Below are 72,089 nucleotides of genomic sequence, written 5' to 3' on the forward strand. Positions count from 1 at the left end.
CATACGCACTGTCGCTAAACTGTACTACGACGCTGGTTATCAAGTGGATCGCTCAGCCAGCCGTGTCCTATCTAGTTTGGTGCGCGTTCACATGAAAGGGGTGGTATTTGGAGCATTCGACCAATCACAAACATGGAGAGCGCACTGACAGCGCAGCGTCATACTTCCTGAATGAAAAGTCAACTATATATTAGACATATGAAGAAGTTAAATTAAATATCCATGACTTAAACACTTATCCAGGATGAAAGCCCCATAGCTGCACCGCAAGGTGAATACAGCTGGTAAAAGTGTTTGAATGCGTACATTAACAGGTTTATGATATCACTGCCCCGTCTCTAAGACACGATCTGACTTTAATTACATTTGACTCGAGAGTGTTTCGTCAACTTAATGTGTTGCTTAAAATAATACTTCTGCATACAGTATGTGACACTGTGAGTGTTGCACGGCCAGATACGGCTCAGCTGACTCAGATAAAGAATATATGATACATTATGAAGTGATATGCCGCGGACTGTACTTAATGTTACTCTGATCCGGTTACTTATGTCGTGGCAGATATTAAGTAAGCTTTCTTAACGCTAATGTTATAATAGTCAGATTGCTCTGAAGATGGAGGTGATATTCTATTCATGTTCACGTTCACACAGTCGGTGATTTTTGCCGGCCGTCTTTCCTGCAACGGCAGCTTTTCTGTATTTCCTTTCTCCTGTAATATGACTTGATCGCTTTAAAACTCCGCCACACTGAGCCTCTGATTGGTCAGCAGGCAGTGCTTCACTGAGTTGAGCTCTTAGCCTGCAAACCTAACCTGGGGGGTATACTGCGAAGCAGGATTTTCGCTTAGCCGGCTAAATTCAGGGCAAACTCCGGCTTTCCGGTCATCCGAAGCTGGTTCTCTTTTTAGCAGGCTAGATCTCCATGGTAATATATGCTAAGCAGCTAACCTGGTCGGGACCAGGTTAGGTTGCAGGCTAAGAGCTCAACTCAGTGAAAGCACCGCCTGCTGACCAATCAGAGCTCAGTGTGCGGAGTTTAAAGCGATCAAGTCATATTACAGGAGAAAGGAAATACAGAAAAGCTGCCGTCGCAGGAAAGACGGCCGGCAAAAATCACCGACTGTGTGAACGTGAACATGAATAGAATATCACCTCCATCTTCAGAGCAATCTGACTATTATAACATTAGCGTTAAGAAAGCTTACTTAAATATCGGCCACAACATAAGTAACCGGATCAGAGTACATTAAGTACAGTCCGCGGCATATCACTTCATAATGTATCATATATCTCCTTATCTGAGTCAGCTGAGCCGTATCTGGCCGTGCAACACTCACAGTGTCACATACTGTATGCAGAAGTATTATTTTAAGCAACACATTAAGTTGACGAAACACTCGAGACAAATGTAATTAAAGTCAGATCGTTGTTTTAGACGGGGCAGTGATATCATAAACCTGTTTAATGTACGCATTCAAACACTTTTTTCTTTTCCAGCTGTATTCACCTTTCAGGTGCAACTATGTGGCTTTTATCCTGGATAAAGTGTTTAAGTCATGGATGTTTAAAGTTTAACTTCTTCATTTTTGACTAGTATTAAAGTTCACTTTTCATTCAGGAAGTATGACGCTGCGCTGTCAGTGCGCTTCTCCATGTTTGTGATTGGTCGAATGCTCCAGATACCACCCCTTTCATGTGAACGCGCACCTAACTAGATAGGACACGGCTGGCTTGATCCACTTGATAACCAGCGTTGTAGGACAGTTTAGCGAGAGCGCGTATGTTTTGGATTAAGCCAACCGGCTAACTCAAACATATCCAGGTTAGGTTGAACCAGGTTCGCAGTATAGGCCCCTGGTCCCGACCAGGTTAGCTGCTTAGCATATATTACCATGGAGATCTAGCCTGCTAAAAAGAGAACCAGCTTCGGATGACCGGAAAGTCGGAGTTTTCCCTGAATTTAACCGGCTTAGCGAAAATCCTGCTTCGCAGTATACCCCCCTGGTCCCGACCAGGTTAGCTGCTAAGCATAAGTTACCATGGAGATCTAGCCTGCTAAAAAGAGAACCAGCTTCATAGGACCGGAAAGCCGGAGTTTTCCCTGAATTTAGCCGGCTAAGCGAAAATCCTGCTTCGTAGTACACCCCCCAGGTGTAACTGTGTTATGATGACTGATACAAGGGGAGAAATAACAACGAGTGAAAAGTGTTGCTTCCTCAGATCCTAGATTGAGACTGTATTAGATCACATATCAACACTGTGACTTGTTTTAAAAATACAATAATAATATAATAATAATTCTTAGCATTTTAAACTTTTGACCTACATCAGCCACTTTTACTTGATGTATTGTATAATGTTGCTTATGATCTTTACATATATTAAAAACATTAAATCCATGCATTCTTTTAACCTTTCAAAGCTGAAGGAAGTGAAAGAGCGACTCCAACATGTTAACCAAGTAACTTTAATTGTATCTTTCATTTCCACACAGTTACATGATTAAACATAAATATATAAACAAACATATCGGCAATGTACAGTCAAGATTTAAAGACCCGTTGATCTTAAAATAAGGACCCCCAGCTGGTGGCGCAGTGCCCTGTGGAGAGCGACTTCTTAGTTCAGGAAACATGAAGCTGACACCCACAGCCGCGCTACGGCGTTTCCACAGATGAACATCCCTTTCAGAGGGGCAGCAGAACCAGAGCTACAGCTTCTCAGAGTCAAACATCATTTCTGCTGAGGTCTATTGTGTGTGTGTGTGTGTGTGTGTGTGGCGTCTGTTGTCTCCTCGCTGCCAGCACCGACCACCTGCTGCTCTGCTGACACATCTGTTAGCCTGGACTCCCTGGACTCTGCTGACCCCTGCAGGACAAAGAGAGAACTGTAAGCATGTGCTCATCTGGCGCTGCATTAATGCAAATGAAGTATTAGGTACCCATCCTCGTATTAGGATTAGCTATTCTACACAGCAGCGTAGGGGACTGGGGTCTTGCTCAAAAGCACCTCAGCATGGCACAGTGTAACATTCTGATTGGATAATTGTTTGAACAATAACATTTAACCATAACATTCTTTATCAACTCCAGAATCAGACAAGATGTCTACTGTCCTTCCAATGGCTCAAAGGCTTTATTCTCTTCCCTTTAAGGACGAGGTTAGAATTCATTACGTTTAGGTGGCTGCAGGGTGGGGGGGGGGGGGGGGGGGGGGACCCTTATCATACTACTACTACATACTCACAAACGCAGGGCCAAAATTAGCTTTCGTCAAGTGTGAAAACACAATTAGTTAGTATTTAAACTTTAAGCAAGGACTCTTACAGGGGGAGCTCCTCTCCTTTTCAGCGTGATGCCCTCTGCGAGCAATGCCTTCCCGGTCTCCTCAAACAGAGCGGCCTCACTCAGCTCATCGCGGCTCTTCAGCTCCATGTACTTGTCTACGAACCTGCGTGAGAGAAATACAAACACTTCATAACACAGGCATGGAAACAATATGGTTATTGTGGAGCAAGCAATCTTTTTTATGTTACTCATTCATTTTTTCCACCTTACACTTAATAATTAATCAAATTACTAGATTCTGGCATTACATAAAAACATAAACAACCAGAGGATTTCGATCACACTTTTGAAACCCCTTCTCCAACCTGACAGTTACTTTCCTGCCACAGGATAATTGCGGTATTAAGAAGGAGGAAAAACCTACCTCTGACACGTAGAAACAAAGTCTGGCTTGTGAAGCAAAAAGGATCGATAACCCGTCCCATATTGCTCAAAGAACTTCCTGAAAGACAAAAACACACAAAAGCATTAATGCTGACATAAAAGCAGGTATGACCTTAAGCGACCTTTATTCATTGAGTCAATGTCTTTGTTTTTTTAAAATAGAACATCAGTGAGTCTCTGATAAAAAGACACTGATTGACGTTTTCTTTTCCCAACATTAACAAAAACAGCATGTCGGTGTTATGGAAGCATCGTGGCTTTTGTCTCTACTGAGAGGACGTGACTTACGCTCTGATTTCATCCTCTCTGTACAGGATTTCCGGCACTGGGTCCTGCTTCTTGGTGGTTCTGGTGTGTGGCTTCACGTAGAGGGGCTCCTTCTTGGGTGGAAACGCATCGTATACATCAAACCAGATGGGTTTCTGTGACGGCTTTATGACCCCTGAGCGCATCAGATCTCGAACCCTGAGTGAAATTAGAGTTGGAGAGTTCATTATAAATGTGTACAAATTCTGATACTATATATAGTTATATACTTTGCATCTCCTACTCTCAGCAGACAGCGCTGATAAAAGCACTGTATTGGCTATTTAGTCCTTTTTCTAGCATCGTCACTCATCAGGGAAACTAAGGACCATTATCGGGGTTTTTTTTAATAGGCATAATACAAATGAAATGAGGAGATGCTAACACAATTTGACTTATTTTACCTTAGATAAATGAATGCATGAAACTTCTGGAAATTATACATCTTCATAGGTAATATTACTTTTTCATATCACATAAACAGCACATATACTGCAGCACTTAACGGCAATGAATGAACCTTTCAATAACTGTAATATTTGCCATACAATAACAAGTGAAATATAGTGACATAAAATGAATAAGAAAGAAAAGTGCTGATTCAGTTCTTGTAGAGTGACCATTGTACTTTGATATTGCTGTGATTTTTGTATTATTAAAATCTAAATTCTAAGTAAGTTACATTTCTATCTTTCATATTGTTGAGCAGTATCAAGAAGACTAAAGAAAAGAAAAATAAAGCACGTTTCTGACCACTTTTATACCATGTTTTTAAACACAAACAGGAATGCCACCTTGGTCGCATGGATATGACGTCATCACCCTGTATCCTTAAACTCGTGTGACCTGTCATGTTCTTGAACATTGTAATTGTTTTATAATTGTCGCTTTTGGCCTTGTTTCGTACATATTTATTCACATAGGTGAGCACCGTTAATGCCCGAATGTAACTCCTGCTGAATAAAGCTGACACCGCTGCAGAAGGACAGCAGACCTTATTAAACTGACTGCAAAAAGCCTGGATGTTATCAAAGAAACAGCGCGTATAAGCAATAACCAACACCCAAAGTACATCTGTGTTAAGTAAAACAACAACATTGCTCTTGATTATATGGCTTTTTATAGGTCAAGGATATGGCTAATAGTGTTAGCTGCCTAGCTTCCACACGCTTATAACACAAGGATCTCTTACCGGGAGTAAACGGTTCCAAACTTCTCCAGTCTGCTGCCAGCCATTTGTGTTTGTTTACCGACAGCTGCACAACTGTAACAAAAGTGTATTCTGTCAACATACACAAACAGACCTCCGGTGGGATCTTTTTTTACTTTTTAATGTGTGTTCTTCTTCGTCCCTTTCCTACTTCTTCTATGGGTTTATAGGTAGATCAGAAACCAACGTTTAAAGTGCATACCGCCACCTGCTGTATCGGAATGTTTAGTACCATGGTGCTATAAGAATGACTATTTATAAAACAAACAAACAAACAAACATGAAGAAAGAGAAAAATATAAGTATGGCTGTAGCTTAGAGTTCGATCCCCTGTAGTCAGCATCAGGCCCGGTTCTACGGGGATGCATAAGGGTGCATTGCACCCTCAGTTGAGTTGTTATGCACCCTCATTTGAAAAATTTAAAGTGAAAAAAATATATAATTAAGTGAAAAATATTACTTATATAATAACAATAATAATAATTGGAGTAATAATAATTTAGTCAATGATGGACATCATAAGATGGTTAAAACAACCAGCCCTTATCGCCAGCATTAACACTGCATCTACTGCAGGTAATAACAGTTCAGATCATGGGGACATTACGTTACCAGCGGCCACTGTCGTGGAGACTAACGTCCTCCCGCCCGACTCGCCGGCTTTGCCCGCCTCGCCCACGGAGGCGGAGCAGCCGCAGCCGTCTTCGTTGCCCCAAACACCGGCACCCCTCGGCGGCCCGCAAGTGCCAGAGGACCTCGGCAAAACAGAGCCTGCCCAGGTATATTTAAAAAAGTTCCCAACTCGCCTGTACACTGGGGTAAGGCGCTCATGTTGCAGCTCACGGTTTCAAAACAGAGATTGGTTGGAATATTCATGTAAAACGATGCCATCTTCTGCTATGCATGTAGACATTTCGGTTCAAGTACGTCAGATGCCTTCACCACAACTGTTCCAGAGTACCAACCGCTGTCTCCTGGTACTCATCTGAGTAACTCACTCCCTAAAAATGAAATGAAATAAAAGGGGAATATATCCATAAAGAAAAAGTAAATCTGTTTACAGTTCTGTTTCATATGGGTATTGAGATGTATCCATAGATCTCTTCATTTTGCTATCAAAGTGCACCAGATTGATGCTTTTAACTTCAATATTTAAAAAAAAAATCTTCCCGGGGGAGTATGCCCCGGTCCCCCTAGAGGAGGTGAGGACCCCCTTAGAGGGTGTTAGGTCCACTCCCCACATATAAAAATAGCACTTTACCCCTGCACCCTCTCTAATCTAAGATGCACCCTGAGTCATTTTGTTCTGGAACCGGGCCTGGCCGCGGCGGCAGGATTTCAATTGTGGGTGGGCCAATGTAATTTCGGCTGGGGAGAGACAGCAAGCGCATTTCGTGGCATCTGCAGGCAGTGGCAAGTACTTCCGGCATATGCCACAGAGGCTGCTACTCTGTGGTATCTGTGGCAAGTACTTCCGGCATATGCCACAGATGCCACAACTTGCCGAGACATCTGCCTACAAAAATCAAGCAGCGTAACTGTATTCAGCTCGCGTTACATTTGAAAAACAACTAATCCGAATACAGTTACTTTCGTAAACCTGAAGTGAATACATTTTGGATTGGAATACTTATTGGAATTATTGGTGGAAAAGTTTCCTCACAAAATGTATCCTAATATTCATTACCGGCAGAACTGTGTGCACAGCGCAGCAGCATGTCTGTGAGGCCCCGCACCCGCACGCAGATGAGAGAGAGATCTCTTTTTAAATATATTGAAAGTTAGAAACGGAGATGGTTTGATAAAACGTGCAAGATAACTTTATGTAGCATTTCTTTATTGTCGAAATGATGACATTTCATAACGGGATAAAATCAAAGTGAATGGCCTGCTGCTGCTGAAGGCATGGGGCAAATATAACTGTCCTTTGCCTAATTTATAAAGTAAACCTTAGCATCTCACTAGCAGTGGCAACTGCAATCAGTTACAGCCGCCCTAAGACTGTAGCCAAGTCTAATAACACCAGTGTACACGTTGCTGTGTCAATACAGATATTTATTTGTTAATTATTTGTCTTTACTCATACACCTGGTTTATCGTAATGCAGTGGAAACTCCCCTCAAGAAGCGACAATTGCCAAGGGCGTTGCAACCCTCACTCGCCAATATGTCATCATAAATATAGCACGTTTGTTTATTTTAGCAAACCATGCTCCAAGTAAAATTGAATATAAATTATAATGTATAATCTTTTTGAAAAATAGAGATCACACATCAGTCCTGTGTACAGATCAGTTCGATAAAGTCATGCCTAAACAGCGACATTTTACAGGATAAATACGGGTTTAAATAGCTGCATTTGCCACGGAAGGCGAGTGGCAGAGCAGTAAATCTTCTCTTACTCTGGCATCTTGTGGCAACTCCCGTTGAGCAGCGGCAGATGCCTCGGCAAGTTGTGGCATTGGTGGCATATGCCGGAAATACTTGCCACAGATGCCACGGAGTAGTGGCCTCTGTGGCAGATGCCGGAAGTACTTGCCACTGCCTGCAGATGCCACGAAATGAGCCAGGCCCTACTGCGGCTGGGCCTGTTCAAATGTTTCTCGTTAAAAAATAAAAATAAATGCCTGCATATCATTGTAGGCAACTAATATTTCCTATAGTAAAGACACTTTTTCTAAATATTTAAGCTTCTTATACGTGAACATGTTTAAGAGAGAAGGGCTCTCTTAAACATGTTCACGTATAAGAAGCTTACATATTATTTAAATGATTAAGCGGCACGCTGCATGGTCGCAATGAGTGACATTAAATGTTATAGCTCAGCATGTTATTTTGTTTTGGTTCACAATACATTGATACATTTAGAAACAAAGAGCATACGACAGAATATGGAAGAATTACCGAGCCCCTGATGTGTGTCTGTGTGGTTAGACTGCAGCCTGCTGTCCTTTTTAGCGGATCTAGCGAAGTGAGCGGCCGTGCGTAAATGGCACTGGTTCTCTGACGCAGCACTTTTCAGATGCTGCAGATTTATCATTAGGCTACTTCCCTCTGATACTGCAGAGATTTCACGAGCTGAAGGTACATTTCATACTAAAGCAGCTGGGCAGCAGAGCATGGAATGTTTATTTGTAGTCTTTACATTTTGATTGTACAAATGCCATGTCTTTTGATGCTACTGCAACGCAAACATTTCCCAAATTGGGATCAATAAAGTACTGTTCTTAACTTATCTAATGTCCCTTGGGAAAGTTACTCAGCCACACAGTTCTTCAGTTAGCATGTCAAAGACCAACACACTCTCACTCCATAATCGTCCAGGAGCGACGTTTGGTCAGGGTCCCGTGGCGTGCAGTTGTGACGCTCCCTTCATAAAGGGACGCAAATACCTTTCAACTGATTGCAATGTATTCCCATCTGCGGCGGGATTTGACGCTCATGGAAGCACGGCATTCGTTTGTGTCGGCTGCCCTTAAAGGCAATGTGAGCGTCCATTCCCATTGGATAACGGAGAATTGTACACCCGGAAGTAAGTATTCCCCTTACTGTCGATTGATTTTACAGTGATATCTGCACTACTCATCGACTAAAACACACCAGACTATCCTTGTTAATTACACAACATTGATTGGTTTAAATTGTGTGCAATGCTTTTGTATTTTTCCCCTTCGATTCGGAGAAACAAATATTTTGTGTAAAGTAAAGTTCGGAGTAAAGGATGGCAGAACACTACAATTATGAAAAAGAATACCATTACTTTGTAACCCACAGGGTTGTGTTGTCTCAACGATGAAGGGAATCTCTCTGCCTCTATAGACATTCTTTGTCTTTGTTACTCTGAATACAAAACACAGTGTTATAGTGGAAAGACAGCACAGTAAGGATTATTGCACTGAGGAAAAAAAAGAAAGAGTGAAAGTGAACTTTAAACTCTCCTTGTCAGCTGACTGCAGTTACAATTACTGTATAACCACTTCACTATCAACAAGGAAATAAAGCACACCACCTGCAAATTGGAGGATTTATTTGTTATTCTTAACCTTGAATTATTTGGCCCATCATACAGGTTTTGTGAAGGGCTCTGAGGAGCTCTGAAACAAAGAGTCAGAGAGTCACCAGGTGACTTTTCAGGTTCCACAACAGGGAGAGTTTTGGAGCCGTGGGACAGGCCGGCTGGTAGGGCCAGGTTGAGTTGAGGAATGTCAGTACGTAACAGGGTGGTGTAGAGAGAGGGACGGAGGGAGGGCGCCTATCAGAGGAGGGACAAAGAGCAAGAAAGGGAGAGAGAGTCATAAATGCAATAATTACAGCTTCGGCAGAAAAAAGTGACGCACTCTGCTGATTCAACAGGCTGCCTGCGTAGCTAGCAACACTGCTGTCACACTGACAGCCAACACAACAATTCTCTCTCTCTCTCAGTTGTTATTTGGATTTACTTTTCACCAGATCTTTTGATTTTTCAGTCATGGATTTGCTTTTGGATTCTGGCTGATTTTCTCCAATTTTTCTCAAAGTCAAACAGCATTTCCCTGACTTTTCTCTGAGAGTAACAGCAATCCTTTGCCATGTCTGTGACTGCCCTGTTCAGGGGCAAGTTGCGGCAGAAATCACAAGATGCCTCAGAGAAGCATCCACCACCTGTAGTTCAACTCAGCCGCGAAGATGACGAAGATGAAGATGACACAAAATCGGGGTTCAGCAGGGATACTTGCCGCAGGAACTCTCGCTTTTATCGGTCCATGAGGAAGAAGAAGATCCCATCTGAGCAGCCTGACAGTAAGAAAACATGATCTGAATTTTCACATCGTTTTTTCAACTGTAACTCAAATTTGTGGAACTTTTCTCAACTTGTGTGGCCCTGAAGGGTTTGGTTTTCAGCCCAATTCTAACCAGTTTGCCCTTAATGATGAATGCTTTGACAGGCTCCATTGGAGAGCATCACAGCATGTGCATTGGTTAAGAACTCAGTTCTGTCTTTACTACTAATCACTCCATTCCCGGAGTAAAGACAACAATGTGTAGAACAACAATGTACTGTATACATACAGTACATTCTATACATTGTTGTCATCTGGCACATCATTCAAATGATTTGAACTGGAACAAAGGCTCTGTGCTCCTATCCCTAGTTTAAAATAGAACCTGAGAAACTAGTTTGGATTGAACTTCACCATTGTCTGTAATGACAGTGCTCTCATTTCTAAAGGTCATGATTTCAAGCTAAAACTAATTGAAGTTTGTATGTTGAATTAAAGCAACCAATTATTAGATTGACATCAGAGTCTGAAATCATTTGGAAAGTAGTTATATTTGCTAATTTGAGATCAATACTCAACAGCCTTCAGGAAGCAGAATCACATCATCTGAATAAAAATGATACTTAATGTGCCAAAACAAAGGTATTGCTCTGGTGTTTTTATCCTGTGCATAGTCCGCTAAAGGAATGCACCATATTCACAGAGCCACACCACATGCAACAATAAAGTGTTCGGGCTTAGACTTTGCCCGGCATCTCGGAGAGGCCTCAAAGGGATTGAAGATTGAAGAGATTACTTAATACATAACCAGTCAGCATCAGCCTTACAAATAAAAAAAAGTACATTTCAGTCATAAAAGAGTGAGGCCTGATAACAAAAAGTCCCAGAAATCCAGCCACATGATATTCCATTGACATGGAACAAGGAACTACAACCGGTAATGCATTTTCAGGCAGTCTCCAGTCCTAATGCTAAATTCTGTTCATTGAATTACATTTCCTGATGTTATCTCCAGGTATCAATTCGACCAAACTGTTATACGAATAGTACAGAATTGTGGAATGAGTAATTGCAGCAGAGAAAAGACTGATCCTTAAGAATCATCACCATCAGAATACTTTGTTTATTCCTGGGGAGATTCAGTTTCGTGACATTTGCTCCATATTATAATTAAATAAGATAAAATAGAATCAAAATATTTATACAAATATAAGAAGTTAAGTACAATTTACAATAAAAGATACGAATAAATAAAAAAGCAAGATAGTAAGAATGTTTTTGGGGGGGTGGGTAAGTGGTACTTCAAAAGAACAGGTTAGTCAGTGTTTTCAGAAGAAAACAGGATTCATGAATAGTGTCTGGCAACAACACAACTCAAGGTACAGCAAACGTCATTCTGCTGTCACACCCCGAAGAGTTACTTTGTCAAGTCTCATCAAGTCTTCTTGTGCTTTTAGTGGCTTTGCCAGTGATGAATAATCAGGCTTGCAGTTTTTCCCACATTAAACTGCATGTTTTGCAGTAGGCCTACGCATAGACTTTTGCCAACTCCACATATCTAAACCCATCACACAGTCCTTTTATGATAGAATTCAAAGGTCACAGAGAGAGGGAACGTCTTCTGTAATGAGACACAATTAGAATATGTTGTGTGTTATTGGAGGGATTTCTATCCAACCGTGTCGTATGCTTTTTATTAGACTGTCCTGAAGCATTGATGAGATGATTTGAAATCAGTGCGAACTAGATTTAGAGCAGTGACAAGAAGTGCATAGGGACTGTGTCTTTACATAATTAGTAAACAGTGATTACAACACAAACAGCCTGTGAAGTGTTGAAACTGCTATCCAGCTTTATGAGATTATTTTACCAACTCAGATTGCTTCCTTGTGGCCCTGTAAGAAATGGCCCTGGGTTTGGAAACATATACAGTATTTAATTATATGCTTTTATACATTAAAATACAGGCAGTTTATAATTATATAGACTGTTGAACAGACATTGTATTTTTCTTATATTTCTTTCTTGTAATTTATTACGGGCTGCTTGATTTATACTTCAGTGTATCCTCAGTGCTTTTAGTGTTTTATTTTGTTAACTCCGTCTTTTCTCAACTTTTGCAGAGGTTTTCCAAACAGAACTGTAGATACTGCATGTATGTGTCACACATGGGCATGTCCAAGTCCAAGTTAAACACACACACCCACTTACAGTTAGATTGCCACTAGCCTGCAGCACTAAACAGGTGTAAACACCACAAAAACACTGGCACATCATTAGCTGATTTTTTCCTTGTCATAGGCTGAAAGCAATTCATAGTACTTTTGGTATCGGGATGAGGGGAATACAGCGGCACTTACAGACGAGCCGTGCTACAACATGTTTATTGTACCCATATTAATGGCATTAAGTTTGCATTACAACGACTTCTAAAGCATACGTTTCTTTGTAATACTTAGATCAAATAATCTTCCACTAAAGCGTAATGGTTACTCTGTGATTTGATTGTGTGTTTATAACAGGTGATAGAAAACGAAGAAATACTAATTCTCACTGTTTTCCCTGATATACTACTTTTCATAGTGTAGTTTATATCCATTAATACAGTTCATACTTTATGTGTTTTTTATTTTTTATACCTGCCATATTTATATTATTATATCATACCCATATATCACACTGCACTTTACTACTTCTTTTGCTCTCTTGGTTAGACACTAAAGGCATTTGCAATGACAATAAAGTTAAATCTCATCTAATCTAAATACTTTTATCTTTCCTTCCCTTTTTCCAGCTCCTCAGTTGGACCACAGTCCGTCTAGCAGAGCGGCGCTCTCCCCCCCTAATGTTCCCCCACCCAGAAAATCCCCTTTGTTGCCCAGGGCTAGACGGTGAGTCCTCATGCCTCCAATGCCCAACCCTAACACTGAACACAAAAACGCCCATAAAACAAACACGCACATACAGGGCTTGTTTAAACTCTGCACACAATCCACTTTTTATACATACTACTTACTCTATGTATCGGGTCTCGATCAGCACACAAGGCTATCCAGTTTGAAAGTCAACTCATTGAGACAGACGGCCGTCTCCTAATGAATTCAGTTTTGAGCTGAAGACTGTGGTCACAGGAAGCAGAATGCTGAAGTTTCAAGACCCAGTACTGTTTTCTTATTTCAAAACAAGCATATATCTATAAGTCAACAGGGATACTACAGTCTGGCTTGTGGTTTTGAAGACATACAGATATGAAATATAACACATCATTACATTTTATGACAGTAGTTAGCTGACACTTTTATCCAAAGCAAATCACATTCATGCCTATTGGAGCAATATGGAGTTAAGTCTCTTGCTCAAGTACACTTCGACATGTTATGTTCAGGGGCTGTGGACCGAACCACTTAACATCTGAATTGTAGGCATGCCACGCTGAACAAACAGGTTATAGACATGAGTCTCTCACTCACTTCAATTTTTATTTTATCCATCTGCCGATAAGAGAAGGAGTCTGAGGTGAGGGAACAGAGTTTAGCTTCTGAGTTCTCAATGTGACCATGAAGGAAATGCTAACCTTGTCCTCTCTGCTTTTTGCATTTCAGTATGGGTGGCAAGCTTATATAGAGAACAACTTGTTACAATGTTGACCCTAAACCATAAAGTGGAGATGATACAAGATGGTCTTAGTCTGATGGGAAAGAGTTACTTTCAATCAGTTATTCAGTGAATGTTTAACTACAACTTATCAAGTCAAACTGTTCTGAGTTTATCACTGGAAGAAACGTAACGTTTTATAACACCTGGAGTTACAGTAGAGGTTGCGACGGTGAACAGAAGGCAATAACTGTTTAAGGGAATAACATACTTATAGAATATACATGGTAGAGGTGTGTCTGATTTCCGCTCTTTAAATTGGCAGTGATGCGTGCACTTGGTTCAACTTTCTACAAGTTGCCAACGAGAACTGGATTCCTCCAATAAACCCCAATCTGACCTTCATGACAGAAAGTACATGTAACAAAAAAAAGGCTAAAAGGTCAATAAACAACGTTTCATAACTTTCACCCACGCCTCACAGCCTTCGTTCAGCAGAGAGAGCTGGCTCAGGGGTAATTACTTGACCTGTGAGGAACTTGGTCCCATCGCTGTTCCAATATGACCATCTTAACATCTTAAAGGAAGTGAAGGTCCTGATGTAGTGTTCATTAAGATCCAAGGATAACTGCTAGATGTATTGTGCCAGCAAGATATGGCTCAATATCTTGATCATTTTTGTTGAAGCTGTGAGAACTGTGGTTCGGGATAATGCACTGTTCAACCAATCAGAAGGGTCAGTGGCAGTGCATTCCTTCCCTACAAGTTCACGCTGGTTTCTCGCCAAAGTGTCCTTGGGTGAAAAACGTAAACCATAATTTGGGCGAGAAACCCTAAATTGCTCCGGTAGGCATGTAGTCCATGGTATTCAAGTGTATGTAAGAGATTTTGGACAAAAGCGTAAAGGGCTGTCAACCGATTAACATATTTAATCGGGATTAAGCGCATTACTGTACACATTTGTTATACATGCAAATTATTCAGTCTTTTTTTATCTGTTTGAACCTTAAAGGGATATTTCCAAGTTTGTAATACTCTCATCACCATGGGAGTGGACAAACAGTGCACTGAACAAACTGAAACGTTGATACTAAATGTATTATGTCAACAGATATCACATAACTGTATTAGGTTAGTTGAAAACAATAATATTAAGTTTAAATAAACATATCTGTTTCAATTTACTATTATGGCTTTCAAGGGGGAGGGGGGAGGGGGCCAGCTCTGGCTGGCCATCAAGTGGTTTTAAGACTTGATGTACCCAGTAAGGGCCTTTTCTTTTTCCATTTGAGGTATGATTCTGCTTGCCATACACAACATGTCTGCTGCTCCATTGCTTCCTGGTTTCCCAGACGTCAGGGCAGGCAGAGGGTCATAATCATAGATTATGTGCATCAAAATGAGTGGCATTAAAAAGGAATTTGTGTTTAATCGTTATTATGGCGTTAACTTTTACAGCCCTAATTACAGTATTAACATACCGTTTTTGAACTAGAAATGCTTCCTTTTAAGAATCCAACCAATGAGTTAGGACACTGAATGTCAAATACAGGCTGGCTGAAGGTTGCTGCACAAAAGCAATGCACTCAACTTTAAACTAGACATACAACTGTGAAAAACACATGAAATAGGTCGAGCTACTACAGTTTCTACGTAGATATGGCTGCTATACATGTGATTCTAAAGTGTGTGTTTCTGCCTTCAAATGTAGCCCTCAGCTTTCGCCGCAGCTCCATCATTCCAGGACTCCGTTGCCAAGCAATGGGGAGGCCAGCAGCATACATGCTTTGTACGGAAAAGATGCTGTGGATAAGAGAAGAGGAGTGGGAGGAGGGAGGAGTTTGGACATATCTGCTGCCTCCAGCAGCAAGCATCAAGGTTTTACAGAAGACATGATCCCTTACCGGACTCACAACATTCATAGCAGAGACATAAAACAGCTGTCTGAGAAAACAGCTGCCGCGTGCACTGTGCAGGAGGTCATAGGGAAGACCATGAACTCACCACGGACCAGCGTTGAGGGAGCAGACCCGGAGAACGCCAAGCTCAGGTCAGATCTAACGACTAGAAACAGAGAGGGGTAGAGGATGGAAATGGAAAGGATTGTTTTTTATAAAGATTAAACTGTGGGGTTCTGCTCCTGATCAGAAATACACTTTGTTCTTTTGCTTGAGAGCAACACAATGACAAAGACAATGTGAGAAAATAGGTGATGGAGAGATTGGGCTGTGACTCATTGTGTGGTTGAGTGCTTTTATTTTCCATCCAATATTACAAAGAGGAATCTTGATACCTGTCTGTCTGTGCGCTGGAATGCACCAACAGCACTGCATCATTTTCACATTTGTTTTGTATTTGCACTTTAGGAAATGATATGGTTACAAGGCATGTATAATACATTGTAATACAGTAAACTAAAATACATTTAATAGCTAAACAAATATCCAGAAATCAGAAAAATAAAACAAACTACACTGAACAAAAATACTGTTGTGAATCGAGTGGCCCATGGTGGTGGTGGGGTTATGGTATGGGCAGGCGTATGTTATGGACGACGAACACAGGCCACTCGATTCACAACATTACCCTAACCCTACCCCTCACACCAGATACTGACTGGTTTTCGGACCCCCTCAGACCCCCCCAATAAAGCAAAACTGCACGTTTCAGAGTGGCCTTTTATTGTGGCCAGCCTAAGGCACACCTGTGCAGTAATCATGCTGTCTAATCAGCATCTTGATATGCCACACCTGTGAGGTGGGATGGATTATCTCGGCAAAGGAGAAGTGCTCACTATCACAGATCTTTTCAGATTTGTGAACAATATTTGAGAGAAATGGTTATTTTGTGTAAATAGAAAATGTTTTAGATCTTTGAGTTCATCTGATGAAGAATGGGAGCAAAAACAAAAGTGTTGCGTTTATATTTTTGTTCAGTGTAAGAAACAATAAGAACAGTAATGTATAGTTTTTCATTTGTCTCGTTTTTATTTTCTTTATTTGCATTTTAAGAAATTATATGGAAACAAGGCATTTATAACAAAATGAAATTCAGTCAATACTGAAATATAATACATAACTAAATCAAATCCATGCATCAGAAAAAGAGAAAGAAAGCTAAAAAAACAAACTGATGAACAATCATTTAGGATATGGTAAACAGATACATTATTAATTCCGAATTGTTTTGTCACACCTAACTGGAAGGTCATTTGTTTGGTAGCATGACTTTTTTTGTTTTTTCAGGTTACCCAGCAATGGAGAAGGCCCCCAGACAATCTGCCACAACCTCAACATCGTCAAAAACATTGGTGAGGAAAGACACATATATATATATATATATATATATATTCCACTTTACTTACCCACTTTACCACCTCTCTCTTTTATTTGTGAATGTATTATAGGACTAAGACTGAACATTGGTAAATCACACACACACACACACACACACACGCACGCACGCACGCACGCACGCGTGAAAACACAACTCTCTAATGGACAACTTGATAAGGTTTTCAGCAGCTCCACTGAGCTGTGTCCGCTGCTGCCTATCAGGGACTCGTTCAGCAAGGTTGAGTGCCTCTCTGAGTTGTGTTGTTCGCTATGTACACAGGATAATGGTTATTTGCATAGATTTGTACAAATGTACTCAATACGGCAGCTTACCCGCACGAGTAGTAGCCTATGGTAAACAAATCAAAATCTCAACAAACAGTTTTGGTTTACAGATATTTTTACAGATACTGTTCATATCTATGCGCATTTCATTCTCTCTTATGTAAGTCTTTGTCCAGTTCGACGCCCACCAAAGCAATCTGCAGTATATGACTGAGGGAGATTATGCAACAGGCCCATGTTGTTCAAAGTCACCTTGCCTCTTCATATACACATTGCCAATGTTCCCTGCAAATAGAGAAGCTGTTCTTATCTGCAAGTGTTTTACTTGCTGTTGAATAAACTAAAGCAAATCTACAATCACATGTTGCCACACATGCATTGAAATATGAAGTTACAGAATGTATTATAAACATTCTTCTCCACAAAATGCAATGCTAGCAACATTACTGACTTTTTGAGCCGTCACTTGTGTCCTTCTGGTTTTGTCTGTTAGCCTCGGGTAGTTTCTGTTAGCTTTTAGCGATACAGTTAGCTAGCTAGTACTATGGGTTCAAACAGCTCACTATGCATGTTTTAGAGATGGGTAAAGAAGTGTACATGTGTAAGCAGGTTAAATGACGGGACAGACACATTTTAAAATAGATGATCTTTGGTCCAAAGTCACCTATAACATTTACCTAATTTACTGCATATTGCAGTGAAACATTGGCTTGATTTCTACACTGAAAAATGTCAAGTGCAATATTATAAAAACGTTTGTTTGCCACAGTATAAAATACAATGGAAAAAACTCATTGCTTTTTGTCGATCCCTTGTGATGCTAACTCCTGGGTGGGCCTACGAAAAACCTTATTTGCAGTCGGACACAAACGATCACCGAACCATCTGATGATTGCTTTGTATTTATCGAAGCGGATATTTATATAAAGATGTAACTTTTCACCCACCTATGCAATATTTATTTTGGATTAATACTATAATTACAAACAATCCGCTTGTTTAGCTTGCAATATTAAGTCCATTTATGGTAAACTATTAAGACATATTGTATGCATAAAAGCCACACTTCTGTTATGATATGATGTTGTTATAAGCCCATTACAGAACACTTATATCATCACATTATTACCAGTCGCCATGACAGAATGGTCAAAATCCACCTGTTGGCAACAGAAAAAAAGTATGGATTTGTTGGTACTTTAAATCTTAGTACAGTAGTTCTGAAGCAATACATATCATACAATTCCTCCTTAGTAATTCTATTTATCATTATTTTACAGTTTGAAGCCAGTGGCTCTTCTGCTATGTCGAGTGGTAATCCAGCCCAATTGTAACCTGACGCCTGACATCATTGTCATTGTCCTTTGTTTCTCCAGCCTTCCTATACCAGGAATACCGGGACACGTCCAAGCAGCAGGAGATCGAGCAGCGGCGGCAGCTTGAGAACCTTTCTCCCCGGGTCTCTGCAGGGACTGTGGTGGAAGAGTCCGGTATGGTGTCCCCCCCAGTGTTACAGCTCCAGCTGAGGAACAGTGCTCGCTCAATGAGCCTGTGGCAGAACCTGGACGTGGTGCAGGCCAGCGGTCTGCTCACCCAGCTACTGCAGAAAGAAATCATAATGCAAGAGGTGAGCAAATAGGGAACAGGGTTAGATGGATAGGTACAAACATGGATTTTGAATACTGTGGTCAAGAGTGAGCATACAGTCATTCATTTTAGTATTTGGTCATTAACTAAAGCATTGGACGGAATAAAATGTTGACCTGACCCTTCAGGAGGGGAATTGTCCCTACCCCATGGCATGGTAATCCATCTAACAGTTGTCGGGACATTTCACCTCACTAAAAATACAAACCTCATGGTGGAGCTGGAGGACAACATTATGGAAAGTCACATCCTCTGGAGACCAAGAATGTCTGCACACAATTCTGTGCCATTATTAAATTAGTATTTCACAGGCTGAGTTTCACAGGCTGAGTTGAGTCTTTAAAATCATAAGGAGCATCCTCTGCACGTTTTTACCAAATCCGAAGGCAATCCATCACCTACATCAGGGGTGTCAAGCTCAATTTCATCTCGGGCCACATCAGCATTATGGTTGCACTCAAAGGGCCAGTTTTATATATAAGACTATATAAAAATACATTTTTAATATATATAAAATAATGTATTATATTACATTATTGCCTCTACATTGGATTATTATCAGATAGGGTAATAACTTCATAATTAACTACGTCTGAAAGCAGAAGTCTGGGGCAAATAATTGCAAGTCTCTTCAGTGCGCATGTCACAAAATGATTTAAAAAGATAACCCACATTTTGGAGAAAAAGTCAAAATAAATGACATTTTGAAAAAAAGTCAGATTCTGAGAAAAAGTCAAATTCTAAGGAAAAAAGGCATATTTTGAGATGCATTGTGGGACATGTAGTTTATGGGCAACGTGCTTCTGTAAATCGCAATGTAATCGTATAATACACATATTACAGTATATTCTTTGCAAGCTCTTGTGGGGACACATGAAGTGAAGTCGCGGGCCGGATTTGGCCCCCGGGCCTTGAGTTTGACACCCCTGACCTACATGATGAGATGTTTCACTATAACACAAACATGTCATCCTCACTGTGGCACTAGACTCGAGGAACAAATAAAGTGGACTTCATGGTCTGGGGACCATGAATGTCAACAAATGTCCATTTAATGGTTGCTGGTTGGTGGATAGACGGGCGACAGACTGACATTGCCAAACATAGAGCCAAGATGCTAGCATGGCTAACGTGATAATTACAAGAGAAACAAACACATGGACGGGCAGATGCCTTGCTCCCAAATAACAGTGCAATACATCCTTTATGAATATTCATGTAAACAGATTGAGAACCCACATGGATTACCTCAACACATAAGCACCATATTAAACACCCATCATTAATATCTGGTAGTTTCTCAATGAAAATCAGTCAAATGAAAAGAAAACAACAACATCCTTCTTTATCAGAATGTCATCATATCAATTGTTCACTTGGTTAATGTGGCCTTATGGTTTTTCTTTTCTGTCTAGGCCATGTTTGAGCTTGTAACTTCAGAAGCATCGTACTACAAGAGTTTGGAAGTTTTAGAGGCTCACTTCCTGCGTAACCCAGTTTTAATCAACTCTCTCAGCCAATCTGACATGCATTTCCTGTTCTCCAACATCGAGGAAGTCATGAAAGCCAGTGAAAGGTAGGACATGGTCTTGATTAAAATGAATTTGATATATGAAGTCTGGTGAAATATCAAACACTAACCCAGATTACAAACGTTGGCTTCCTATTCCACGATAACCGTCTCTTAATATCTGCAGGTTCCTGATGGATCTTGAGCACCGAATGGAGAAGTCCATTTTGATCTCTGATGTGTGTGACATTGTTTTCTTCCATGCTGTGGAATACTTCAATGTCTTCATCAAATACGTCATCAACCAAGTGTACCAGGAGAAGAACTACAGGCGCCTTTTGTGAGTACCCAGTTAATTATTAGTTACAATGTGGACCAAGCCTTCCTTATAAACTTCCAATGAGTTGGGTAGCAGTTTCTTGGTGGTTTTGACCGATATATGGTATTTTTTAAATATTGGACAGTATTTTTCTCTTTTGAAAACAGAAAATAATAATAACTGAAGGGCTCTGCTCAAAACAATACTGTGGCCTGTTTTATTATTGATGAGGAATACATGAGTAATTGAGAGAAAGAATAATAGTCGTCTTCTCTCATAGTTGTTTCTTTATGTCTGTGAATGTTTTCAGTCCGTATTTTTATAACAGGTTTGTTTTTGATCATAAGAAATGTGATGTTAAGGGTGTGGTGACTATAATGTGCATGTCCCTCTTCATCAACCACACATACCTGAGTGAGAGTTCAGCGTTGGAACCACATGGACCTCTGCCAGTTACTGGAAGAAACCCTGACACCTGTTGGTTAGGGTTTTTCAGGGTTTACATTTTGAATATGAACATTAAACAGCCTGTGACTCGTTCATGATCTAACATCTTGGAGATTCATTTGTTTACACAACATGTTTCAAGCACATTCAGAAGGGTTTTTTATAGGCGTGCGATGGCAATTGTGTTGGCATAAGGAGTGGCAAGCCTACTTACTTGTCACATGGAGTCACGTGAGTGGCGTGGCTGCAATGTAGAAATATTAATTGTATCTGTGCAGAAACCCCATGACTCATTTTGCTTGAGAAGAGAAGGGCTTTTTCCCTCCCTCTCAATTTGTAAATCATGGTCCTTCCTCATACAGAATGGAAGATTCCAGCAATCCAGGACAGATTATCTCCAGACTGCATGATTTAAAGCAAAGATGATTAGCTCCTTTACTTCACATTTACTATTAGAGGTAAGGGAGCAACCCCTTTTTCACTTAAGGGAGCACATGCTTACCTAATGCATATTTAAGTGGTTCAACTAAAAAGGTAAAACAAAGCTGCAATTAGCAGGTTACAATGAGTGTCGTTGTGTTGGAGGTAGTTCAATGGGACATTTGTTTGACTATTTTGGTTTTGAAATATTGGGCAGTCCCCAATGGAACAGAAGTATAAACAATATTATGATAAGGATGCCTAGATATCAGCTTGATATACACAAACATATACATTTACACACATATACACACACATATGTACACACTCATAAACATACACACACATTACACACACACACACACACACACACACACACACACACACACACACACACACACACACACACACACACACACACACACACACACACACACACACACACACACACACACACACACACACACACACACACACACACACACACACACACACATACACCCAGATACTAGGGCTGCTCAATTAATCATATTTCAATCGCAATTATGATTATGGCTTGCAACGATTACGAAAACAACGTAATCTAAATATAACGATTATTTTTTATTAATATTATTCCCTTTTTTTTTTGTTATTCCTTTTTTGTATTGGTTTTTCAGTTTAGTTATACTTAAAGTTCAGGGTAATCAACTGTTAAAAACATACTATTCACATTTTTTTCTCCAATAAATTGATGTTTTCAAATTAAATGGATAACCGTTTTTAATAATTGTGATATCAATTATTGACCCAAATAATCCAGATTATGATTTTTGCCATAATCGAGCAGCCCTAGTTTCTAGCAAAAAATCTTTAAGAGATGACACGAGCAGCCCAACCAGCATTTGCCATGGTGGCCCAAACGTTTTTATTTGGTCTTAAATTGTAGTTCAACATTTATTTCCTGTTACTTCTGGACCATGACGGTTGGCCAGCCTTTAATGTTTAACTGAGTGGAATATGTTGAATATGTTTTACCAAAATGTTGGCTATATATTAAGGAGTTTTCAGGTTGTGACAGTGCACTGCAACATGTTTGTTGATCTTGTTTATTGGTATTTATTATTTTGATATTATTTATTTAAATGTAGATATGAATGTATCATTTATTTGATTTTGTATTGGTTTTTCAGTTGATTACCCTGAACGTATAACTCAACAGTTAAAAAGTTCAAATTATTATTTATATTTGTTTTAAAATACAATAAATGGATGTTTTCAAAGTCAATGAATAATCGCATTTAATAATCGCAATTACAATTATTGACCCAAATAATCGAGATTATGATTTTTGCCATAATCGAGCAGCCCTACCAGATACACACACACATATATATATATATATATATATATAGTATATACATACACACATATATACATACAGACATATAAACAAACTCAAAAACACATATACACACATACACATTCATGAACACAGACATGAAAACACACATATCCTCACATATATACATAGACATATTCAAACATACTGTATACTGTATATACACACACATACATAAACAAACATATACACACACATAAACAAAAATATAAACACACATACTGTACACAAACACATATACACATCAATGCATACAAATAATCACACATTTGTACACTTATATATACCCAGATACACCCTCAGATATACACGTGTACATGTATACCCACACGGATACACACACACACACACACACACACACACACACACACACACACACACACACACACACACACACACACACACACACACACACACACACACACACACACACACACACACACACACACACACACACACACACACACACACACACACACACACACATACACATATACACACACACACACACACACACACACACACACACACACACACACACACACACACACACACACACACACACACACAAACAAACAAACAAACAAACAAACAAACACATGATGCCATATATACACACGTAGATATACACGCAATGGCATCATGTTAGTATGAAAGCCCCTTAACGCCAGTGTGATCTCTGACCTGGGTTACCGTGACAGCTCCCTTTTCTATTTCTTGTCAACACAACAAAGAGGAGAAAGAGTGTGTGAGTTTGTAATGCAGCTGTATTTGAAAGAAAGCATTGTGTTGTCGTAACCTGACTGCAGAGAGGGAAACCAGGCGTTCCGGGATGCCATGGCTGCTCTGGAGAACCACCCCTGTGTCAGGGGCCTGTCCTTCACCTCCTTCCTAATCCTTCCCTTCCAGAGGATCACACGGCTCAAGATGCTTGTACAGGTGAGTGTTCTAACAGCAGTTCAAACTTTATACAAAGAGGAACTAAAAAGTAAAATTGCAAGATTCAGCAGTGAGTTTGGATCAATTCTAACACGTTATGTTGCAGTAATAAATAAATGGTTTGGTGCCACTGCTGACATTTTTTGTTTTCTTAATGTGACTTTGTTTCTCACACAGAATATCCTGAAAAAAGCAGAGGAGAACTCAGAGAGGGAGGCAAATGCTATAAAAGCACATCAGCAACTGGAGCAGGTAAGCATCCTGACATGATCCTTGTTCATAGGATCATGTCAACATCATGATATGCCTATCATTACTATAATGGGACTCAATATAAAGATATAATAACATAACTGTCACTGTGTTGACATATTTGTTTTCGCACTGCAGGGGCTTATCAATTACGCGCAAGCATACATTCCCTGTATATTCCTTGTTTCATTAGAAGCATCATTTGCATTGTTTATTAATAATAATAATAATAATAATAGCTTGGATTTATATAGCGCCTTTCATGAGACCCAAGGTCGCTTTACAAAGAAGAACATGGGCAAATGCAGCCAAACTACCAGTCAGACAGACAAAACAACAAATAGATTAGGGGCCAAAGGCCTTAGCAAACAGATGGGTCTTGAGGGCCCTTTTGAGATTAAGTTAACCACGACTTGTGCTTGGTTGTGTTTTCTGTCCAAACCATAGCTCTACATAGCGCTCCTTATTCAGCTTGTGTTTACTGTGAGCCAATGAGATATTAGCAAAGAAAAGCAAGCTTGATTTTAGAGAAGTGACAAACGTTTTAACAAAATAATTCTACTAGTTAGAATTCCTATTTACACCCAATTGTGCAACATCAGTCATTTACTGGGCTCACTTGAATAAAAGCAGGTTATACTGCAGTTTGCATAACCCTAAAGGCTCAGACTAGCACTTGTGAAAACAAACAAAGCACACTAGAGTTAACAAGGACAGATGAGAGAGAAAGATTCCTAAGAAAAGATCCAAGCCAATCGGCTAGATTATATGTCGCTGCAGGGGGACCCATGGTTCCCCTCAACAAAAACACGCCAGTTTGCTAACTGGCTCCAAAATGATGGAACAAGCTCTCCATTGATATCAGGACAGCAGGATGTCTACACATCGTCCCTGACTGATAACCCACTTGTTTCCGTTGCACCTTGGCCATAACATCTCACTTCTGTACGTCACACATGAAAGTGTTGGCTGAGTTAAAGCCAATACGGTAGCGCTTACAATGGTTTATTGAAAACTGACATTCTTACAGGATTCTAGGTTTTTTTAGGTTTTTTTCCTCACGGTTGACTACACTCATTGTAGGTATAGCCTTGGAAAAAAATTGTAAGCTAAATTAAGTTTAATGAGATGTAAAAATAAAAAAGGGACATTATTACATATTATTGATATTTGCCATGTCAAACATGTTTGATTCTACATTACATACATTACATATAATTCAGCTGACGCTTGTTCCAAAGCGACTTACAATTAGTGAAAAAACCATAAAGAATCAAACTCCGAACAACAAGGAAAGTGCAGATATATTCACTTATGGTATGATCAAACATGATCAAACATGATCATACCATAGAGTGCTGGCGAATCATTTAAAAGGCCTAACTTAACTCAACAAGTGTTCATGTCCATTATGGACAATAAGAATAATAACAAGGCTGAAACTTTGAATATGAAGGATGCAATCAACAAGAGCTCACCTTGTCAGAATTCTTCTTCTTTGCATACTTCTATTTTCTATCAGCTGCCTTTTACACTCTGTTTTCAATAGATAGCTCAGACTATTAACTGTAAATATCATGCCAAAGCTTCAACCTTGAAATAAAAAATGAATGAGACACAATATAAGATCTAGAGTAGCGGTTCCCAACCTTTTTTAACTCAGGGCCCACTTAAGTTCTGATCAATTCAGTCTGGTCAATTCAGAACATGTGACACATTGTTAATCCAGTAGTACAGACCGCTGTCAAGGACTGTATTGACCGTTGCTAAGGAGGATCAAGAAAGAGAAAGGAAAAGAGGTTAACATACAAAAAAATCTTAATAATTAAAAAAATTCCACTCAAATCATAATATTTTGCTAATTATTTGGCGGCAAATCTTGAATTTACATTTACACCCTTTAATATTTTATTTGAGCTTTTAGATGAAGACCGCACACATTCAATAAATATGACTATTCTTCTGGCTAAAATACATATTTTTAAAAGTCAATCAAGGAGTAATCTTAATTTAAGATGTTTAATTTAAGAGGGTAGATTACAAATACAATTTATTTTGTAAAAAAAATGTAATTAAATTAAAAGATTACAAATTTAAATGATTTGGCGGCCCACTTGCAATGCCTTCGCGGACCACTAGGGGGCCGCGGCCCACAGGCTGGGAACCACTGATCAAGAGAAAGGGAAAACCATAGCATATGATGCTCTAAGGTTATCCATTCATGCTGTATATTTTATCTTTTTCAGATCGTGAAAGAGTGTAATGAAGGGGTGAGAAAAATGAGTCGCACTGAGGAGCTTATCAGCATTGAGAAAACACTGGAGTTCAAATCCAAGGTAATCCAAGTTTTAGTGAATGGGAAGTTCCAATACAGGAAGTAGTTGAACCACAAGACACACATGATTGAGGATATTTAACGTTCATCATTTAGGACATTTCTTGTTCAAAATAAATAGAAAAGCAAACCTGACTGTTTGCATATTAATAAGAAATATTGGCATTGGTCATAACTCAACGGTTCTTCCAATATGACAGGCTGGTAGGGATGGGCCTGGGGACCTCAGAGTAAAAAGCCAATAATTTATCAATACACCTGTTTAGGCTAGCTTGGCTATTCATGAACTATTAGTATTCCACATTTCCTAAGACTTGTGAATTATTGTAAACGTATCTTCTGGCTGAGACAAACTAGAGATATCTGCAGTTAACCTTATTTCAAACTCCAATTGTTTTGTCCTTTGCAGTCTGTGCCCATCATTTCCCACTCGCGCTGGTTGCTAAAGAAAGGTGAAGTGCAGCTCATGGCTGGACCTAAGAGCACTCGGACCATGCGGAGTCGTAAGCTCTACCAACCAGTATACTTGTTCCTTTTTAACAATCTGCTACTGGTCACCAAGCCAAGCTCCAGGTAAGCTTTGGTTGTGAATTCTCACTGTGAAACACAAAGTTGCCAATTCATTTGGAACCCTTAGCCACAACTAATACAGTCAAACACAGAGTCCTAAAAAGCCTCCTTCCTCCATGAAGTTTTCAAAGTTTGGTTTCAATAGCAAGGAACACGCCTTAACAATGTAATTTAAAGATTGTTCTACCAGATGGAACACAGAATGAGACATGAGACAAGTTTGCACAATTTTAAATGGGAAGGGATGAGATAGAAAAAATAGGTCAAATGATGAGGAAAAGGAGGGATGAAGGGTTGATGGGTGGAATGATGAAGGGAGTTGAATAGGAACGGATGAGATCAAGACAAGTTGAATTGGAAGGGATGAGATGTGATGGGTATAAAGGATGAAGGGATGAGGCGACAGCAGAGGGATGGATAAAAAGACTCAGGGGGAAAAGGATGAAGGGGTGGATGGGTGGTACGATGAAGGGATGTGTGTGAGAATGAAGATATGAAGGGTGGGAGGGCAGAAGCAATGTAAGGGATGAATGGATGAAGTGATAGAGGTTTTCACAAGTTGAATAGGAAGGGATGAGATGCAATGGGGATGAAGGGATGAGGGGATAGGGGAGGGACGGATAAAAAGACTTAGGGGGAAAAGGATGAAGGGGTTCCTGGAGGGATGAAGGGATAAATGGATAAATGGATGAAGGAGTCAATACCTAGAACTAGACATCAGAGAAGTAAGCACAAGCTGCTTAGGGATGGGAAGACATGGGTAGAGACAATGAAGGGATGAAACGTTGAGGGGAAGGAGGGATTAAGGATCAATGTATGAAGGGGTCAATGGGTGGAAGAATAAAGGATTGTGGATGAAGGGATGAAGGGTGAATTGGTTGATAGGTGGAGGGATTGAGGGATGTAGCTAAGGATGGGTGGGGTTGAGGCATGGCCCTGCTTCTAAAGCTAAATTAACCAATTAATTACATTTGCGTTAGAAGTGTTGTGTTGTGCTGATTCAACTTAATGATTTATCATAAAGGATGTTGTGCCATCATTTATCATTGTAAATGTTTGTCCTCCACATGACAAATATATTTTACAATTTAATTCCACAGCACCATAATCTTAGTAAATGTTTGTTTACATTGAACACATATTAATTCAATCAACTTGTTTGTCAGTGGGGAAAAGTTCCAGGTTCTGGACTCATGCACTCGGTCCATGTTGAGGACTGAAGATCTCGAAGACCAGGGCCAGCTCTTGGCCAATGTCTTTAATCTTAAACTGCTGGAGAACCAAGAGGAGCGTCCAGTCAGCTACATGCTGAAGACCGCCAGCATGTGAGTATCTAAAGCAGAATCACTAAGCAGTTATGAATGTAAAAAATACAGACAGGAGGCCTATATGATAACTGTGCCGTTTGACTATGTTTTTGGCACAAAGAACTAAGGCTTTCGTGATAAAATATGGAAATCTTAAAGGGTCAATTTTGTGTGAAAAGTCTACACCTCTGTAGACATAGTACAGGTGTAAAGTTGAGGTGGGGAAAATACATTTGAATACAAAGCCTATACAAACATCTGAAGAGCTGTAATACATCAGCAAGGCAAGGCAATTGTATGTACATAGCACCATTCAACACAAGGCAATTCAAAGTGAGTTACACAAATGAAACACATTAAGAGCATTAAGAAATAGTGCAGCTGAAACACATTATAAAATGGCATTCAAAACAGTCATGAAAAAGCTAGTAAAAGATAATAAAATATACATCAAAAATACATGAATAAATGCAGTGTAAGATATGATTAAACTACAATGAATACATTTATAGAGGTAGAGACATTTTAAGACAATAGGTGCTTTCACACCGGAGTACTTTTCCCAAGAACTAGGCTGATAGTTCTTGGGATTTTAGGGTGCATTCACAACTAATAGTCCGCTCTCTGGTGCGCACCAGACGACAGTTTGTTACATTGTTTCATTTTTCAGAAGGTTCGGTTTGTGTTCACACGGGAAAAACTCAAACGGACTATAAACTTTGAACACAAGTCATGTGCTCGGAAATGCTGTTCAACCATTGGTCAGACATTAAGGGGGTACAAACGCAAATCCCGGCAATTTCTAGAGGAGCCTCCGCCATGGAGCATCGGCACTTTCGGCAGGTTATTCTCAGCTGCTGATAGTCTGGAGATCAACAGACATATGATTATATAATCAGACAACGTCCGTTAAAAAACATTGGCTTTGTTGAATACTCGATTCTGATTGGTCAATTCAAAACACGTGACACGTTTTTAATCCAGAACAGACAGACCGCTGTCAAGGATTTATTGACCGTTGTTAAGGACGCTCACATCTGCACAAAGAAGTCCGTTCGATTTAACTGTATACAGTTTGGCTGAAACTAACTGACAAGACAAGAGCGACAAGAAAACAGCGGAGAAGTAATGGGCAGAAACCCTCCTTTTTACGCAGCGGTCCAGACAGACATCAGACGGCGACACATATTCAGTTGCCAGTTACTTTGGCATTAGTGCAGGGATATCTAGATACTTTCCAAGGTTTGACATAATGAATTGTGCTACTTTTAAAGCAAGCAACGATTTTTTCAAATCTGTAATCAAAAAGCTCCTCAAAAACGCTATCGAAGCAGTTCCTGCCGTTGCTACGGTAGTTCAAACACTAACAACGGACTATTTTTCTTAGCGGATGCATGTACATTTAAATACAACCATTTTTTAAATCAATAAAATAATTTTATAAATCCACAAAAGCATTTCAATTAATATTGGGAGTCATGTCGTTACTTTGTTGAGAATGTGGCCATGTAATAATCGGGATAATGTGCAGCAGCGCGGTCATTATGGAGAAAAGAACACCTTCATGCCGATCTAGATCCCTCCGCTTCACGTCGGGCTCCTGATCAGCCTGTCGGTGTTCTTTTCCTGCTTATCCATGAGAGACGTTCTGCAGAGGAGGGGTGTTTCACCGACGACAGGTGTTCTTACTTTTATGTAGCTGACGGAGCATTTTTACTTTACATGACAATGTTCAACACTTAATTCTGCTTTACTCTTTAACTAAACAACCGCGGATGTCTTGAAAGACTCTTTCGCTAAAGATTTTTGAAGATATCTGCGTTCTTGTGACACGTCAATACTGCGCTTCCTAGGTTTTGGGGCGGACTGCGTTCACACCAGCAATGAACCGCTCCAGAGTTCGCAAGCAAGCGCTCCGAGACCACCTATTTTAGCGGACCAGAGTCCGGTTGTTTAGTTCACTTAAGAGGTCTCGGACTGCGTTCACACCGACCCAAATGAACCGCACCAAGCGGCTAAACGCACCAGGGTTCGATTCAACCGGACTATACAAGGCAGGTGTGAACGCATCCTTAGTTTCACACCAAAAAGATCTGGAACTAGAACTTAGTTCATGCAAACCTTTTCACCCCGAGATAGTCCCTGCTAGAGAGGTGGTATTTTCCTGGGGAGAAAAAGGTTCCAATTTCTGATTGGCTGGGCGAATTGCAAACCACGCCCCGTAAAACTCCGTTTTGCTGAGCCGCCATTTTATTTGCTCGCATTAGCATTATTAGCATTAGCCCAGCGCACCAACGGAGAGAGACTAACTTATGGCAACACAAAAGAAAACTTGGGAGCGGTGGAGTGATGAGGAGGTGTCGGCACTTCTGGCGATTTACTTGGAAGGCTTCAGTAGAAGCTGCTGGGAGTCCCAGCAGCTTCTACTGAAGCCAGTCTTCCGGCCGGGGACTTCGGGTGGCAGTATACGCCGTGAAGTTGTTTGCGGCCTGCCAGTAAACCCAAAGCAGATGAAGAAGTGACTTATTCCGGTGTGAACGAGACCTACTAGGACAGTTCTGGGACTAAAGAGTTCGGCAGGACTAAGTACTGGGAACTAAGTACGGCAAAGTACTTGGTGTGAACGCGACTATTATTTAAAAAGACAACCAGTACATAAATAACTTGAAATTATTTTGATATTGTCATGATTACATGATCGTACATGATCATATTAAATACAAATAAATATTAATAAGAAATATCTGCATAATATGTCATGTACAGGTAAGACTTAAAACTTACTGAAAATTCTAAGAATCAGCTTTATTGACACCATCTTCACCTCCTTCACTGTCTTCACGTCAGTTGTATATCATTTGTCCACACTATAGCTCTGCAATTAACTGTTAGTACATCTGACTGATACAATATGATTGTCCACTTTCATATATAGGAAATCAGAGGATATATATCAGTGTGTTGATAAGAATGACCTCACTGTTGTTTTTGAATGTTATGGGGTTTGGTAATCAAATAAAAAATATAGAATATGATGGATGTGGATTTGTATAGAACCCTTTGGTCTAACTTGTTAGCCCTACAGGGAGAACAATAAACATACCAAATAACAATAGTATTATAAATGCTTAGCCTTAAACTGGTTTCTCATGAACTACATCCTTTACACAGGAGTGACAAGCTTCGATGGATGTGTACCCTCACTCCTAACCGGCGCACACGCTTTATGTCTACTAGTGCCCACCAACCAGGTAAAACAGAATATCATTCCCGACATTGTGGACAGTCCTCAACATGCAGATATGTTGATATAAACTCAAACTATCTCTATTTTTCAGACTCTCCCCAGGTGCAGTGCATTCAGTCATACTCATTCCAGGAACCAGATGAACTCTCCATTGAGATGGCTGATGTCTTGAACCTCCTAGAGAGAACAAACGATGGTGGGTAAAGGCACAAATCCACTTTATATCCCATTTGAGACTTTTGCTTGTATTTCTGAGTGAATCTTTTGTTGTATGTAATCCAGGCTGGATGATGGGTGAAAGGCTCCATGATGGAGAAAGGGGCTGGTTCCCTAGTCGAGTTGTAGAGGAGATCCAGAGCAAGGAGCTCCGGGCTCAAAACCTGAGAGAGGCCTTCAGGATCCAGCAAGCCCAGGAAGGTGGAGGAGCAGCGCCAACTGGAGCCAGAAGTGGTATAAGGGTGGGGAGACGCACCGGAAGGATCTCCAACCATTCCAATTCTTGAATTGATCAAATGGGGGAAAAGCAATATTCTTCAAGCAGTAAAGCGGGAAGAATGTCACCGTTCAGGGCTAAATGCACTAAAAGAGACAATCAGGATACATGTGACTTAAATCCCTTCCAATGTCCCCTTGTCCTTTTGATTTTACTTGATGGTTTTAAAAATCCAAATGATCAAAGCGCTTGGGTCGATAACCATGTACAAGCCATGCTGCATGTCTAATATAAACGTGTGCTACAGGTGTTATTCAGCCCCACACACTGGAGTGTAATGCATGAAGCAAAGATCTGTATTTGGTGTGGAGATGGAAAGAATCCCAGCAGGTCTTGCAAAAGTACTGTAATCATCCCTCAGCTGCATGGGCAAGTTTAACAATTTTAAATGTGTTCATTTAATTGTAAAAACATCTTTGCATTCTGGATTCTACCCGAAAACACAAACCTTCAAATGTACGATTACCCAAAGAACTCAATGCACTGCAACTTAAGGAAAACACATGCAATTAAAACGCAACACAATGCAAAACAAAAACGTGCTGCAAAATGTTAAAACAAAACACAATGCATGAAGTGCATTGAGTTTTCAGGGCCACCCTAAAAGTTTCACGTAAAAAAAGCATTGTATGGATATTAAAACGGATTATTTAAAAGAAAGTCAGCTCGAGTGATACTCCACCCAAAACCCTTTATGAATACGAAACACTGGCTACAGCCAGACATGATGCTGGCTGTGAATTGTTCAGGGTGGAGCAGGATGGATCCAAACTCATAGGCAACTTAGAACAGATACAAGGTTTGGTCAAGACAAGGCAGAACAGAACCGAAAACCAGCCTTAAATACAACCACAACTAATCAGGGGATACATTGCAGGTGTACCAAAGGTCACGTGATTGCAGGGCTAATGGTGAACAGATGGAACTAATATGGCAGACGGGAAAACACCCAAAGACAGGAAGTAAAAACAGACAAGACACGGGGGAATACAAAATGTTTCAAAATAAAATAGGAAACAGATAAACAATAGCAGATAGATTCAAAGCCGTTAAGACAGCCGCTACTAGAGTTCAGACAATTATAGGAATCTGTGATTTCAACTGGTAACGAAAGGACCTCGAGATGAGAACTGAATCGTGCAAACAAAAACACATACCAAATAGATTGCTAATACAAACACCACTGCAAGAAATGTATTATATTATTTACCATTAGGTTAAAAAAAGTGCATTTGATATTTAAAATACTATCAGAGAACAACATGTATAAAACTGTATCAGGTCAGCATGTCGGATTGTCAGAACACATACCCCCTCACAAAACAAACTTCTAGCCTATAATCTACTCACCAAATGGCCTCTGAACAAACCTTGGGCTTTGAAGAATCCTTAATGACGGTCGTAAATCAGGTGTTCTCAGTTTGATATAATTCATGTCACGGTTCATAATTTGTCTAAACTTTAAAAAGCTTTGTCCACAGTGGGCATATTCTTCATTTGTGGGAGACTTTATGGAAGCCTTTACATTTTAGCTTAGTTTGGTATATAAGGCTTTTCCAGCTTTCTGCTGCCTGAAGCACTTAGCTTGAACACTAAAATCAAATCATCAAATAGACAAAAGACACTGGAAAACAGTATTTCCCAGTAACCACCAAGTATGATACAGAAAGAGAAGTGAAGAAGAGAAGAGCTGCTATTATACATTGCACATGGACCCCTACTTGTTATACGATAAGATAGCACACAGTCCTTGTAATCGTCTACCTGGCATAAACCCACGATAGGCTTCTATCATAGAAGAAACTGCACACTAAGGATCATTTGATTTCAGAGTTTTATATTCATACATGTGCAAGGGTTACATCCTGTAATAGCAATGTAATGCCAGAAAACTGCAATATGTCGTAACTGTATGGATCAGCATGATTGTAAAGCCCTGTGTGTCTTGATATATGGCATGTGTACAGTAAAGCAATTATTTGATGTTCAAGCGTATGATTACTAAATAATTGTTATTTCATTTTTTAAGATGTAAATTATTGTTCATAAAAAAGCATGAATCAGAAATGTGCCTGTCTTGCTGATGTACATTTACTGATTCAATTATTATATAATTCATTATATTATATTTTGGTTGTTGTATTTTCTCCAGTGTGGAATATACAAATTCATATGCACGGCTGTTCCTTTTCTCTTTAAGTTCTTTGGAGGTAAGGCAGGTACATGAGACATGTCACTAATGCTAGCAAGAAGCTTCATGATAGCACCGGTATATTTTTAGCAACTGAATGTGTTTATTAAGTGCGTCACTTCTAACTGATCTATAGGGTCTACCTCATCACTTTAATCAAGTTAAGCTGTTTTTCTCGGGTAGGGTAATCTTAAATCAGACATGGCGACTGTCCCCTCAGCGGATGTGATAATGACCACTGTTTGCTAGCTAGTTAGCTAGAGAACTAGTTAGCAAACGTTATTGTTGGCAGAGGAAAAGTAATACAGACTGCTAAATTTACCCTTTAAAATCAACGGTGGCTTATTTCCAACACCAGTATAGTGGTACTTTCATTAAATACGGAAAAAACAGTAACGTAGCTAAGATGGCGGTTGTTGAGTGTGAGCAGTGTTCAGCATTCAACACTCAACTTTCTGACTGTTATGAGTGCACTATCCAGGTAGGCTACTCTGAGTGCACTGCCATTTGCCAAACCTTGCATTCAGATGCACTTATGCACTCAAAATAGCACATGTACGTAAGAAGTGGTCCAATTGAGAAATAGTACTAGTCTTTTTGCTGCTAAGAAAGGGTCTCTGTTGACTGTGGGTGATTATCAGAACATAGCCTTGTTGTTCATCACAAGTAACCTAATGTTTACTACCTAAACATCTTGTGAAGGTCTGAATATAGCACACTTACCGTCAGTTGTGTTAACTGCCACTGAATAAGAATGAATAATGACATTGATTTCCAGTTGTTAGGCTTACATATGCTAACGCCACTACGGTCTATGTTTTAAGGGCACAAACTGGGGCTATAATCACCCAGTGTTCTGCTCTTTATTCTTGCATGTGCAGTCAGGGTAGATACAATCCCAAAAATACCTCATAGTATTTAATCAATCAATCAATCAATCAATCAATCAATCAATCAATCAATCAATCAATCAATCAATGTTTATTTATATAGCCGAATATCACAAATGTTACATTTGTCTCAGTGGTCTCCACAGTGTGTACAGAATATCAGTATGACAATACGACACCCTCTGTCCTTAGACCCTCACATCGTACAAGGAGACACTTCCGAAGAAAACCCACAGTTTAAAGGGAAACATGGGAGAAACCTCAGGGAGAGCAACAGAGGAGGGATCCCTCTCCCAGGACCGACAGACGTGCAATAGATGCCGTGTGTAAATTGAAAAGATAATACATTTGCAACATAGGTTTAATGTCATTATTCCAGTACCCTTGAATGTTATTGAGTCCTATAATGTAAACCTCTATTGTTATCCTAGTTTTTCTATCTCCAGTCTTTGCATTTGAACTAGTTGAGAACATGGACAGACAAATTACAACTTTCTGCTAAAAAATGAAAATCATATGTCTAGCTAAAATCCTAGTCATTCAAACTAAATCAATCAATCAATCAATCAATCAATCAATCAATCAATCAATCAATCAATCAATCAATCAATGTTTATTTATATAGCCCAATATCACAAATGTTACATTTGTCTCAGTGGTCTTCACAGTGTGTACAGAATATCAGTATGACAATACGACACCCTCTGTCCTTAGACCCTCACATCGTACAAGGAAAAACTTCCGAAGAAAACCCAGTTTAAAGGGAAAAATGGGAGAAACCTCAGGGAGAGCAACAGAGGAGGGATCCCTCTCCCAGGACGGACAGACGTGCAATAGATGCCGTGTGTAAATTGAAAAGATAATACATTTGCAACATAGGTAGTCCAAATGTTTGGAAATGCATGTGTGTATAATAGGAAGATGAATCCACGAGGATATCCATCCAGGACCGATGATCCAGGACCACAGCCACGACTCGCGATCCAGGGCTCGCGATCCAGGACACAGGACCGCAGGATCATCCATGACTCCGGATCCCGGCGTATATAGACACCAAAAAGAAAGACATTTGGGGAATCTGGGTTAATCGGAACATAAGAGTACACAGGTACAGACAGAGAGAAGGAAGAAGTAAGATGTCCCCCGACAAACTAAGCCTATATCAGCAAAACTAGGGGCTGAATCTAATCAGCCCTAACTATAAGCTTTATCAAAAAGGAAGGTCTTAAGCGCACTCTTAAAAACGGATAGGGTGTCTGCCGCCCGAACACAAACTGGAAGCTGATTCCACAAATGTGGAGCTTGATAAGAAAAGGCTCTGGTTCCCATTGTACTTTTAGAGACTCTAGGAACAACCAACAACCCTGCATTCTTGGAACGCAATGCCCTAGTAGGACAGTAGGGTATAATGAGTTCTTTAAAGGAGACCTATCATGCTATATTTAAATGATATAGTGTATGACCATACCTATATAAGGTATATTTATACATTTTATTTTTCAAAATACCAAACAGATCATTTTTTAGAGATGCTTCGTTTCGCTCATTTTCGCTCTATTCCAAGCCTGTCTTTGAAAATCCTGAGCAGCAGCTGACCACGCCCCCCTGCAGAAGAGCAGGCATGAGCCGGCTAGAGTCACGTTACCATGCTTGCTGTGATTACGAGTGTCGAATAAACATGTCATCTCAGAGCAATGCATGTGTTCAAGCATATTATCAATTTGATCCAGAAACTGACCCTGAAGCAGCGGAGGTTTTGGTGGAGGTGCAAACATCTCGGTTGCAGCAGGACGTTTCTGAATGGTTAGCTGACAAGCTGTTGTCCCTATTTATTTTACTCTGTTACGATGCTTGCTCCTTATTCCGTTCATATTTTGGCTAATTAGCAAGAATGCAATGTGTGCAGTTTGTAATGCAAAAACAGCGATATATATATATATATATATATATATATATATTTATAAAGGGAGACATTCATATTTTCAGCATATATACAATGGCCTCATTGCGTTTATTAATAGTTTACAGTCCTTTTCTTCCAACATCGTGCAACAACCGTTGGAAAGTTGAATAACTTAGGATGATAAAAAGTATAACTCCAACAACACCTCAGTTGTCAGCAATGTGTGTAGTTTCATGTGTTTTTAAAAGCTCAGTTATTGACTTCTTTGTGCAAATTGCGCCACGATGCCTTCTGAACGGAGAATGTGTGCTGCATGGAGATACCACAGGTAACATTTATGGCAGCTTTACTAAGTTGTCTGTTTAAATACATTTTTCACATGTCATTCAATATATGTTTATCACAATGTGTCAAGACGGATGCAGTAACTTGAGGACTCTGTAACCTGTATGGTGGGCCATCCTGGATTGGAGCCTGTGTGCCTAAATGTGTTCTCCCCGCAGAATGCGTTGAATATTTACAGAGCTGAACATGGTGGACTACAGTTGAGGCAAATAGAGCAGTGAGTGGTTTGTTTGTTTTGACTGAAATTGTAAAACGAATGCTAATATTGTTCATGGAAATAAATACTGGTGTATATGGCTTTATGTAATCTTTCATTCTGTCATTGTACATGTACTATTATATTATATACTACACAGCAATGGCATAACACACCCATGTGTACGAAAAAAAGGTCCACACACACAACCTTATGCTTTTGAAATCAGAATATTTTTACCCATCCAAACATGAATAATCACGACACATTTTGATATCAACTCGGAACTTTATTGTCAAAATCAACGGTTAAAAAAACCCATAAAAAAAACTAAATATAGCCTACTTGTATTTTGTATAAATGACACTAAATATTTTTACAGAAGTTTTGTGAGCTGGTGCTGGGGCTTCCTTGGACGCAGCATCAGAGTGGTGATTCCGGCCTGCGTTGTCCTCAGGATACGCAGGGAGTTTCCTGATCCGTGAAATGTCGATGTTGGGTTCAGACAGCAGCCAAATTGAACCGTGTAGCATACCCGGCGATGACCTCCTCCCTGTCAGGTCGCTCATAATGGCGCAGGGTCCACAAAGACTTGGTCGAAGATGAGGTCCATCAAGTTGGCCACGTAGGGCTGTGCAATGGTAAAAAAGCACAACAAAAAATGTGGTTTAGATTAGTATATGCATGTAAAAAACTGAAACTTCTTTCTAATTTTTTTATTTTATATTCGTAAATAGTTGTATAATAAATATTTTAAACACTTACGGAATGTGCGGTCAGTCTTTACTGGTTTTGCTCTGCATTCTCCCTTCCTGGCCTTTGGGAACTGCAGTTTATACAGGGTTTCCAGTGGATGTAGTGGCGTGTGCACGCTCAGCGTTTCTGCCAGGTACAGTCTTTAATTTCCGCCATGATAAAAACAAATGTAAATAGTAGCAAAGGATGTACAAATTGTCACTAATTAGTAAGTATGTGAGGTGCTGGCCTGTAAAGAAGAACACATAGTTAGAACAAAATCATCTCAACTTAGTATTCAGGATGAGAAAATACTATTTGTATAAATATAGTCTGAAATCCCAAAAGATGGGGCTAAAACTCTCTATTTAGCAAAGGTCTTTGCTTAGCCTTTTCCAATCTGAGTTAGTTTTGAACCGTAACGTGCATGCTGTGTTTCTGACTCAATACAGATGATGTGTTGGAGAGGGGCTGAGCTCAGTAGACTGACTGTAATGAGTGCTAGCCACTAATTAGCCTGTTGCTAGAGGTTAGGCCTTGTCAGCAACAACAGACCAACGGGGCTTTAGCTCAGTTTTACTCGTGGTGTGTGTGTCCCCTCGCATACATACACAGTGGTGTATCCTAACACAGCCCCATTTATATTCATGTGCGCAAACAAGTAAACACACAAAAGCTTTTACATATAACGCTGCAAAAAACGGCATGTCTCATTAGCGTAGCGTAGCTTAGCTTACAGATCGATGATATCTGATCGTTCTTACAGACTACAATCACAAAAGCTTTTATATATAACGCTGGAAAAAACGGCATGTCTCATTAGCGTAGCGTAGCTTACAGATCGATGATATCTGATCGTTCTTACAGACTACAATCACAAAAGCTTTTACATATAACGCTGGAAAAAAGGCATGTCTCATTAGCGTAGCGTAGCTTAGCTTACAGATCGATGATATCTGATCGTTCTTACAGACTACAATCACAAAAGCTTTTACATATAACGCTGGAAAAAACGGCACTTGCCTACAGAAGATTACGTTTCTTATTATAACTTACTCAATATGATTTTAGAGGATACAAAATACTAATAAATAGGAGAATAAATACTTGTGTTATCGCCTAGGGCGTGGCTCAGCCTTCACACAGATCGCCATTACGGCAGTATGTCTGAACATGTTAGCAAATGCCTGATAATTCAAATAAAAGACAAAGCAAAGACTGCGGAGCGTACAAAATAAAATGCTACAAAAATATATAAACACCTAACCGATTACTATTTGGGTTTGAGGCGACATTGATACGACGAAGCTACATGCTACAAGCTAGAGATAGCTTTATCAGGAAAAACACCGCTAAATAAAAACTTACAGCTTCAAAATTGGATGTGTCCTCACTGGCCTGGTTCCGGATGGTTGGTATTGATCCCGGGTTTAGCATTACTTTGGAGGCATATCCGTGTTGGACTTGAGAGAAGTTCATAAACATGTCCGTCGTAAAATGTTTGGAACACACAAACAGAAATCTGCCGTGGTCTTCTGGCACATGTCCCTTGTAAATGAAGTCTAGCCACAGATTCATTTCTTTTTCCACTGATGGCATTGCATGCAGTCCCCTGTCCCGAGTCTTGCAGCCAACAACAGCACAACGTTTAACTATCTTAGACATCCTGGCAAGAGCAGGCAAAATCACAGATGTGGGTTGATTTAGCCTGCCGATAGCCTATATGCGAATGAGAGGTTTGGCAATGCACGTGGCCGTGGCTCATTCCCCTGATAGGTGGAGAGTTGACCAATAAGCCGAGGACTTCTCTGTGACGTAGAAAAGTGTTGAAATCTGGATCCGTTTTTTTCAGATCCGTTGCAGCCCCTTTTTTAGAGATTTGGCGAAGGGGGAAAATAAAGAGGGTTATGTTTTCTGACACTTGGTGAGTTCCCTGGAACACCGGGGACACATATTCATGTATAAAAGACGTACAAAGGTGCATTTTGCATGATAGGTCCCCTTTAAGGTAAGATGGCGCCTGCCCATTAAGGGCTTTGCAGGCGAGAAGAAGAATTTTAAATTATATCCTGTGTTCTATAGGGAGCCAGTGTAAGGCAGCCAGAACAGGAGTAATGTGGTCCCTTTTCCTAACTCTGGTTAGTACACGAGCTGCAGCATTTTGAATCAGCTGAAGCAACTTGACTGACTTCTTGGTAATCCCTGATAATAAAGAGTTACAATAATCCAGCCAAGAAGTAACAAATGCATGGACTAGTTTCTCTGCATCGTTTTGAGGCAAGATATGCCTGATTTTTGCAATGTTACGTAGATGGAAGTAGGCGGTCCTTGAAATTGATTTTATGTGGGCGTTAAAGGATAAATCCTGATCAAATATAACACCAAGATTCCTTACAGTCTCACTGGAGGCCAAATTAATGCCATCCATAGTTAATATATCTTTAGATCATTTGTTTCGTAGATTCTTCGGGCCAAGTACAATAACTTCAGTTTTGGTCGTGTTTAACATCAAAAGGTTTAAGGTCATCCACGTTTTTAAGTCCTTAAGGCATTCTTGAATTTTATTTAGATGATTAATTTCATCAGGCTTGATTGATAAATATAGTTGAGTATCATCCGCATAACAATGAAAGTTTACAGAATGATTCCTTATAATATTGCCTAACGGAAGCATATATAATGTGAACAAAATAGGTCCGAGCACTGAACTATGATTGCTTGGCTTGTCAAGAGTGTTGATGTTTTTGTTTCATGTGACAGGTCATACATTAATCTGCCACAACAAGTCACTCAAACACCTGAAAAATAATGAGCTCCCTAGTTGAGGAGGTGCCAGAATGCACACAGTGTTGGGATCCCAGTTCGTAAAGGTGGGAGAGAAGGCTGACGGCTGCCTGCATTCCCACCAGACCATCTTTCACACTTGTAATTGGTGTTTACGTTGGGTGTTAATTGTTACTCCAGACACACAGTAAAAGTTTAACTTTTTTGCGTGTTATGTTGTTTTCAAAAAGGAACTTTGGCTTGCAAGTAATTAAACATTGCACTATGCCAGATTTTGTAGCAACTTTTTTCTTTATAAAGCAGCATGTTTTCTCCATATTTGATTTGACTTTTTCTCACAGGATAAAGACATCGACTGGTCCATACCAGGTGACATTAAAAACGACAACTTTTCTATACTCTGATCTGTTTGAACAGAGTACAAACCAATGGCGTCTCAGTGACTAAACATTAACTTTATACATTGTATAGACAACTCTGAGAGTTGAATAAGATAAACATAGAGGCCATGGATGTTTAATGTTTATCTCAAAACAATCAGTTTAAATATCAGCAGACCAGAAGCATCTTTGAAGTTTGAGAAAGGAACAATTTAAAGAAAAATAAATTGTACTAAACACGGCTGTGGTGTTAGCTGTTATGCTTTTATTGTGATAGAGCTAACAGGATGTAGGAGACCGGATGTGGAGCCGACTGGTCATGCTACTACGAAATGACATGGAAAGTACAAGCCTGAATAAAGTAACCATCATGCTCTAAACCGTCTGTATTACTTTATGCTTACCACAACAAAGGCAAGGCAAGTTTATTTACATAACACCTTTCAACACTAGGCCATTCAAAATGCTTTTAAAAATTGGAAGACATTAAGGGCATTAAGAAATAGTGCATCGGAGACACATTATAAAATGGCATTTGGCATTTGGCAAATGGCATTCATTAAAAAGCAAAGATAATAAAATAAACATAATAACACAGGTATAAAATGCATGAAAAAAAGGTTACAGTGCAGTGTAAGATATGAATAGTTCAATTAAAAGCAGCGACAAAAAGAAAAGTCTTCAGCCTGGATTTAAAAGTAGTAGGAGCTGCAGCGGACCTGCAGTTTTCTGGTTTGTTCCAGATATTTGGAGCATAATAACTGAACTTCTCCATGTTTACTTCTGACTCTGGGGACAGAAAGCAGACCTGTCCCTGAAGACCTGAGAGATCTGGATGGTTCATCAATTTAGCAGGTGATCAGAAATGTATTTTGGCCCTAAACCATTCAATGCTTTATTTAAATAAGTTATTTGAAAGACAGGAAGCCAGTGTAAAGACCTCAGAACTGGACTGATGTGATCCACTTTCTTAGTGCTAGTGAGGAACATAGGTGAGGACTCAGGGAGCGGCGTTCTGAATCAGCTGCAGCTTTCGAATAGTTTTTTTTGTGAGACCTATAAAAACACCATTACAGCCGAGTCTACTGAAGATAAAAGCATGTACAGGTTTTTCCAAATCAGCTGTGACATAAATCTTTAATCCTCTATATATTAAGTTGATAGTAGGCTGACTTAGTAATTGTTTTAATGTGACTGTTACACCTACATGTCTGTCTTTATCTGTTGTTTTGAACATTGCTGACTGAAGCTCAGCGCTGACTTGTATTAGTTCCTCCAAGGCTCCAAAACAATCACCTCAGTTTTATCTTTGTTTATTTGACGAAAGTTCTGACACATACAGTCATTTATTTTTTCAATGCATTTACTTAGTGTTTGAATTGGAGCACAGTCTCCTGGTGAAATGGTTATCTACATTTGTGTGTCATCTGCATAGCTATAGTAACTTATTATGTGGTAACTTATTATGTTGTTTTTCATTATCTGAGTGGTAGCATGTAGATGTCAAATAAAAGAGGCCCCAAGATGGAGACTTGAGGAACCCCACATATTTGTCAACTCAGATGTATAGTTACCTATAGAAACAATGTTTTTACTTTCCTTTATGTAGGATTCAAACAAATTCAGAACTGCTTCCTAAAGTCTGACCAAGTTTTCCAATCGGTCTTGTAATATGTTAGTAGTGATATTCATGCTGTTTCAATTACATTAGCATGCATACAAAGTGGCAGGTGCTGTGACAGGTCACACCTTTCCCTACATATGCTAATGACCCCCTTTGATATTGAGATTTGAGGTGTTATCACATGTAGGTGTGATATCACATATAGGTGTGATATCCTTTGATGTGAGGGGTGAGGTGTTATAACATGTAGGTGTGATATTACCCCCTCTAATAGACCCTTTGTTGTCAATCTAATCTAATTAACCTTTGATGTCTGTCCTTTGATGTGAGGGTGAGGTGTCTGATGACAGATATCATGTAGATGTGACATGTTTAAGACCTCTAATTAACCTTTGATGTCCGTTATTGTCCTCTCTAAATTCGATTAGGTTTAATATGGTTAGTGTTAACCAGTCTCTTTGAAGTTGTGTGAGATTGTCTCCCTCCGTCCCCATCACACCTCTTCCTCTCCCCCTTCCTCTCCCCCTTCCTCTCCCCCCTTCCTCCTCCCCTTCCTGTCACCCCCCTGTGATGCCAGAAGATCGGGGGGTGGAGTTAGGTAAAAAAAGAAATCCGTTCAAACTAGATAAAAAGCCAGTCATTTCCACTCACTAAGTCACCTACAACTTTCAAAAAGAAAATGGCTAAGAGACGCATCGATATGGGTTTAATCAGCGAGATGCCTGTGACAACTTACCGCCATCTGTCTGGGGGCGCCAGTCAAGAACCGGATGCAGTATCTGTGCCGGGTTCAGACCCCTCAGTCTGAGGCTCTTCATGAAAAAGAGTCTGGATGTTTGAGACTGTGGCTGAAGTCCAATAGTCCATTTAGCTTAGGAACCTTCCTAAAGGAGTGAAATGACCCGGAAGTCCCTCAGTGGCAGCCATGATAAGTGCCGTTCGAATTCTCTAGAATGATGAGAATGATAGGAAAGGAGGTTTCAAACTTCCTTTATAACCTCCTTTAGCTTAGGAACCACTGGACCTCCCTAACCGACAGGAGAAGCGAAAATGCTGCCCCACAATGCCTTGCAGCCGCAGCATTTGCCGTCACTCAACAGTCGGCCGTTCACGGAAACAACCGATTATGACCGAGAAATGATATCATGAGAGTTACGGTGCTTATTAAGCTTTTTAAAACATAGGTGGTAAGTTGCCAAAGTGCTTTGTTTTGAACGTTCATCAGTATTATACTAAAAAAGAGGAATATGAACGTTAGTTTTCACTGAAATTATCAAATAAAGTCAACATTTCAGTCTTTACTGAGCTGTGTGGGGTTTGTTCAACTTTTAAAAGATGTTTGAATGGTGATATACACAGTGATAGATGTTAAGGACTAACGTTTATAATAAATACATCTGTATTGATTTTTAGATCTTTAGTTCATACAATCATACGTCGTATTGGGATCATTTGTATTAATGTGGACCGGAGGGAGAGGGTGACGAGCATAAGTTTCACTTTCCTTTTTTATTTCAATTCCAACTTTGGTCATGAAGAATATGTTTCTCTGTTGTCCACGTTTATAAAGCAAAGCAACAGCATCAGAGCACAGCGCAGAGTCTAGATGAGTTTACAGTCGTCCCTCGTTCTTATTAAACATCCATGTTGTAGTCCGCTATAGAAAACTGTAGTTTCCATAGTTCCCCCACAGCAGCAGACGCACAAAATGACGTCCGCTGGCGCATCATAAACACGTCGGATAGTGAAAGTGCATTCGGATTCTCTAAAGTACCGCAGTCTATTCTCCTAAGTCCTTTTGAATTCTCCTATCCACTATCCCTTAACCCCGTGACGTTTCACTCAGAGGTCAAGGAATAGGAGATAGGGTTAGAACTTAGGAGCTGATTTTTAAACTATCTGACTGCAGCCTATCTCTCCCCGTCCCCCTCACACCCCTTCCTCTCCCCCTTCATCTCCCCCTTTCTGTCACCCCCTGATGTTGCTGTTGTATAATTGGCCATTGATGTTCACTCACTAAGTCACCTAAAACTTTATTGTCCTCTCTAAATTATATTAGTTTTTAATATGATTTGTGTTAACTAAGGATGTTCTTTTTAAGTTGTATGGCTTGTGAACTAATGTTTAATTACTTTATTAACTACAACAAAGTCTCTTTGAAGAGGGTAATAATAATTTAAAGATCTTAATGACCCCTTCATCTTGTCTTTTTTATTGTTTAATTACTTTATTAACTTTGAGGAAGATTTACTGGTGTGCTTCCCTAGATGATGTAAATAATCTAAGTGCCATGTTAGGGGGACATTACGGAACTCAGGAGTCCGCCCTTTGAGGCTTGAAGAGCGGACAAAGAGAGATGTATTTACTGGGGTTGATCCCTGGATGATGTAAATAGTCCAAGTGCCATGTTAGGGGTACATTAGGGAGCTCAGGAGTCAACATTAATGCTTTGTAACAATCAACTATCAAAAATAGCTGTGTTAAATAAACACACAAGGGGTTCTTGATATGAAATAATATATTAAAGATAAACAGAACTGTTAAACGGAGAATCTATTTTTTCCACAAAATAGTCCCCACGGAAGTGTATTTACTACAGTCTATATCCACACATTCACAAAATAAACAAAGACAGGTTTTTATACGTTATTCAATTATATTCACAGTTTTCCAGCCAAACAAAACACAAACAAAACTCAACAAAAAGTTAGCTCGGCGTTAAACCGAAATTGTCTTTACTGCCTAATCCAGGCCACTATAGTTCATTGACAAAAAAACTGTTGCTCCTGCGCTCGTTGGCAACAAAAAAACGGAAATGTTTGTAGGCCTATTTAGGCTATAATCCACAAAAAGAAAAACACGATGATCGGCGTGGAGCGATCTCACCCTGTGTTGGAGATGCAATATCCACATTCAGTTATTTTCCCCGTTGTATTTTAATGTACATAAACACATGCTGAGGAAAACTTAAATATTCCTCTGAATACCCGCATTCGCCGCACACACACACACACACACACACACACACACACACACACACACACACACACACACACACACACACACACACACACACACACACACACACACACACACACACACACACACACACACACACACATACACACACACACACTCCTCCCGTGAGAACCGGGACCGTTCCACTTTATCTGGTAATTGATAGGGCCTAATTTTCTCACCACTGTAGCTGGACTCAGCTTTTTCTTCAATGGTGGAACTGATGAATCTAACACACAATGAGCGGATACAAGGCACACAAAAACAACCACATGTTACTATAATGGCAATAAAAGTAGCTATAGAAAGCAAAAGAGACATTATTAAACCTTTCCATTGACCAAACATGTTTGTAAACCATTCCTCCAAGGGGTTGTGTATCCCTGATTGTTCATGCATGGTTTTAGATAGGGTGCGAAGACCTTCTAAGCCTTTAGTCACGGAACCGCCAGGCGCCGTGTTGTTGGGAATAAACGTACAGCACATATCATCGAACATTGCGCGAACACCCCCTTTCTCCGCCAGAAGCATATCCAACCCCATCCTATTTTGCACAGCCATAAGGGACGTTGGACCCAATTGGTCAGCCAGGCCTTCTACCGCGTCCCTAGTGAGATTGGCCAATCGGAGTACGTTGTAGTCACCTCACACTTGTGACGGATAGTTTAGTTAAATCGTGTGAATGGTATGTAAAAAGTGACTGTACCATAGGAAGTGATCATTACCCAGTTTTCACTATCATCAACACAAATGTATGTAAGTGAGTATATTTACCAGGTGGTACTTTGGTAAAGCAGACTGGGAAACATTTAGACAATTGTTAGCATTAGAAGGAAGTATAGAGGAGTGCTCAAATCAAATCACAATGCACATTAAAGAAGAAGCAAATAAAACTATACCAAAAATAACAACAGAGGGTAGGAAGTAAGTGCTGCCGTGGTGGAATGAGGAATGTAGCAGAGCTATTAAAGAACGAAACAAGGTATTCAGTAACTACAGACCCATAGCATTAACATCACACTTGTGTAAATGGATGGAGAAGATGATAGTGTATAGACTATCACATGTCTTAGAACAAAGCGGGTTACTGAGTGGTTTTCGCAAAGGAAGATCTACAATAGATGCTTTGATTAGAGTAAGCAATGAGGTGGGAATACAGTGTAAAGACACTGAAAATGAAAGAAGTTATGGCAATAGTATATTTTTGACATTGAAAAGGCTTATGACTATGTGGAGGGATGGGTTACTCATTACATTAAGTGAAAGGTAACAGTAACAGTGACAGTAACAGGATCATGGCTTTTTTTATCAGACAGGAAATTCAGAGTTCAAGAGGGGCAGAGGTTTTGAAAGTGTTCAATATAGAAAATGGTATTCCCCAAGGGAGTTCAATCGGCCCGATATTATTTAACATTATGATAAATGACATATTGACTAAGTTGGATGGATGCATACAATCTGCGTTGTATGCAGATGACCGGGACATATGGATATGGGGAAGAAATGTTCCATATCTGTTTGAGAAGATAGGCAAAGCTATAAAGAAAGTGGAGAAGGTGTCATACAACTGGGGTTTCAAACTGTCAGCAAGCACATCTTGCTTCATGACATTTACAAATAAACGCAAGATGGAGACTGAGAAGCTTACATCATATGGAAAGCCGATGAATGAGGTCAATGAATTTAAATATCTGGGGCTATGGTTAGATAGTAAATGTACATGGAAAACCCATATTAAACATTTGGAAACACAATCCCAAAAATATTTTGAACCTATTAAGAACGGTGGCTGGATGTGACTGGGAGTCAGACAAACAGGCACTTATTGACATCTATAGGGCAATTATGAGGACAACTCTGGATTACGGGTGTATACTATATGCAGCAGCAGCAAAAACGTCATGACTAAAAATGTAAAGCGTTACGGTTGTGTATAGGTGCAATTAAGTCAATAATTATCACAATTACCTCAAAATATACACAGATGGTTCTAAGAACAAGGAAGAGTGTGTTGGAGTTGGTATATATATCCCAGACTTTAAAATATCGATTTCAAAAAGAGCGTCAGATCAATTATCAGTGTACACAGCAGAAATGCTGGCAGTAATAATAGGATTACAGTGGGTGGAAAAGGTCAGACCAGATAGGGTGGTGATATGCACAGATTCATTATCCATTTTAAAAAGCATACCGTCAACAACAACTGTCAGAGAAGACTTACTCATATAACTTAATCATAGCTTGTTAAGACTTCACAGCGGCAGTATAGATCTTCAGTTCTGCTGGGTGCCTGCACATGAGGGGGTGAAAGGGAACGAGTGTGCTGATAGATTAGTAAAAAGTGCATTAGAAAAGGAAATAACATAACCAGTTAAACTTGGAAAAGGAGAAGGAAAAGCAGTAATTAAGAAAAAAGGGATGGAGATCTGGCAGAAAAGGTGGGAGAAAGACCAGAAAGGCAAAGAGTATCAGACAGTTCAAAAGACAATCACAATTAATATTTATAAAGAAAGAAACAGAAGGGATGAAATCATGATAGCTAGACTCAGACTGGATCACACAGCATTGAATGTTACTCTGTATGTCATGGGGAAAAGTAACAGTGACAAGTGTAGGAACTGTGGAGTTAAAGAACATGTGGAACATATCATATTACACTGCAACATGTACAAAACAGAGAGAGAAAAACTAAGAGACAGGGTCAGAGAGGCAAGAAGGGAGTGGAGCCTGATGGGGATACTGGGAACAGAAGGTGAGGGGGTAAGGGCTATCGGGAAGGCCATTCTTAAGTAGTTTGGCTTACATTTGAAGTTTATTCTGTTTGTATAAATATGTGAAATGCTTGTCTGAGGTCATAATTGTTCATATCATTTAAATGCTAAAGCGCTAATGCTATGCTAATATTGAGCCTGTACAACAGAGCCATGTTAAAGTGAGTACAGTCAACCGGGTTGTGTGTGTTATCTGTTATCACTGTATTATATACTGTAAATGAAAAAGGCTTTAATATGTCATACAGTTATTTTGATTTGCTAAATGTATGTTTAATAAGTAATAAGTTAGCTTCAGGCCACACTGAGGAGAAGTATTGAGGTAGAAAGCTGGTGAAGTCATTTCCTGCTGTCATTATATTCTGTTTGCACAGATAATAAACCTGGTTGGCAAGAAGGAAGTTGTTTTCATTCAACACAACGCAGAGATACATGTGGCGTCAATCCAGACCGGTTACACAAAGAATGATTAGATAAATAGAGAAAACAGATATAATTTGTAAGTTAATTTATTAATGTGTTTAATAAATTCTGGCAAGAACGACCACACAAACGGCAGCAACTTTCCCTCTGCTTCATTCTTTTCTCCTGATCAACAGGCTTATTATCTGATTACCAGCTCTGCACAGCGGACTTGTAACACTAGCAGCAGTGGAGATGGAGCTGGAGGCTGGAGGCTTCTACTTTTCTGAAGAAGAAGAACACAGCAACAAGGATCCATTTGAAGATAGCTAAATGTAAATATTACAGTAATAGTGTACTTGTATTGTGTGGGTGCAAGGGTGTAACTTTGGTTTGAGAAGTGGGGGGGACACAAAACAGGGGGTCCTCCGCAATGAAAATTGTTCTCAATTTAATTCCATTTCCTGTCTTTCTACAAATATATATTAGGGACTATAGTGTTAACAAATCCAAGAAAAATGTGAAGTGTATATAATGAGTGTCGTGGCTTCCTTCCTTGTCTTTCCATCAAACCACTAGACTAGTGGTTCCCAAACGGTGTGCCGCGGCACACTGGTGTGTCGTGAGGCAAGTCCGGGTGTGCCGTGGGATTTTGTGACAACCATACATTATTATTGCAATATACAACTACACAAAAATTATTATTTTTTAATTTACTATATCAGTACTTTGTAGGTTTATATGTACGTAATCTGCGCGACTTGCGCGTCCACATCTCAACGTGCAGTGCTGCATAAACATGTCAGCGATAACTTTCGAGGGGTGGAGGTATGCCCATTATTTTGAGTTCGTCCGACAGGAATGTGACGATGAGGTGCAAACTGTGTCCAGGCCAGAAGCTGTTATCCACTGCTGGAAACACCACGTCAAACCTCAACAAACACCTGCAAAACCTTGTCTTTTTTGTTTATATCACGTAGTCTGTTCTTCTTCTCTGTCTTCCGGTTGTTGCCTGTTTTGAATGACGAATACACACTACCGCCGCCTGCTGGTAAGGAAAGTTATTGCCACTCACGCATGCGCAGTTCGTACGTGCTCGGCGAGTAAAGTAACGAGTTACTTTATGTAGATAGTAACAAAGTAGTGTAATATATTAAAAAAAATGTAGTAACGACCCCATCTCTGGAGTTGGCGTTCTCTACTCTGGTTTACATGAAGAACAAGAGGAGGTCACGGCTCTCTGTTGAACAGAACTTGCGAGTGGCCCTCTCCTCAGTGCCACCAAGGATTAAAAAATGCTGCGCGCCCCGACAGGCACATGTATCTCACTAATTTGTAAGTCGGCAAAATATTTACAATATCACATGTTTCAATGCTGATTGCTGAAATGTTACATTTATAATTTGTAGTTCAGAACCATGGACAATGCAGCTTCCTTGCATTGACAGTTCTCTGTGCTGAATTTCTGCTGAGTTTCCTTTGCTTCATTTTTAATTGTGTGACCTGTCTGGTTTAAATGAGTGTGTTGCTGCTTTGATGAAGCCTAATTTGATAAAGTTTCAAATTAATTTCTGAAATATTTCGTTAATAAATATTTCATAAGTAATATAGTTGTCTTTGTCACATTTTATTTGGCATTTGTAAATAATTATGCACATTTACAGATATTTTACATGATATGAGTGATAACACGTGTTATAAGGGTTATTTTGCACAATAGGTGTGCCTTGAGATTTGTACTTGTCCTTTGGGCCTTGGGCACAAAAAGTTTGGGAACCACTGCACTAGATGCCTTAAACAGACAGGTCTAACTCGTTTCTTTCCTTTAAATGACTCACAGTTTGAAGTGTTGCTTGGCCTCCGATGGTTTGATGATGTTGCGATGTGTTTGCTCAAAATAAAATAACAAACTTTTGCATATACAACAAAGAAAATAGGCCTTTACAATATTCAAAAGAAATAGGCAAAACTCAAATAAAATAACAAACAACTTAGGTATTCTTTCTTAAAGGGTACTTGTACGATTTGTATGTATGTGTGGTGTACGGTTAAAAACTGTTCCTCGACGGCGTCTCTCAACAGGTTGCCCATCACTGTGGCTTTAGCACAGGCGCCGTGGGAAATGTAGTCCTTTATTGTGCGTTGACTACAGACGTCACAATTAGGTGGCCTTTCTTATAAAGGCCACCTTTTATTTTGTACTGACCTATTGCACACAGTGGAATGATTTATGAACTTATTTTATATACAACTAATATTACATAGATGGAAATATTTGTTTACAAAGATGACCAAACCGTTTGAGACCCACTGAGATAACTTAGACTAAAGTTTACAATATAATCCCTCAGAGAGTCCTTTAGCTCACTGAGCTCAGTCCCACAGGAGAGAGCTCTCCCTCTCCTTATTGTTGAAACAGCTTCTAATCTCCGTTAGCTCCGAGCTAGCACCAGATTCTAACAACAACCCCCGTAACTTACTTCTCTCTCTCTCTCTCTCTCTCTCTCTCTCTCTCCTCTCTCTCTCTCATCTCTCTCTCTCTCTCTCTCTCTCTCTCTCCTCTCTCTCTCTCTCTCTCCTCTCTCTCAAAGTCTGACGTTAGCTCCGAGCTATCACCGAATGCTAACAACAACCCCGTAACTCTCTATGTCTCTCTCTCTCTTTCCATCTCTCTCTCATGAGTTGCGCTCGTGCCACCACACACAGATGTTCCTCCGTGACGATGACCGCTTGCCGAAAAAAAAACACATTTAAAAAGTGGGGGGGACACAAATGGGATTTTTAAAAGTGGGGGGGACTGTTCCCCCTGTCCCCAGTGGAAATTACGGCCCATGCGTGGGTGGTGTAACATAGTTAAATAGGTTTGTAGTAAAATCCTGCTAAATGGGAGAACTCCGCCATCTAGTGTGGTAAATGTGTGCCTGCATTATTAAGACATGGCAGGGATTTTAGGTAATCATCATCATTATATCTGTGTCTGTGATTTTTATACCAGCGACGTGCAGTCAGGGGAGGCAGGGGAGGCAGAGCCTCACCTGTCATACTCCAATGTAACAGAAAAACAACTAAAGAAAACTAAATAGTAATAATAATAAAATGTCTCCACTAATCTGTGTTGTAAGTGTGATTTCTGTATGATTCCAATCGCTTTTTTTATAGTCAAAATAGCTAATTTGCCGATGCTCCGCTACAAACTACGGGTAGCGATGAGAAGTGAGGCGGGGACAAGCTCCTGCCTCTCGTAAGCCCACAGTAACTGGCTGGAGCGCGGGGGGCACTAATTTAGCGCGGGCACTTATTTGTGAGCGCGCTCAAGCCAGTTTACTGTGGGGTAACGTGAGGCACAGATGAGCTCTGCCTCACCTCAGAATGTGTCACCCCACATAACTGTCTGGAAAGCGGGGCCCTAAGCGCATGCCTGCACCATCTCACTTTATGTCAACCAATGTAAGTGTTGCAGATCCCTTTATACATTTATCCTCGCCATCCACAGTCTCTAAATAACTTATTTCACGTAATATATTTAGGCCCGCTGGTCTCATCATACAACGGAAATGAAAAAAGCACCAGGGGAGGACAGCCATAACCTCTGCCGCACTGAAGGGGGCGCAAGTGAGCCCACAGGTCTTGTTTGCGACTGTTATTCTACGCAAGAGACGGTAGACGAAACAACAAACTAGACTTTTGAACTACAGGAAGATAAGGAGGACTTTTACAAAAAAGTTATAGAGATTGTTGTCCAGAAGGATAGCATGGACTTCATCTTCAAGTCAAGGTAAGACCAAAATTGTAATGACAATGGGATCTTACTAAGAAAGAACAATCCCATATTTAGATTGTGGGTATCCTTTTGTTGAACGGTCTGTTTAAAATGAATCGAAGCATCAGACCAAAAAAAAGCTTTTGAAAATAACCGAATATTCGATTAAGATCAAAAGAGCCTGCAGCGAGCCGTTTAGTGGAGAGAGTGCATACACATAGACAGTTTATCAGAGATGCTATGCAAAACCAATGTGGAGTGTTGGAAAATTGCACAGTATAAAATCTATTCTAGGTAAGAACCTCAACAATGGAATTATGATCAGTGGAAATGGGCAAATGACATGTGACCCTTTAACTAAATTTGTATTTGTAGCACATCACATGAAACCTTGGGAATGGAATATGAAGTCATGAATCAGTCCTGATGTAACTTTGTCTGTGGTGAAAGTAGAGGGATGGAACTATTTAGCTCAACATTCCTAATTGGACAGCACATTTCATTTTAGACATGAATAACAGTCAATTTCATCTATATAGGCCTATAGTGGGTGAATTCATACTAATTATTTCACTACTGTTTGTGAACCGAAGACTGGTAAACCAAATCTAAAACGGCCAAAAAAATGAGATGACATGAGTAAATTGTTGTTTTCACAAAGAGTTTTGAAGTTTTCCCAAAAATCGGATTTTCTCATTTTCAGCTAAGTATCTCATAAGACAGTGCTCTAAGGTGAGTGACTTGAATTTCTAGCAAGACCAGAGACTCTCCTGAACATTTTGATAAGTAACATATGGGGTGCCATGTTATAAGAAGTACATTTAAAAAGGTGATTTAATGAGACGTCTACATATCGAGAAAATATCCTGGGGGTTAAGGAAAAGGGTAAGGCAATTGTATTTAAGACAATGAAGGCAGCCTATAATTGATATATTGTTTGATTTATTGATTATATTCAAAGGAAAATTAATACTTTGGTCCCCTGAATCTGGAATAATGTACAATTTACAGCAAAGCCTAAAACATTTCAGGAACTTTTCATCTACAGATTGCTTTGGTCTGGCTTTACTCTTCACTGATTGGTTACAGACACTTAAACTTAGTGGCTATGGAAATCAGAAGGAGGGGCCTCATTATCATATTAAAAACGCTATTCGCGCGAAATATTCACGAAAAAAACGGGCGAAATAAACGGTGACATAGTGGCACATTGGGCTTTCCATAGTACCGCGACAGGTGGAATATGTAGATGAGGCTTAATGACCCACAGCCTCAAACCGTACATAACAGTGGACATTAAGAACTGCAGTTGCGAGGATATTATACAGGTATCATAGTTTTCCAACATAATTTATTTCATGATAATCAACATGCCTTAAAACCTTTTCCCCTGCCAATACAGTTTAGAAAAACACCTTAAATCAATGTGTGGCCGTCACAGCTTTTTGCTTTTGTTTTTGTTACTAAGATACTTTTTAGATACACTTGGGCCCTTTCTCATTTAATCAATTCCCCCTCCTCGACTCCTCGGTCCTCCGATAGTGACCCGGAAATGAATTTCAGCGCGCCATGTTGACATCTAATTTCTCTAAATGCACTTCGAGGACAGAGGATCGAGCGTCGAGGAAGCTCTCTGGAGGAGCTATAACCGAGGATACACTGATGAGTCCTCCACGGCTCCTTCGTGGATGCATTTCCAGGAACAGAGATGTTTCAAAAGAGGTTTCTCAATACTCAAATTTCCCCTCCTTGACTCCTATCCTCGATACTTGGTGCCGCCCACAGGAGATGCGAGCGGAGGACTGAGGAGGGGAAACCGAGGAGAGAGGAGGGGAAGCAGCAGGCGGTTAGAGAAATAAGAACTCTTCTCCTCTGAGCGGTCATTTTAAAGAGACGTCCATTAATGATGCCAGGAGGCACAGCAGCAGTCTGATGGACAGATGTGTTCATGACGACTTATATATTTGCTTTTAATTCATTCACAGTGCGGTATAATGAGACAATAACAGGCTACAGATACGGACATATACACACACATATATTTATATAAATATATACAATTTCAGAATCAAACAAGTATGAGAGCACTCTCATAATAACGTAACACAATCAGAGACTGGATATATCCCCCCCTCGCTCTGGTCGCTGAAATGGGGAATTGAAATTGCGGGCCAAAAGTTGTATTTACAAGCATTAAAGTATGCATATGTAGCAGGATGAGACGACATGAGCTTAAAAGCTTCTCCTAAGCCTGTGACTCCACCCCCCCTATAGGGGCCCCATCATTTGCAGACGTTGCCAGCTACCCGGTCATTTAGCCAGAGAGTGCGATGGGGTACGTACTGCTCCTCGTGCTCGACCGTCCTCACCTGCTCAACAGTCTAGCGGGCAGCGCCGTTTCACTCAGCCATCGGAAAACTAGCGCCCGCCGAATTACAGAGCCACAGTTCGGGGGGTGGAGTCACAGGCTAGGAGAGGCTTTTAAGCTCATGTCGTCTTGTCCACATTTAGATGTCAGCATGGGGGGAGTTATGGTTCCTTGCTTGGTGGATACTGGGTCCATGGTGTCCACCGTCACAGAGAGCTTTTTCCTTCAGCACTTTGAGCCTGGGGCCAAGAGAAGCTTCAATCTTGTCACTGGCTGCAGCTCAGGGCAGCCAATGGGTTAGCCATCCCTTACATCGGCTACTTGGAGCTGGACGTTGAGCTATGTGGAAAGGTAATGGCAAGCTGTGGCGTGTTGGTGGTCAAGGACCCCCCCGGTGGTGTCTCTTCTGCAGTCCCTGGTATCTTGGGGATGAACATCATCCGCAGATGTTATCAAGAGCTCTTTGGACAGCATGGGTTGGCCTTGTTTTCCTTACCTCCTGTATCTGAGGCCCCCCAGTCATTCCTTGAGGCTTTGCAAAAATGCCATCAGTCCAGTGTGCAGCCCCCCCCTGGCGTCTCAGGAGGGGTAAAAGTGCGTGGAAGGAAGGCTTGTCGTATCCCTGGTGGCATGATGAAGATTGTTGCAGCCACATGCTCAGAGCAGTACTCAAGTGGCACTGTGTTATTTGAGCCCTTGGATTCGGGTCTTCCGGCTGGATTGCTTGCCTCTCCAGCTCTGGTTCGGGTGGAAAGGGGCACCGCCTATATTCCTATTGTGAACGTGGGCTCCGTAGACGTGTTGCTCTATCCCCGCACACTGGTAGGCACACTCGATGAAGTTCGGCTGGTTAACTTGCCTGTTGGTGTCACCGAAGTACCATCTAGTGTGGCCAGAGTGGCATCCCAGGCTGCCTTTCCCTCTGTGCCTGACCAGCTGGATGCTCTGGACCTGTCTTCCTTGCCTGCTGAAGAACAGGTTAAGGTACGGTCTCTTTTGACAAAGCACACATCTGTCTTTTCTGCTCACGAAGGGGACTTAGGTTGCACCACCTTGATCTCTCATGACATCCCTCTTCTTGATGACGTCCCCGTGAAGCAACGCTATAGGCGCATTCCCCCGTCTGAGTACGAGAGGTAGTGAAGGAGCACATCAACCAACTTCTTGAGTCACAGATCATAAGAGAGAGTTGCAGCCCCTACGCATCCCCCATCGTGCTAGTGAAAAAGAAAGATGGCAGCCTGCGCATGTGCGTGTAGACTACAGGCAGCTGAACAGCAAAACCAGGAAAGATGCTTTTCCTCTCCCTCGAATCGAAGAGTCCCTTGATGCGCTGACCGGTGCCCGCTGGTTTTCCACTATGGATTTAGCCAGTGGGTATAACCAGGTACCAGTTGCAGAAGCAGACCGGTCAAAAACTGCGTTTTGCACCCCGTTTGGCCTCTTTGAGTGGAATCGGATGCCCTTTGGACTCTGCAATGCTCCTGGCACCTTCCAAAGATTGATGCAGCGGATCTTTGGGGACCAACAATGCCAATCTTTGCTTTTATACCTTGATGACATTGTGGTATTCTCTTCCACCGTGGATCAACATCTTGAGAGGTTGGAGGTCGTGCTGAGAAGGCTACAGCATGAGGGCTTAAAGGCTAAGCTATCAAAGTGTGCTTTCTTCCAGCGAGAGGTGCGTTACCTGGGCCATGTGATTTCTGACCAGGGTGTCTCTACTGATCCCAGCAAACAGGAGGTGGTAGCCTGTTGGCAGCCCCCCACTACCATCTCTGGACTGCGGTCGTTCCTTGGTTTTGCCAGTTACTACCGTAGGTTTGTGGAGGGCTTTGCCAAATTGGCGGCCCCTCTACATACGTTGGTGGCTGAGTTGGGAGGCACCAAGTCCAAAAGGAGATCAGAGCGTGAAATCGCTGGGAACTGGACTGAGGAGTGTCATAGGAGCTTTGAGGCTCTCAAGACAAAGCTCACCACGGCACCTGTGCTTGCCTATGCCGACTTCTCCCTCCCATTCATTCTGGAGGTCGACGCAAGCTTTGGTGGCCTCGGAGCTGTGCTATCACAGGAGCAAGGTGGTAAGGTCAGGCCCATAGCTTATGCCAGCAGAGGTCTGAGGCCCACTGAACGCAATTCTGCCAACTACAGCTCTATGAGGCTGGAGTTCTTGGGGCTCAAGTGGGCCATGACTGAGAAATTTAGGGAATATCTGCTTGGTCATAAATGTGTTGTCTTCACTGACAACAATCCCCTTAGCCACCTGTCCACGGCAAAGCTTGGAGCCACTGAACAACGTTGGGCAGCCCAACTTGCGTCTTTCGATTTTGAGATTAAGTACCGCTCGGGTAGAAGTAATGGAAATGCTGATGCCCTGTCCCGTCAGCACCCACCAGGGGTGCAAGATCTTGAAGCTATGCTCCCTAGCACCTCGCTCCCCTTGCCTTTACGGCAAGCCTTGCCAGTGGCACAGGCAACCCAAGCAGCTGTATAGCCTTGCCTCATCATACACAGTCTGATATGGAGGCACTTCAGCAAGCCGACCCCGTCCTTCAGGAACTCTTGGTGTTCTGGAGAAGGAGGCAGCGTCCCAGCAATGATGAGAGGAAGCAGTTGTCCCGGCAAGCATTGGCACTGCTCCGTCAATGGGACCGGTTAGTTGAGAGGAGTGGGGTCCTCTATCGTCAGATCTTTCGCTCTGATGGGGCTGAAGCAGTTCTGCAGCTGCTTTTGCCAGCTGTTTTGAGAGAGCAGGTGCTCACCGAAGTCCACCAGAGGCATGGCCACCAAGGTATTGAAAGAACCTTGGAGCTACTTAGGCAGCGGTGTTACTGGCCAGGTATGTCCTCTGAGGTGGTACATTGGTGCAGCAGTTGTGAAAGGTGTCAAATTGCCAAGGACACTCGACCAGCGGCTCGTGCTCCCATGGGACACTTGCTAGCTTCTAGACCCAATGAAATTCTAGCCATTGACTTCACTGTCTTGGAGCCCACCTATAGTAGGTTGGAAAATGTCCTTGTAATTACAGACATTTTTAGCAAGTACACTTTGGCTTTTGCCACCCGTGACCAACGAGCCTCCACTGTGGCTCAAGTTCTGGTCACAGAATGGTTTTCAAAGTTTGGTGTCCCAGCCCGTATACATTCAGACCAAGGCCGGAACTTTGAGAGCATTCTTATTCAACAACTTTGCAGCCTCTATAACATTGAAAAATCGCGCACTACTCCCTACCATCCGGCAGGCAATGGTCAATGTGAACGGTTCAACCGAACCCTTCACAACTTGCTGCGTACTCTGCCTGTGTCTCGGAAACGGGATTGGAACTCCTGCTTGCCACAACTACTGTATTCGTACAACACTACTCCCCATCAGTCAACTGGTGAATCTCCATTCTTGTTGATGTTTGGACAAGAGCCCAGGCTCCCAGTTGAATTTTCTGTTGGGGGGTAGAGTCCCTGATCCAGTCGGTGGGTCCTGTCCATGTGTGGATTCAGGAGGCATCAGGTAAAGTTGCAAATTGCCTTTGAAGGAGCTCAAGACAGGTTAAAAAACTGCAGCAGAGCGCAGAAAAAGGTGCCATGACCAGTATGTCAAAGATGTCCCATTGAACGAAGGCCAGTTAGTTTGGTTGCGAGATTGTGGTGCAAGAGGGCGCCATAAGATCAGGGATATTTGGAGTTCTGTCAGGTATATAGTGGTGAAAGCACCAAACGGCGGTTCGGTGTACACGATTGCACCTGCAAACGACCTGACCAAAATCAAACGGGTCCACCGCACTTTGTTGAAAGCTGTGATTGGCACACACTCTCCAGATGATGTCCCTGTCCCTCTCTCAATTCCTCCTGACTCACCACAGTCAGATGATGAGCTTTCCTTTGATGGTGACCTGTGGGTTTCAAGAAATGAAGCTCCGAATCGTCCTTTTACCAGATCAGCTGTCGTGACCCAAGAAACCCCTTGGTGGCTGCCTCCACCATCGGACGAAGCCTCCATTGAGGCCGGTCCTTCGGTAGCTCTCGCTGCCATGCCAGAATTGCCTTCCCCTCGCTTGGCTATCCCTCCATCCACTTGTCCTGATTCTAGCGCAGTGACCTTGCGACGGACACCACGGTTAACCGCTGGGCAGCATCCTAATGTCCATCATCTCCCTAGAGCGTTGGGAGAATTGGCGCCTGTGGCTGAAAACTCTCCTGGTCTGGTGTCTAACTCTGTGTCTGTCATCTTTAGACCTTGGGCCTAGGTTAGCTAACCTGGGCTTGATTTGTACATCGTCGGGGCGACGATGAAAATGGGGGGGTAGATTGTAGCAGGATGAGCAGTAAATAGTGTTGTAAGGCATATTCTTTTTAGCCTATCACCGCCAGGGGGCACCTATAAAGGGGCAGAGGCTTCTAGCTGGCGGCCTCTTGTTTGCTGGTGCCCCAGACCTTCCCACTTCCGTTTTTGCCGTGTATTGCTTCCGCCACCGGCGTAGGTATGTTGTAGGGGAATAGCTGGCTTCAGGTAAAGTTTCACAATTCTCTATCATACTTACGTGTAGTCACGTTTTTGTTTTGTATAGCGGTAGGGTCTTCCTGGCGATGCCCGTCAAGTAGCTGTAACATAGAGAGCATGAAACTCTCTCCTCTCTGCCTGATCAGTATGTACAGCGATTTGTTCAGTCCATTCACCACACCTTTCCTGACATTAATATTATACTTGTGTGTTTATTGTTAATCTAGGCCAAGCTAAGGCTTTATAAAGAACCGCTGCTGTTTTGCTGCACCGAAAAGAGAACGGGTTTCTGACGCAGGGTCATCACCCGTACTGCTGATCCTGTGTGCTGCTAAGTGCTAGTAGATTGTCTGCGTCTGGCTATCGTGTCTGGTCCGGTTTGGCATTGCCTACGGCAGTATCATCACCTGCCCCTACTGATCCGGACACTACTTAGATTGTTCGCTTTTTGGCTACTGTGTTTGGGCCGGTTTAGCGTGGCCTACTCTGCACTATAGGTCCGCTCCCCTTAGTGGGATTCTAGTGACTGGACTGCTGGACTAACTCCTTCTGTTTAGTTATTCTTTCCTTCACCAATTCAAACTATTTTGTTTACTTTTGTTCCTTTTCATTAATAGTTTATTTTTGTTTATTCCTATTTTTCTTTGTTTTCTTTTGGTTATTTTATACTTAATTAGTTTCGATATATCTTTGCTCAATTCATTGTTTGTTTATATGATTTTGGTTAGGTTTTATTTATGCCGCAGGATTGCCCGTATGGCTGCGGCTAATTTTGGTTTATTTCATTTTGAGTCATTCTGTGTTTTTGTCCCCCACTTATTCCCATTTTCCCTTGTTTTCCTCTTTTAGTTACTGAGAGCTGAAGGTGGTGGTATTGGTGTCCGAGGTGTGTGGCTTCCCCCTTCCGTGTTGCTGTGCTTCCCCCGAGTTTTTGGATCTGTTCTCCGTGTGATTGTGTGAGTTGTGGAACACGTATGACCGGGGTGACTAAGTTTGTTTTTGTGGGATCCCTCTACTCATTCGTTGACCCTCTCCCCCACTGGTAAGCCTCAGCCCCCCCCCTTGTTCGTTCTCGTCCCTTTTGGATATAGCCCTGTGTGACGGTTTTTATAAATTGTATATTTGTACTATTGTATAAATAAACTGTTCTATTTTTGATAATTGAACCACGTCTCTTGTTCTATATGAGTAACCGAACCTGTGTGTCCTAGTGACTTAAACTTGTCACATTCCCTGGGTGAAATTCCCAGGGTGGCGTTGTCGGACTTAGCGGTTTATAAACCAAACTGTTAAATTAATATAATTCTGCGGCCACTGCTACAAACAGGACACCAAACCAACTGAGACCCGTCTGTCTGCCACATCTACACACTGTATAACACACACACCTAGCTCCTAAAGCATAATCAGGCTACAGCCGTTGTGTATTTTATTATGTGAAGCACCAAATGTTCTTAGAAAAATATTGACTCTTTGTTTGTAGATATCTACTAAACTATACAGCATACAAATACAGAGAGTAATGTAGGCCTGTTATACTGAGTGATATATATTTTACACACTGCTCTGCGTTCTGCCTGGACCTCACAGCTGTTCTCACTGTAAACATTGCGTCATGATGAAAGCAGTTTCTAAACTAATATCCAGGGGATGCATGCAGAGCTGTCATTGGCTGAGATAAGTCCGGCCGTGCATTACACCTCCACGGTTCCCGGAAATGCATCCGCGGGGGAGGAGTCATGGAGGGTCCCATCAGTGTCTCCTCGGTTAGAGCTCCTCCAGAGAGCCTCCTCGATGCTCGGTCCTCGAAGTGCATTTAGAGAAATGAGATGTCGTTCAAAAAAATGGCGCGCTGAAATTCATTTCCGGGTCGCTACCGGAGGACTGAGGAGTCGAGGAAGGGGACATTTGAGTATTGAGAAACTCCTAAAGAGTCGTGACGCACGGCCGGACTTATCTCAGCCAATGACAGCTCTGCATGCATCCCCTGGATAATATTCTAGAAGTTAGGCTTGTTTGAGACACATTGCGGCTCGCCTCGAAAGTAGACGAGAGTAGCCGATCGCAGCCGGGGAGGTGTCAAAAAGCTCGTCTTAAGTCGGACAGCTCGGACTCGGAGTCGGCTTGACTGGCTGGGTTTGCAATGGCGGAAATTGCGTTGGCGTTTTTCGATGCAGATGAAGTGGATGCAATAGAAATGCTCCTCCCTCTTAATGTTTGCAAAACTGATAGGTGGACAGGCTACAAATGATCAGTCCCTTCAGATCCGCACACATGAAGCTTCATGAGCATGCATTGAACAGACCTGCTGCTGTGTTAATTCTTTAGCTGCCACTTTAAGCTTTATGATGTGTACAACATGGATGTAATTTGATTTAATCTTGCCATTTTAAATGATGTATTCAATAAATAAGGTTAAATCAAATCATTACATTACAATAGATTTTATTTTAATGATTTGGTTTAACTTAAAGAGAAACTTTATTGTTATTGCACATATTACAGGTACTGAGACAACGAAATGCAGTTTAGCTTCTAACCAGGTGCAACAAGCAGTGAAGTGGAAAGTAATGTACACAATCTACAGAATAACATATAGAATGAATTGAATGATGAATAAACAGTGGGGTATGAATACACTAGATATCAGCCTGTGAGCAGTATGAACAGTGTGTATGAATATGCTAAGATATATAAAGTATGAAAACGGTAAGCAGTATAGTATAAAATATATAGATATTAATTTCATGATGATAAACATTGTGGAACAATGATGAAAAATGGGAATGGATGTGGCGACGTAAAACTGACACAAAACAACAACAAACTTTTGCCAGCCAATGGGAAAGTTTCATCAGCAGCACGTGGTAAAAACCACCAATGAGCGCTCAGCTCGAGATACCAGCGAGCCGTTTCCCATCAAGCATTTCGCTTCCGCAGCTCGTGGAGAGCAACTGCGCCAACTCGCCTCGCCTCGTTCTCAAGGCTGCGGGCGTCTTTGTCCCGCGAGATTTCAAAGTCTCATGTGGGCGAGCCTCCAGAGAAAGTCGGACAAAATGACTAACCATCATGCAACGCACTAGCAAGATGTTGATCGCAACTGCGCAGGTCTGCGCAGGTCTGCGCAGGTCTGCGCAGGTCTTGCTTGTCTCAAACAAGCCTACTGCTTTCATCGCGATGCGATGTTTCCAGAGAGAACAGCTGTGAGGTCCGTGCAGAAAGCAGAGCAGTGTGTAAAATATATATCACTCAGTATAACAGGCCTACTCTATTTGTTTAAGTTTAGTAGATATCTAGAAACAAAGTGTCGATATTTTTCTAAAACCTTTTAGTGCTTCACATAATAAAATACACAACGGCTGTGTGGTACAGTTTGTAGGTCAGTGGCGGGCCGGCCCATAGGGGCGCTAGGGGTGCCGCCCCCACCTCTTCCCACATACAAAAAACATATTAAATTAAGAAAAAAATATTAAAAAAAAAATATTAAAAAATATATATATTTTATATTTTATTTTTAATGAACAAGGTAAATATCATACAATTGGTATCAGTAAAATGTATAATCTACAATAAAATCTCGTTAAAATTGTGTTACGATTGTGTTAAAATATGTTCATTTTGTTTGTAGTGTAGCTCCCGAGCCAGCGCATCTTGTGACAGACAGGTCTCAGTTGGTGTCCTCTGCTTACTTTAATACTTGTAAATACAACTTTTGGCCCGTAATTTAAATTCCTCATTGTAGCCGACTAGAGAGGGGAGGGGGGGGGGGGATATATCCAGTCTGATAGTGTTACGTTATTATGAGAGTGCACTGTTTGATTCTGAAATTGTATATATTTATAAAAAAATATATACATATGTGTGTGTGTGTGTGTGTTGTGTGTGTGTGTGTGTGTGTGTGTGTGTGTGTGTGTGTGTGTGTGTGTGTGTGAGTGTTGTGTTGTCTGCATCTGTAGCCTGTTATTGTCTCATTATACCGCACTGTGAATGAATTAAAAGTAAATATATAAGTCGTCATGAACACATCTGTCCATCAGACAGAGGGCTGCTGTGCCTCCTGTCATCATTAATGGATATCTCTTTAAAATGAACCGCTCAGAGGAGAGGAGTTCTCATTTCTCTAACCGCCTGCTGCTTCCCCTCCTCTCTCATCGGCTCCTCGCTCCGCATCTCCTGTGGGCAGGACTAAGTCTCGAGGATAGGAGTCAAGGAGGGGAATTAGTGAACACTTTACAACTGGTACTTTGTAAGGAATTTGGTTCTTGGTAGAATAGCAATACTTTGTGAGGAATTGGTTTCTTTAGGGCTGTTTTCAGTGAGACAATGCAGTTTTGATCATTTTAAGTTTCAAGGCTTTATGTCATATCCCATTAGCTACAGTATAGATATGTCAATGAAAAACATAGGTCACAGGCTCCTCTAACAGTGCAATATATATATATATATATATAGCACATAAAACAGATAAAAACACTGCAATAGAATGTTCGATATGACAGATTTGTGCGTAATTCTCTCACAAAGGAACTGTAAGACACACGTTTATGTATGCAAAAAGTTAAAACAAGAAAAATCAAATACTTGTTTTAAATAGATGTATTTGAGAATGTGACTCTTAATGGCAGCTTTTGATTTAAAGGTCCCATGTCATGCTTTTGCCGGTTATTACCCGTCCCCTTGTTTGTTATGAAGGTTTTTATCCATGTAAACGGTTTGCAGAGTCAAAAACCCTCAAAGTACACCCTGTAGGGCAGGGCTTCTCAAACTCCGGACCAAGGTCCGGATCTGGACCGAACTGCAAATCAATCCGGACCAAACCCTGTGTCCCCATTATAAAAAAAAAAAAAAACCCGATTCTGATGTAAATTAAAGTGGACCTATTATGCTATATTCGAAACATATATTGTAGGGCCATACCTATACAAACATGTCTGTGAAGTTTTTTGCTTAAAATACCAAACAGATGACCCATTGTAGCCATGCCTTCATAATTGCTCATACCCCTCTTTTGCAGCCCTGTTAGAGAAACGCAGATTTGGGTCCTTAGCTTGAAAAAAAGAAAAGAAGAGGCGGAGCTAATGCCTGATCATAATTCTACCGGAGATAAAGTTAAATTATGCTGTGATAAAACGCCATCCTGTTTAAACCACGTCAAGGATTATTTCTGAACAGTATGGAGCTCAAATGCTTTTTCTCTTGTGGGTTTATCACAAGGTGAGTTCCTTTTTTTATTTCTTGCTTTTTAAACACATGTGCTCTCCAGTACAGGTTAGCTCTGAGTGTTAGTGAGGCTTGCTAATGTAAACAAAGACGAGATCACGTCCAAAACACGTCAGGCAGTGTTTCTGATAGCAATTTTGCTATCTGATTTGACGTCAGATCGTCAGATCTGTATCCGCTCGTTGTACCCATAGACTGTATATAAATGGACGTAGGGTCCGTGACGTCACCCATAGGATTCTGCAGAGTGGCCGAGAAGCCCTTAGTAGGCGGAGTCGGCCACTAACGGCTCGACAGTGACGTCAGAGTTCAACTCCCGCCTGCTCCAGCCTGCTCCAAATAAGGGCAAAGAGGTGGAGCCGAGGCGGGACCTCCTGCCACCGAGCTGGAAGTTCCAGAGCTAGCTGAAGCTACCAAGCTAAGCTAACATGCTTCCCCATCTGCACACTGCCGTCGCATTTTACGTTTCTAAGGTAAGCGGACATGAAACTATTCAGCAAAACTATAAATATAATCTAAGTTATGAGTTTTTAGCATAATACTTCAGAATCTTAAAATCCCTTGACGTTTGTATGCAATTGTGCTAAATTCAACACTGGAATCAAGCACATATTAATATGTTTGCATGACATTAGTTATTTATATTTTGATATCACTTAATTATACGTGTAATACATCTAAGTCAAGCTAAGGTACATGTGATGATAGCTAGTTAGTGCTCTTACCTGTGAGGCCTCCTCCAAACAGCATAACAACCAAACTGTATCATTAAAACTAAGTACCAGTTCTAGATCCTTGACTTTAGACAAACAATTCAAAAGACAACATTTATTTAAAGACCAATCTTTATTTGAATGTGCCTCTTAAAGGAATGGTCCACTCATTAGATAATTAATCAAAACTTCAGTATTTAGTGAAAGAAATCAGCGATATTCCCCGGTAAATAATGATTTTATAGCTCTTTTTTATCAAGACCTGTATATTCCGTCTGGCCGCTGCCATGTTTGCCATTTTCAGTAGTCACATGATGGTCGTGACGTCATCCATGCGTTCACTTTGTCAACACACGGAAACATGGTGGAGTATTTCAGTTCGGACTCGTCAGCAGAGGAACAAGTTTTGACCAATGTGAAGAGATTGGATGGGGGAATTCAGCCATACATATCAGTATGACAATACGACACCCTCTGTCCGTAGACCCTCACATCGTACAAGGAAAAACTTCCGAAGAAAACCCACAGTTTAAAGGGAACATGGGAGAAACCTCAGGGAGAGCAAACAGAGGAGGGATCCCTCTCCCAGGACGGACAGACGTGCAATAGATGCCGTGTGTAAATTGAAAAGATAATACATTTGCAACATAGGTAGTCCAAATGTTTGGAAATGCATGTGTGTATAATGGGAAGATGATATAAGATACTATATGTATGCATGTAGTACCACCCTTGCTAGCGATTCCCTCTCTAGTTTAGCATACTCAGCTTCGTTGTCCCTGGCCATAGAATCACGATTTCATGGGGCCGGAAAAAACTGGGGTAAAATACACACTAGCCGGTCCTACGCTATATGGAAAGGCCACCAAAAACTGTCCTGGCCTGGACGCTAAAGGACGTTAAAACGGGGATAGCCGCTGCAATGGAAATGCGCTATAACATACCTTATTCTTACTCCGAGCACTACTTCTGCTCCTCCGTCGCTTCACACTTGCAGAGGGCGATTTCTCAACTGGCCGAACTGGTGTCCTGGTCGGTGATGACACCAGAAAGACCGATGGTACTGCATCTCCATTAAGTAATGGTTGTTCCATAAATCCCATGTTATGTTTTATCATACTCTCAGAGTAGTCGTCCGGAAATTTGAAATGTTCGCTGCATACATGAGCCTGTGAATCTTTCGGTTCGGGCCGGCCACATTTCGCTAGCCACTGCCTCTGAATGTACTTCTTACGCTTACCTTTTGGCAACAGATGGAACCGAGCATTCCGTGGATTGTTCCTATCAGAATTGTGGCAATATTTCGCGATACAGTGAGGCATATTTGAAGAGAGAAACTACAGTAAATAACATGGAGATCAACGTGTCTTCGAAAACCAAACGCATGGTTTACGTCACGTCCGGAAAATGGCGGCGCCCACAGTGTTGATGTTATTTCGGTATATAATCAGTTTAAAATCACTGATAATGTCATCGGATTAAAAAAAAAAAAAGAGAGAGACTGGCAGAGACTGGTCTGTTTTATCGGATGATAATTATTTAAAAATGAGTGTCATGAGCATACCATTCCTTTAACCTGAGATATTAGTTATACAGTAATAGTATTGACAATCTAAAAAAACTGAGCAACTCAACAGTCAACTTTATATTTCTTATCGTCTAAAGCATTTATTATTTTCATTTTCCCCCTCTCATATTCAGTGTGGACGGATTGAGACAGCATGGTGTCCAGAGAGCTGCAGAGACTTCAGGGAGAAACCTCCGTGTGATGGACGTCCTGTCTGTTGGTTTGGAGAGGACTGAGGGTCTTTCATCAGCGAGGCGGACCAGGCCTTATGGAGGAGCCCATGCTGGGCATAGCTGATACCGACTGCACAGGCCTAGTCTGTCACTTTATTTGACTAAATGTGTTTACTTATACATTTAATAGATTTACACCTTCTGTCCATATGTGCTTTTTATTTATAACATGTTTGATTATGTTTTGGTTCACATTTCAATAAATTATATTTGTATTTGCACTCCTTTCGTCCATTATTCTTACTGAAAATGTTAGATTACACATTCACATCTGACTGAAGAATGGCCCCATTTATTTGTGATGTTTTTTTTACAGACAATATTGAGAGATGAGTAGTAGCAGTTCTCACTATGTGTTAAATAGCTTTGCCTTCAATACATTAAATTAGAAAGCTGACAAAGTCATATTGCTAAATATCTAAACGTAACTTTTTGCATGGAAAAAACCCTCAACTTAACTGATGTGTAGGTGATCTAGTATTTAGTATTGAATGTATATCAGTGTATTAAAGTCAATACTTCATTTATTTAAACCAATATATTTCTTGATTCTTTGTACAGTATGAAATATAGAGTCTGTATACCTGTGCTGAAGTTCACTGCTGTGAGGAGTCCAGTTCTGTCTCTCACTCTCTGGTCCAGCCTGTCTGCATCACCTGGACACCTTAGACAAACAGATATATATGTAAAGTATCATGTGTAAACAACCCTAGATGTTAACAAGCAATATGATTTTGTCAGCTTTCTAATTTAATGTATTGAAGGCAAAGATATTTAACACATAGTGAGAACTGCTACTATTTATCTCTCAATATTGTCTGTAAAAAACTTGGTAAAAGTTATTCTTTCAGTGAGACAACAGAGCAAGCTTCTACAGTTGCACTACGTTTTGATAACAGTTCAATATTATTTTGATAATAACATATATTTCAATATTGATGAACTTCATACTGTTCATACATAATCTGATTGTCTTTGTAGCTCTGTTGAAATAAAACAAAAAACATTACAATTACAAAATAATTATATCTACAGCCCCTAAACACACAAACACACCACTTTCATAAATAACACACTTGTTCTGCAATAATATGTTTTATGTTTCCTGTAATTTTTGTTAGGAAAGGACATGCCTGAAAGACACGACTCAACATTTTCTCCTACTCTGAGGTTCAAGAAGAACATCCAAGAGGAACATTAAAAGCTGATGTTATCAGATTTTAAGAACAGTACAGGACATTCACTGAGAAACTATAGGTTACTTACGTAACCCCAGTCTCAGAGTAACATGAAGTGAGATGTCTCACTATGGGATGCGCCTCATCGCGGAGCAAACAGAAGCATCAATCTCATTACGCCAATCCTGATTGGCTGGTGATCTTGACGTCAACGTCAGGGGAAATCACCCCCTATAAGTAGCCTGCGCCACGACGCACTCCATTGGAGTGAACGGAGATGTCGTAACTCTTCTATTATATGGCTCTGCTATGCAAGTGGTGCAGTGACGCATCCTAAAACCCGGAAGTAAGCTGCGCTCGGGTTCCCTCGATAAAAGCAATGGGATTTCTCTATAGGATTTTGGAAAATAGCTTGAAATAAGGTCTGTGGAAAACGAACCTGTTAGATAAATGCACGTTTTGTTCAGCCGGATAATATCCACATGTCTACCCTACTTTTATTATTTTCGAATCATAAAGATTTATGATTAGCATAAGTTCGTTCATGATGGCTCACTTCAGTGATAGTGAAGATGACATTGTTGCGAAATTATTAACCGAATCATTTTCAAGATTGAGTTAGCCCACAATAATAAACTGGAGTGGCAAAGGATCAGCTGAATGACCCGCAAGTGCTTCATCCAAAAGGACCGGAGGATGGACTTTGTGTTTCAGTGATTTATCATCAAAGGTAGGCCTATGTCATTTTCAATGTGGGCTGCCGTGCCGACTTAATTCATTTGTAATTGTTACTTGGCTGTTGGTGCCCTGTCATGATAGGTGTTTATATAAATGGTGTTGTTTTGTGTGGTAGAGCATAGTGGTAGAGGGTTCGCTGTCATTGATGCGTTTTGCACCCCGGGCTGCTGTTTTGATATTCCGCTGAAGTATACGCTGTGATGTAATATCTCTTCTTTTCTTTCAAGGGAAGGGGGGGGGGGGGGGCGGGGGGCCTAGGTATAAGAGTCACGGCTCGCCACTGGTTCCAATACAGAGGATTGTGCTGGAGCCTGCACTATGGCTACTAAGGTTGAAATATACAGTTTTCAGTATCATCATAAAACCACTAGGAGTACACTAGAGAGAAGCAAAACACAATAAAATACACTTAACACATAGCACACTAACTTAACAATAATTTATTTAGAGTACAATAATGGGGCCCCCACTATTGTATTGTATCGGCAGCATACACGCTAGGAACGCCAACTGCAATGCAACCAAGCCTCGCGACCGACCGCACGGCAAATCACCCGGAGCATACCGCCCATGACATAGACCAGGGGTACTCACACTTTTTTGTTAAAGGTCCACTTGTGAATTGTATACAAGGTCAATGGTCCGGATCAATGCTAGTAAAGTGTGTGTGTCCCCCACCCCAGGAGCGGAGCAAAGAAACTGAAATTAAGAAGCAGTTTTGGCGCGCTATGCATGGGGCCCCCTTGAGGGGTTTTCCCGAATTGTCGTTGCAGTAAATTAAAGGGTGTTTCATGTTGTTGTTGCTGTGGACCTTCTTAATCTTTTTTAGTTGTTTTTTTTATTAGAAATTGGTACCTTTATTCTGTTCTTTTTGTGTTTGTATGTTTTATTTTAAATGTATTTATTTATCTTATGTGAGCTGAGCTGTGTGATTTGATATGTTATGTATCTCTCTGTACAGCACTTTGGTCTGGAGGTTTTAAAGTGCTATATAAATAAAGTTGGATTGGATTGGATTAATTTACTTTATTTGGGGGCCCCCTTCTGGTCCAAGCACTTGCCTGTCAGTAAACGGTGTATACACACTCAATACATACATACATACAATATGATGGCTTGAACTAGTGGGAGAAAATGGCACTGTTGTCTGTAGCCAATGCCTGAACCTCGGCAAAAATGGCATTAGAAGCATTAGTCAAGATAAACTTGCGGTTAACTTGTGGTCTGCAATGCGTGTCACGCTCGCGCAGACAAGTAAATATATATGCACGTTCATTCTCACAACGCGTCAGACACAAGAATATATACATTAAAGGGGACCTATCATGCAAAATGCACTTTGTGATGTCTTTTATACATAAATATGTGTCCCCAGTGCGTCGGGGAACTCACGCAGGGTCAGAAAATAAAACCCTCTCTCTTTTCCTCCATACCCAAATCTTTTAAAAACAGGGGTAAAACGAGCGGATACAGATTTGCTGCCGATCTAACGTCAAATAGGCAGCGGACCCACAGAAAATTGCTATCAGAAACAATGCCTGACGTGTTTTGGACGTAATTTACATTAGCAAGCCTCGCTAACACTCAGAGCTAACCTGTACTGGAGAGCACATGTGTTTAAAAAGCAGGAAATAAAAAAAGGAACATACCTTGTGATAAACCCACAAGAGAAAAAGCATTTGAGCTCCATACTGTTTCAGAAATAATCTTTGATGTGGTTTAGAACAGGATGGCGTTTTATCATAGGAGAATTTAACTTTATCTCAGGTTGAATTCTGATCAGGCATTAGCTCCGCCTCCGTTTTTTCAAGCTAAGGATCCAAAATCTGCGTTTCTCTAACAGGGCTGCAAAAGAGGGGTATGAGCAGTATGAGGCATGGCTACAATGGGTCATCTGTTTGGTATTTTAAGCAAAACACTTCACAGACATGTTTTATATAGTTATGGCCCTGCAATATATTGTTCCAATATAGCATGATAGGTCCACTTTAATTTACATCAGAATCGGACATTTTTTTATTTTTTTATTTTTTATAATGGGACACCTTGGTCCGGAGTTTGAGAAGCCCTGCACTACAGTGTCATCTTTTCTAAAATAGAAACTTCAATGTTCACCTTTGCCACATTTATTTGAATAATTTATATAATTCCTAAATAATGGGGAAGCTTCCCAATTATGTAAATACAAGTCTTTGACAAGAAGTGAATTTCTAAATATGTAATGTCAATCCCCAGCATTCCAACTATCTTATGCTACGCACGAAATTCTTTATTATTATTATTATATCACCATGGAAACCTTTGATCTCTGGACACGTCGTTAGCTCAAATATAAACACCTGTGTCATGGAACACGTTGATGTGAATAATTCCAACTGACATGCTCAGAGCACCAGACTTCAGATAATGATTAACGGTCCAGCCCTCAACAGCTCTACGTCAATTATGGGGTGTCATCATATGCCGTTTCTATAAAAGACGATGTCGCTC

At 40.8% G+C, this 72,089-nt stretch overlaps 2 protein-coding genes across 2 annotated transcripts; one reads left to right on the forward strand and one right to left on the reverse strand.

The window, feature by feature from the left end:
• Positions 1–2,455: 2,455 nt before the first annotated feature.
• Positions 2,456–5,420, reverse strand: mrps23 (mitochondrial ribosomal protein S23). Its single transcript, XM_034097691.2, has 5 exons — positions 5,232–5,420; positions 4,022–4,198; positions 3,714–3,791; positions 3,329–3,452; positions 2,456–2,870 (listed from the first exon to the last, which is right to left on the reverse strand). The coding sequence occupies exons 1-5, from the start codon at positions 5,273–5,275 to the stop codon at positions 2,736–2,738; spliced, it is 558 nt and encodes a 185-aa protein (XP_033953582.1). The 5' UTR covers positions 5,276–5,420; the 3' UTR covers positions 2,456–2,735.
• A 4,167-nt stretch (positions 5,421–9,587) lies between these two features.
• On the forward strand, positions 9,588–34,149 carry ngef (neuronal guanine nucleotide exchange factor). The gene is made up of 15 exons (XM_034096688.1): positions 9,588–10,027; positions 12,803–12,899; positions 15,314–15,652; positions 16,848–16,912; positions 18,599–18,849; positions 20,285–20,445; positions 20,567–20,719; positions 23,756–23,885; positions 24,063–24,137; positions 26,384–26,473; positions 26,882–27,045; positions 28,209–28,367; positions 31,521–31,600; positions 31,688–31,792; positions 31,879–34,149. Exons 1-15 carry the CDS (start codon positions 9,817–9,819, stop codon positions 32,097–32,099), a joined length of 2,301 nt encoding a protein of 766 aa, XP_033952579.1. The 5' UTR covers positions 9,588–9,816; the 3' UTR covers positions 32,100–34,149.
• Positions 34,150–72,089: the final 37,940 nt, after the last annotated feature.

This window comes from Pseudochaenichthys georgianus, chromosome 13 (genome assembly GCF_902827115.2).
Source record: "Pseudochaenichthys georgianus chromosome 13, fPseGeo1.2, whole genome shotgun sequence".
NCBI lineage: Eukaryota > Metazoa > Chordata > Actinopteri > Perciformes > Channichthyidae > Pseudochaenichthys > Pseudochaenichthys georgianus.

What these genes read in the sequence shown, in the direction of transcription:
- mrps23 (XM_034097691.2), bottom strand. Translation starts at nt 5,275, where the DNA reads ATGGCTGGCAGCAGACTGGAGAAGTTTGGAACCGTTTACTCCCG. An exon ending in TTTGTTTCTACGTGTCAGAG is followed by an intron (nt 3,453 to 3,713) that starts GTAGGTTTTTCC and finishes TCTCTCACGCAG; the next exon opens with GTTCGTAGACAAGTACATGG. An exon ending in AAAGGAGAGGAGCTCCCCCT is followed by an intron (nt 2,871 to 3,328) that starts GTAAGAGTCCTT and finishes TTTGTCCTGCAG; the next exon opens with GGGTCAGCAGAGTCCAGGGA.
- ngef (XM_034096688.1), top strand. Translation starts at nt 9,817, where the DNA reads ATGTCTGTGACTGCCCTGTTCAGGGGCAAGTTGCGGCAGAAATCACAA. An exon ending in TTGTTGCCCAGGGCTAGACG is followed by an intron (nt 12,900 to 15,313) that starts GTGAGTCCTCAT and finishes CTTCAAATGTAG; the next exon opens with CCCTCAGCTTTCGCCGCAGC. An exon ending in ATGCTGAAGACCGCCAGCAT is followed by an intron (nt 28,368 to 31,520) that starts GTGAGTATCTAA and finishes TCCTTTACACAG; the next exon opens with GAGTGACAAGCTTCGATGGA.